The 68,270-nt window shown below is 37.1% G+C and overlaps 7 protein-coding genes and 2 pseudogenes across 15 annotated transcripts in view; 6 read left to right on the plus strand and 3 right to left on the minus strand.

Moving 5' to 3' along the window:
- Positions 1–4,075, minus strand: part of LOC145888798 (uncharacterized) — a 5,269-nt gene extending 1,194 nt beyond the window's left edge. The window contains exons 1-10 of the mRNA XM_082979654.1: positions 3,844–4,075; positions 2,703–3,556; positions 2,387–2,473; positions 2,100–2,138; positions 1,112–1,864; positions 841–917; positions 620–772; positions 439–564; positions 257–360; positions 5–196 (exon numbers count right to left, since the gene is read on the minus strand). Of these exons, the coding sequence (XP_082835780.1) occupies positions 5–196; positions 257–360; positions 439–564; positions 620–772; positions 841–917; positions 1,112–1,864; positions 2,100–2,138; positions 2,387–2,473; positions 2,703–3,556; positions 3,844–4,031 (2,573 nt within the window). The 5' untranslated portion in view covers positions 4,032–4,075. The remainder of the gene's footprint in view (positions 1–4; positions 197–256; positions 361–438; positions 565–619; positions 773–840; positions 918–1,111; positions 1,865–2,099; positions 2,139–2,386; positions 2,474–2,702; positions 3,557–3,843) is intronic.
- Positions 4,076–12,564: 8,489 nt separating this feature from the next.
- LOC145890381 (uncharacterized) lies at positions 12,565–13,539 on the plus strand. Its single transcript, XM_082981375.1, has one exon. It carries the CDS (start codon positions 12,565–12,567, stop codon positions 13,537–13,539), a length of 975 nt encoding a protein of 324 aa, XP_082837501.1.
- A 1,695-nt stretch (positions 13,540–15,234) lies between these two features.
- On the plus strand, positions 15,235–27,230 carry LOC145889259 (uncharacterized). 2 transcript variants are annotated; one of them, XM_082980181.1, is made up of 14 exons: positions 15,235–15,410; positions 15,488–15,644; positions 15,699–15,754; positions 15,834–15,925; positions 15,996–16,173; positions 16,733–16,825; positions 16,992–17,096; positions 17,448–17,555; positions 17,611–17,736; positions 18,178–18,276; positions 18,512–18,628; positions 18,743–18,847; positions 19,661–19,909; positions 26,728–27,230. In XM_082980181.1, the coding sequence occupies exons 1-14, from the start codon at positions 15,275–15,277 to the stop codon at positions 27,138–27,140; spliced, it is 2,034 nt and encodes a 677-aa protein (XP_082836307.1). In that variant the 5' UTR covers positions 15,235–15,274; the 3' UTR covers positions 27,141–27,230. The 2 variants fall into 2 exon arrangements, with proteins under 2 accessions (XP_082836307.1, XP_082836306.1); XM_082980180.1 differs by lacking the exon at positions 26,728–27,230 and having other exon boundaries at positions 19,661–20,515.
- On the plus strand, positions 21,971–23,474 carry LOC145888856 (uncharacterized). Its single transcript, XM_082979724.1, has 4 exons — positions 21,971–22,261; positions 22,415–22,501; positions 22,586–23,019; positions 23,079–23,474. Exons 1-4 carry the CDS (start codon positions 22,195–22,197, stop codon positions 23,472–23,474), a joined length of 984 nt encoding a protein of 327 aa, XP_082835850.1. The 5' UTR covers positions 21,971–22,194.
- Positions 24,854–26,250, minus strand: LOC145889503 (uncharacterized; annotated as a pseudogene). The gene is made up of 3 exons (XR_014399513.1): positions 26,079–26,250; positions 25,945–25,988; positions 24,854–25,891 (listed from the first exon to the last, which is right to left on the minus strand). The product of XR_014399513.1 is annotated as an uncharacterized LOC145889503 (transcript).
- Positions 27,231–28,203: 973 nt separating the features above from the next.
- LOC145889128 (synaptosomal-associated protein 25-like) lies at positions 28,204–32,219 on the minus strand (annotated as a pseudogene). Its single transcript, XR_014399484.1, has 4 exons — positions 32,177–32,219; positions 31,958–32,097; positions 29,617–29,761; positions 28,204–29,242 (listed from the first exon to the last, which is right to left on the minus strand). The product of XR_014399484.1 is annotated as a synaptosomal-associated protein 25-like (transcript).
- Positions 32,220–33,033: 814 nt separating this feature from the next.
- On the plus strand, positions 33,034–37,087 carry LOC145889247 (ankyrin repeat and protein kinase domain-containing protein 1-like). Of its 3 annotated transcripts, none has more exons than XM_082980157.1 (8): positions 33,034–33,141; positions 33,300–33,469; positions 33,534–34,390; positions 34,486–34,557; positions 35,452–35,550; positions 35,671–35,745; positions 36,371–36,472; positions 36,610–37,087. In XM_082980157.1, the coding sequence occupies exons 1-8, from the start codon at positions 33,124–33,126 to the stop codon at positions 36,627–36,629; spliced, it is 1,413 nt and encodes a 470-aa protein (XP_082836283.1). In that variant the 5' UTR covers positions 33,034–33,123; the 3' UTR covers positions 36,630–37,087. The 3 variants fall into 3 exon arrangements, with proteins under 3 accessions (XP_082836283.1, XP_082836284.1, XP_082836286.1); XM_082980158.1 differs by having other exon boundaries at positions 36,613–37,087; XM_082980160.1 differs by having other exon boundaries at positions 35,674–35,745.
- Positions 37,088–44,737: 7,650 nt separating this feature from the next.
- Positions 44,738–54,170, plus strand: LOC145888486 (uncharacterized). Its single transcript, XM_082979241.1, has 15 exons — positions 44,738–44,852; positions 44,961–45,130; positions 45,195–46,051; positions 46,151–46,303; positions 46,489–46,590; positions 47,672–47,773; positions 47,913–48,017; positions 48,489–48,572; positions 49,474–49,593; positions 49,905–50,015; positions 51,143–51,268; positions 51,597–51,716; positions 52,306–52,413; positions 52,539–52,643; positions 53,236–54,170. The coding sequence occupies exons 1-15, from the start codon at positions 44,835–44,837 to the stop codon at positions 53,994–53,996; spliced, it is 3,042 nt and encodes a 1,013-aa protein (XP_082835367.1). The 5' UTR covers positions 44,738–44,834; the 3' UTR covers positions 53,997–54,170.
- Positions 54,171–65,817: 11,647 nt separating this feature from the next.
- Positions 65,818–68,270, plus strand: part of LOC145889428 (uncharacterized) — a 4,220-nt gene continuing 1,767 nt past the window's right edge. For all 4 annotated transcript variants that reach the window (XM_082980381.1, XM_082980383.1, XM_082980382.1 and 1 more), the window contains exons 1-7: positions 65,818–65,846; positions 65,908–66,061; positions 66,143–66,299; positions 66,359–66,405; positions 66,633–66,739; positions 66,804–66,981; positions 67,794–67,877. In XM_082980381.1, the coding sequence (XP_082836507.1) occupies positions 65,926–66,061; positions 66,143–66,299; positions 66,359–66,405; positions 66,633–66,739; positions 66,804–66,981; positions 67,794–67,877 (709 nt within the window). In that variant the 5' untranslated portion in view covers positions 65,818–65,846; positions 65,908–65,925. The remainder of the gene's footprint in view (positions 65,847–65,907; positions 66,062–66,142; positions 66,300–66,358; positions 66,406–66,632; positions 66,740–66,803; positions 66,982–67,793; positions 67,878–68,270) is intronic.

The following is a 68,270-nucleotide window of genomic DNA, read 5'->3' on the forward strand; positions in this document are numbered from 1 at the left end:
TTACGTGACAACAAACATGGTTTCAATGAGTTGGTTTGAGTTTTTTAATTCCTTTGCTGACGCAACGTTGTCACAAATTATTAAAGATGCAACAGTTTCTGTTGGTATCTCAGACCCTGGTTGAACAGCAACAATCAAAGCCATCTCTTTTGCAAGACCCAGCAAATGTTGTAGGGATTGAGGAATGAGAGCATACCTATGTGAACACCTGCTTAGAAAATGTAACAAAAATAACCAGTGACAGCTTTTTTTTTACCAAGAAAATTCCCTTGTGAAAATCCTGAATGAAGTGGTTCCAGGTTTCATGCAGACACTTCCAATCTTGACAAATCGCATTGTGTCTTCTGACGCTTTTACAAGCTGAAAAATTAGTATTTTGAAAATAGTACTTTACGAAGAATGTTGCATGCTTTTAGCGGTGTGGTAAATATGACCTACCTCAATCATTAACTCTTCGTTGGTCCGATAACATGTTGGAAAGTTGATTTCAACATTTTTTTGGAAGCGAATCCCATGTGGTTTGCATAGAAGTAAAGGAACAAGTTGAATATTGTCATTCTGTTCCTGTAACAGCCAAAACTTAATCTTTGATAACCAAAACTACAATTAAACTTTCTACTTTTGGGTCTTTTATCCCATAAAATGATTCAACCACAATTTCCTCATTCTTGTGTAAGGCATTATCTGGTATAGAAATCATACATCCTCCAACTTTAATTACTCCTCCTTTTTTTCCAATGACTTTTGATGCTTTGTGATGGTGTGTATAGTCCTTAATGCAAACAAATCAGTCTTTTTTTCGTTGCAACATTTTTGTGATAGATGAAATGTGGCAATTACCGACGCATCAGCACTTATGTGGAATTTGCCTGCAGGTAACGGTTGTTTGGGATTTTTCGCTGAAGGTTGAACAGAAACTGAAAAAATATTAAAGACAAAATTAAAGACCTGTTGATAGCATACAATTCTGCCTGACAAATGTTACAAAACAAAATTTAAAAAATACAGCAATAACAAAGTACACATCTGCATGCAAATGTAAACAGAACTAAAGTATAACAGAAACTGCACAGAATCAGTTTGAACAAGGGATCAAAATAATTTTACTAACCTAAGGTTTCTGTAACACTCAGCAAACTCTTTTTACTTCTTTCAATCAACTCCTTCTTTCCCTCTTCAGTTATGTCTGTTGCCATTCTGAAGGCTTGGATTGCTTTTTGAAAGAAATCCACACTTTCATTCAGTCGATTTAATTCCATGCAAACCACACCAAGGTTGTTTAACAAATGTCCAAACACTTGATGCCTTGCTGAGTTTTCACCAAACTGTTTCCTCATCATTTCAAGTCCAAGTTTAAGTGTTGATTCCCTTGAAGAAATATCTCCAATTAAACCTTGACTCTGTTCAAGGGAATGCAAACAGTCAACATCGCACAAGCAAGCAAATTCCTCATCAACGTTTTTCATGTGCTGTATTTTGAGTCTCATTGATTCCATGAGTGGGATGACATGACGACAAATTATATCCTTGTTTTTCATTTTTTGAACGAAATCAGATATTTCCATCAAGGTTTCAATGGACTCAGCCATACCCTGTACACAATCCTTGATACCTCCAACCCCTTCTTGGCCACTTGAATCATTTTCATAAAGTTGCGATGAAAGAAAGTAAAATAAAATTGCATCGAACACTCTTCCTTCATTCTTGTTTTCATCTGCAGCCATTTTCAATTCTTCTGCAGATGCCTCAAGACCTTCAATCGACCTTGAAATTTGGTCTTTTGCTCTCATGGCATCTTGATATTTTTGTTCTTTTAGTGAATTTACGTATGTTTGGATGAGTAAATTTGGATCGATAACTTCATCTAAAAAAAGAAAAATTATTGTAATGACCAATTGTGTGTAATAAATGCTAATTGGTTTGATAAAGAGAGTCAAAGCTAATATGCTGTTCATATTAGTCCAAGTTTTTTGCACATTTTTGTCTGGTATTAGTTAGTGCACAACTGGTAATACAAAAGACTTGTTACGGAGTGGTTTTAAATCCACAAAGGTGAAATTTTCTTAAGTGCAGCAAATCCTGTTAAAATTAGTTCTCACCTGTGGGGTGCAGTTCTGTGTACGGAGTTGTTGAGGTTTCTGCAAACAACAACAGTATGTTACAGATAACAACAAAAATTTTAACGAAGGAATTCATTAGTTATCCATTCATATATCCAGGAAAAAAAATGCATTTATTGTATAAGATACTATTTGATATTGTAATTTTGCAAACGTGAAGTTTCCACCTGTGTCATGCACAACAAGTGGCGTTAGAAAAAGGTTGATTTCGTAATGAAAATATTGAAGGTTGTTACATCAACCAAGGTTATGGTAAAATGCAATACCTGATGTTCCAGAAGTGGTGTAGTACCCACTATCAGATGCCTTCGAAATTCCATCACTGGACTGATCAGTTTTCTTGGAACGTTGTTCTGCAAACAATAGCATTTTTGATACATACATATATACATACATTTTACAATGTGATAAAACTAATGTAATCTTCAATAATACGTATATAAGTATTAAACAAATTCAGCACGGGTTTCATCTTTTCTGCTATTGTCAAACCACAGCTTTTATACATGTTTAAAAACAATACATTTGCAAAAATAAAACAATAAAAACAACAATAAACACAACAGCTTTTAATGTTTTTACCATGACATTTTTCTCTCCACAATTGACTCAGTGGAGTGTGAGGATTGAGGTTTGATGGGGGAGGATAAATTTCCTTCAACTTATTTAGAGCTTCTTCCACTTGTTGCTCGATAACATCTGAACTTTGCTGGTCAAGGATATGCTGTAATCTCTCACAGATTTCGGTCATGCTTGGTCGGGCAGATGGATCTTGATCCCAACACAGCTTCATCATCTGTTCAAGCTCCTCCACAATTGTTCCGTCACCGATGTCAAGAGATTCTTTCCATTCATCAATTTCCTGACAGTCAGGTCTATGGCCTTTTTTGACAGCATCTGTTATTGCCTCTACCTGGCCATGTGGGTACGGCATGCTACGAGTAAGGACAATGTATATGCATATGGCAAATGAAAATACATCAAATTCTTTTGTGGGCTTCATTGTAGGGTTTGCCAATTTCTCAGGGGAAGCGTAACACCAGGTGTAATGGGGTTTATCCTTCTTGCTTTTGGCTGTAGGATCCATGGTTGTATTGGAACCAGTTGTAGTTGCCAGTTCTGCACTACCAAAGTCACATAGTTTGGCAATTAGCAAACATGTGATAAGGATGTTTTCTAGCTTGACATCTCCGTGAACCAAGCGTTTTAGAGGCAAATTATGGCAGCATTCAAGAGCTTTGGCAATGTTTAATAATAACCGAACTCGCAAGTGAAGTCCAAGTGGAATTTCTCTATTTAAAAGAAGGGGTTTGACATCTCCAAACTCGTAATACTCCATCACTATGCCAACAGCAAAATCCAAGTCCACCCAACCAAACACTTGTACAATGTTCTCATGCTGTGCTTTCCATAGGTGCGTCATTTCCTCAACCACTCTGTAGAAGCAAAGTTATTGTAAATGAGTTACGCATGGTGATAAAATGTGCATAAAATCTAAACAAAGCTAAGGTAACCTTTGTATTTTTTGACTTGCCAACAAAATCATTATGAATTTAAGTCATCATCAATATCAATTTAACCACATACATGGATCAAGTGAAGCATACACAGTTCTTTCAAGATTAAGCATCTATATAATATATATATATACTTTGCAATGCATATTTTTTTTGCTGAGAGCTTGTAAAGTTTCAAGGGCATAAAGGTCATTAATTATTCTTACGTCTCTATAGTCAGTTGCTTGTTAAAATGGCTTCCAGTAACTCTGTATAGTTTAACAGCAACATTTTTATTCCAGACTCTGTGATGTCCGAACCAAACTTCTCCGAATCCACCTTTTCCAGCTTCATGTTTTCCAGGGTCAGGATCAAACAGAAGGTCATCAGCATCGATCTTCTGAAAGTCCGGCATATTATTTGCCACGACTTCAAAAACTTAATCTCCTTTTAAACCTATTTCCTGTAAATAACTAAATAAATGACAATGCCTGCAAATTATTATATAAGCCTGTAGAACTCAAGTATTTTACAAGGACCCTTAACATTTTGGTTTGTAAAACGTCCAAACAGAATTATAGGAATAAATACACTCATGCAAATGATGTAAAAGGGTCTAGTCTAGTGTATACAATTGTTTGTACGTAACCATGTTGTCATAATCAGGAGAGCCTCAAACTACGTCAAATTACTGGTTTGCAGTTTTATTAATTGCAGACATTGTCTGTCAGTCATGCATAAATCTAAATCGGCCACATCGTTGCATTGCAACAAAAGTTTTTACACAATAAACAACATTCCAAAAACAAAACTGAAGAAGCATGTGATTCCAGGGTAATACTGAATGTTTCTAGTGTTAATAAACTAAACAATACATGTCATGTTGATCTGTTTAAATTTTCTTTGCCATAATGAGTAACTTAGAGGGTATGAATTTTTAAATCAACTGTAATATAATTAACAATTTATTTGTTTACAATGTGAAAGTTAAATCCGGAAGCGGCATAACCACTCATGCGTGTCGGCATTTAACAAGTACCAAATTAATGCAAATATTTTCCTAAACTTCTTTAATTTTCTTGATTAAATAAAGGTCGGATAAGTGAAGTTATGCCAGACGTAATTTATTTTTTTCTGCAAGGTCAAACAAAACGCGGCATTTGCTTGACAGAAGCAGTACAAAACTAAGTGCCATTGGGTTGTGTGTGAGACCAGGGTTGCCATTTGGCCGTCTTCACGGCCAAATTCCAGAAATTTGGCCGTTTGAAAATCGGCCTGGCCGCGAAAAAATCGTTTGGCCGTAAGGCAGATATTTGGCCGAATTTGGCCGAATTTCACTTGGTACTATATAAATCCACAAAAGGCATTGCTGGTTTCAGGTTATCAATAGATTTGTGGACGATTGTGTTGTCATAAATATGTTTTCAAAAAATTGTTACGTCATAAACTAATCTTGACTGAGTTGGTAAAGAATTATGCTGCAATCGTAATGTTTTAGCAACATAACCGATTTTGAAACCACTGATCAGCATATAGATAACAGTGTTTTAAACATACAATTTACGAATTTATTTCCGGCTATATAGTCGTTTCTACAGAAATCATCAAACTTATAACGTGATTTGGCCGAATTTTGGCCGTAAGAGAAAAAAAAATTGGCCGTCAAGTGTTTTGACCTTCTGGCAGCCCTGTGTGAGACAATTATCCACACCATGCAGTCGTTCGGTCATGAGGCGCACCGCAGTGGATCGTCTCTATTGTAGTTGGGTACTGCAACGCATCGATGTTGACTCCTAAATATAACGACAAAGTAGAAAATTCGGTGTCCTTCATTTTTAAAGCTAGTTTAGTGAGCTGCAGAGATGTGATCTAACAGGTCGAAAAGATGTGAACTGTTGTCAATTATATACGTTTTGTACCGCAGAAAGGCGAATGTGGACCCCACTGTAGCGTTAATGTAAATAAATGTAACTTATTGCTCACTTCGCCCCTATTTAGGGCGAGGACGAATTCAGAAATTGAAAGGAAGCGGTTGCGACCCAACACTTATTGCGACAAACTGTTGGCAAATTTCGGCCCTAGATGAGAAGATGTTCGAAACCTAAACCAAATTTGAAAGTTTGTTTTCATTGTATCGCCTGTTGTCTCTATGGCTAACGAAGACTCAATAATTACCTCCATTAGTTTGTTTTCTTTGAAACGACTTTTTCTCACTTATGGATAAAATAAATATCAATCACCGCCGCTAGATGGTGCAACTGAAGTAAAAATATGTTGACTGTATTTCTTTAATTTAGAAAAAAACAACCTTTTCTTGGATTAAAAAGTCCTGTTCGCTTGGGGGAGTTTTGTTTTTCGCAAAAGCCCAAATTAACACCGAATGTGACGTAACAACGGCGTGTATTCCGTCATATAAGGTAAGTAGAAACAAGGGGAAGATGATGCATAGCTGCCGAAAGCGGGATTGCGACAGAATGTAAACTGTGGTTTAACAGTAAACAAACTACGTTAGTTCGCCAATGTGAAGTGCGGATAATAAAAAAGAATGCTTGAATAACGTATTACTTGCCGTTTGTGTTCAGTGAAATGCGTAAATTCTTAAATTTTTATTAGTTCGGTGGTCATGTGATTTTGCCGCTTGCTACTAGAATAAAGGAACATCGAGCAATAAAACATAAAAGTGCATTAACTATGCTGAGAACTTGGCTGTAAAGTGTAAAGCAGGATATGATTTTGCCGCTTGCTACTTTTAGGTTACGATCCTTGAATAGATTGTCTTATGACTATAATGCAGTGTACTGGCATTATGTCCTTGTTTGTATTCGGCTGAACAACCAATACAGGCGCACGTTAGTATTTGATTAGGCGCTGTATAATTGACAACAGGTATTTAACCTCTTCTTTCGAAGAGAAGAGGTCCGTTTATCACCCAAGCAAGGAACTGTAAACAACATTATTGAGCCAGTACTTTACTGTCTTGTATGCGTCAACTGTATAAATTTGTGTTACTTTAAAAGGTGTCGTCGTGAAGACGAACACATTTGTACCACGTCTTATACGCATGTATTTTGTAAAGTAATGGAACAAATATGTCCCCTGACCTAGCGGTGCACATGGTATAGGAGTTTTACAAAAACTGTGCTTAGTGCAAATCGCTCTACAAAGTACTACGCGTGAATTCTGCAACTTCGTTTCACCAGAAAAGGTCTTTGTACAAAACAGAGTGGATTTCAATGAGAGCTGCAGACAGAGTGTATACACGCACTGTTTCGACCTGTATGGTGGATTTCCATTGAATGATTTTTTTCCCAATGCAGTCCCCGCCGCCCTATACATGTTGATTAATAAGCAGTCAACTTATTATTATAGTTTGCCGTTCGGTGTCAGTGTTCGCCGTGGCACGAATAATTACTCTATAGGGGGAAGTTTATATTCGCTTGTTACTGTTGCCGCTTCCCGAATATTGTGACGTCATAATTGTGAAGTAGAAACGCCTCGCGGATGGGCTGCGGTTTAACCACAAATAAAGGCAGGTGGTGAAATGACGGCAATGCAAATTGTTACAGTGTGGTATTTGTGCTTCAGGACGGTTTCTAATCTTCCATTTGTGTAATAGAGGTAGCACCACTAGTCCAAGCTATTGCACTCATTTTGCTGCGAGAAAATATACAAGAGCTTCCTAATAGTTTATCAACGTCATGTTGATTTTGCGTTGCCAGCTACGTGATATTTCGTCTGTTTGTGTTGATTAATGCGTGGTGCAGTTCAATTCATTAAAGGCTAGTTCATCTTGTATGCAGAAGCTATGAAAATTATACAAGATCTGTTATTTTCAGTAATTAAATTTCGGTGAAACTCTTTGCGCGTTTTTTTGTTTAAGTGAGGGTGATGCGTGAATTGAGTCAATCGTTACAAACCGCTGAGAAACATCATGGCTTTAAACTGCGGCATGTTTGTTCCTTGGAATGTGTTATAAATCACAGTTATATATTAGAACAGTAAAAAAAATGTCCTCACAATCTAGGCTGTAACTGTTAATGTTCGTTTGCACAATTTGAAAATTTATTGATATTGCAATATGATCAGGAGTTTAACTTTTTCTGAAGTTGTAAAAGTTAAAATTTGTTATTGTATATAAAAGGGCAACGTTGGCTCAATGGCTGTTTTTCGAATGCGTTTTCTGTTGAGTCAGGTAAGCACATAGCACCCTATTCAATTTTGGAATGTATTGTCTTCCTGTGCAAATTTCGTTCGATTGTTATTTATCGGTGATTGTTACGTAACAACTATGGAAGGTAAGGTGTAAAACTCAGACTCAAGCAGTAGAGTATGTTAAACAAACGTTCTGAAAGGGAGCTGTTTACACCGAGCCATGCAACTTTAATGTCAGCTTCCGCCTGTAACAACAACTGCTGTGTGCTTCTTATTTCCCCTTATGTTTGTAATAAAGCGGAGGACGTTTTCTGTGCCACGTTCAGTAAAGCAGGGGTTCTCAACCGACGGTCCGCATCAACTTTTTACAATGTTATGTCTTAATGTCGCCTTGCAGAAACTTCATAAGAACCGCGTTTAACATATATGATATCAAACATACAGCAGCAAACTTCTCATTAAATTTTTCATAATTCTTTTGTATTGCATATTTTTGTCCTAATTACATTTTGGGTTGACTGTGAAAGTCCACCGGTCCGCAAAATTTGTTTTGAAAGTTTACCGGTCCGCAAACTTGAAAGGTTGAGAACCACTGCAGTAACGGAGCTTAAGGTGTACGGTGAACACCAGGCATGGATAAACTGCACTGTTATGTCTTTCAATTTGTCCCACCATGGGTTGGAATAGGCCTAAATTTCTCTAAAAGTTCAGAATTCTGGGGTGCGCCGTAGCAACATAAAAATGAGTACGTCATGCTGGGTGCTTGGAAGAAGCACTTGTCCGCAGTATTCTAATTCTCATTGAGGCCCCAAAACCACTGACACAGCTTGCTGGGTGTTATACGTGGACAGTCTGCACAGAAAGAACAAAAACGTTATTTGTAATTATTAGTCATAATTTGATGATGTCAGCACAGCACGCTCCACACGCTCCACACGCAGCTACGAATGATAGTTGCGCAGTTATCCAACTGTCACATGGTATCGTATTGGCTCTCACTAATGCAGCGTTACGTAGAGTTGTAATTCACATGCACTTAACATTCGTTGTTTGTTGATGCTGTGCTTATTTGCTATACCTTGACGACAGGCCAGTGAAAATACTACTTGCATTAAACCCGTCCGTACTTCAAAAAAGAGGGCGCTTGATTTAGGAGGCGCTTGGTTTAATTTGTGAAGAGTTCAAATACCTGAACAGTGCAGATTTAAATTAAGTGTATATGTAAAAAAGTGTCGTTTGTCATAACTTAAGTATCTGTACTCATCGACCGAAAGCGTTGTGCGGCCGAAAGAGTGCTCAAAACATTAGCGACAGCAGATCAATGAGCGTGTAACGCATTAATATTAATTGCAAGGCCTAAACCTAAGCCGAAGAAGTCCCTGTGGGAGTGGTAAGGTTTATTATTAGCCTGAACCTTGGCACGCACATAGTCAAAGAAACAGTTTCGAATTATGAAGTAGCATTATCATGATTTGAATGCTGTCATTGGCTGGCAGATATCACGTTAAATCTGGCGCACATGGATATTGTTAATGGGATGTAGGGCTTTCGTGGTAATGGGGGCCCTTTCATGGTGGTGGCTATTTGTGTCGTCACAAAATTTTGGTCCTATTTATTGGTGATATTTCTTTCCTTTATCATTTCTGCATGAACGTGTTTAGTTTAAAGTTAAGTGGGGGCATTGTGCATTGTAAATTCTCGTAGTCAGAAACAACAATTTTTTGTCTAATTGTATTTTCTATTATTTGTTGATGTAATGCTAACAAAAATCAGTATGTCATTTACGTCCAATCATTGGTTTTACTGTGGTCCGGTTCTGTTTTGAAAATATGCTGTTATGTCGGATGGAAATTTATGTAATGCTGGCGCGCACATGTCGTTTATCCAACGCAACAGATTGGCAAATTGTCCAATTATCAAACAATCTTATTTATCGAATGTTGATTGAATAGGTTACACCTGGGCTACCTTAAGCGCAGAGGGCGTCCGCTAAATTATGTATGAGCTTTGGTTAAAAGACAAATTGAAACCCGAGTTATATCTACGGTTTAAATCTACTTTGTGTAGTATTTACTTTATGCGCTCAAAGCTTACTTTAATCGGGTTGCAGTTACGCTCCTACGTGATTTCATTTTTGAATTATTAGTGATAATGCATTTTTGGACGAACGTCAATTTCATCATTTTATGTAATTTTTGTTACGTTTGTAAAATCTACTCCATTTGCACACACTGAAACAGTGAGCAACAGGGTTGCGCAGGAGCATTAAAGCCTGGCGCCAATTTCGAGATTTTCGTTTCAGATATAGAAAGGGGATAATATTACACGGCTGATAAAGCCGTTGGTGATCGATTTTGAAGGAGGATTGTAGCAAAAACGTTGGCACGATCGCAAATGCATCGCACGTCAGCTTAAAGCAAAGTAGTTTGTCGTTCGATACTGAAACTGCTACATGTCAAGTTATAAAGTATTTCTTAGGTTGCTCGAAAATCATTACAACGCCGACACTAATTTTGAAAGGAAGACACAACCCTTATTTTGGAATGAATTTTAAACATAAGGTGCAGTTCGCAGGTGATGCTGAGATCAGTTGTTCAAATATACTTCCACTGCTAAGTTTTTCACATTTCGTATAGTTTATTCCTTTGTTTTTCTAGCGAGTGTGCGAATGTTGTAATATCTGCTAAACTTAAAGTTGGTCCCAGATCTAAAAATTGTTAAGCGAGAAAAATCAACGCACTGCTTTGCTTTGTATTGTTTCGCCTCTAGTACAGAGCATCATATTTGGGCATTCAAATGTGACGTTGGTTAATCGACCGTGGAGACGTGGTCCTATATTACATGCAGAGGATTTAAACTGGGATCACTTTTACAATCGCGATGCGATTCGACACCCATTGTGTTTAGACGCGAGGGAATTTTGTCACATATTCTTATTCATTCGTTGTGCTTATTTACAAAGTTGTTGTAGCTTGCTGTGATTTATTTGTGGCAAACATTTGTAAATTCTGTAATGTTCGTTCTTTCAGCCTTTTCGTCGCGTTGCGTCGACGTTAAGGATAGAGCTGTGCAGACGGCTTAAATTTCATGGAAAACTAGTGGTAGTTCAAATAAAAGTGTAAGTAATGTTTTGTGCTTTAAGTTACTTGGTGCGATTATGCAATTGGGCTTTACAATCTTCTGGGAAAAAGTTTCGAGTATATTTGTTATTGGTCAGTAATCGCTCTGATTAAGCGATCAGATAGCAAACGTTTTTAATTAAATTATTGAAACGGTATTTTTACCAACGAATCCATATTAAACACATCAAAGTCTCATAAAAGACACAATATCAAATGTGTTGACAAGTGACACATGATCGTTAAAATCAACCCTATCTCCTGTACAGATTGGAAATACCGGACGTTTGACTGCCTTCCGTTTTTATTTTATTAAGTTTAATTTTGAAATTAACGCTTCGTGGTTCAACATCTGGGGTTATTCGATGTCCCTAGCGCGCGTTCCAACGTAAATATTACGTCATGTCTACGTAAATACAGGTGTAAGGAGAATATAGGAGATACGTTTTGTCATCGCAGTAATGGTTGGGAGGTTGGGATTCTTACAGATTGATGTGTTCCGTTTTATGAAGATGGAAAAAGCATGTTTATGGCTGGACATACAAAGGTCGATCCACCTATGCTGTGGTTTTTTGTTGTCCATAGACTTAGATTTTCAATTAAAGGTTATTTGCGCTGTTGTATAGCAAATTGAATGTGATTTCGGGTTATGTATGTCATGGTTTGTATTATATGTATTAATGATTCACTGTGAAGTCAACGACCATTCGAACAGCAAATATTGCTGAAATGTCCCACGGTTCGTCACGACTGTTTAAAGACGATACAGCGTCCGGATTCCTGTTAACTCTCTGGTTTTCTGTCCTCCCGGGGTGGAATTCGCTCCAAATTTGAATACGAGGTATACCGCTGCTGTGTGTGAGGCAAAGAAAGTTACTTTTACGAATAGTTTCGCCTAAACGTCCCCAAATGATGTTGATGGCATGTCGCAAGTATTCTTGGGTTGCTTCGCGAATTTTAATCTGTATTATAGTCTGCGTGACCCCTTAGTTTTTGCACTGATATAAACAATTTATCTTTGTGCATTATCTCAGAGAATTTCTTCGAAAAAAGTCATCTGGAACGTTAACAGTTTGTTAGGGATGAGGGTGCCATCTGTCACGAAAGTTGGGAATCTCTGGATTACGTGGAATAACCACGTGTTTATCCTGGGCCTTGTTGAGATAACAAGAGAAGGACAGTAAAATAGTATTTAGCAGCAACATTAATCGTCGTGTTCCAGTGTGGGAAGGTATAGCAGAGCCAAGAATTGTTGGTTTCGATTTAAACAAAATCAATAATTCAACAGTTTTGACGATTGAAAGTGTTAGTCTCGCGTCATGGGTTCCATGCATGCTGGCGACACTAATTTCTCTGTAAAATCGACGTTAAGTCAAGTGTAAAGACACTTTTGTATAGTTTGTTTGTTATTTGAGACACTTCAATTAACAAATCATGCCACGCGTAATTTCCAACCTCTGGTTACTTCAAGGTCATGTGAATGTCACGCTCTGAGACATTCGCGTGTTGCGTGTTTTGATATAATTGCTGTTTTTCATTAACATTGTGTAGTTGCAATGCCAAAATCGCGTTTTCTACTTACGTGCAAAAATTATTTCTACAATAACCAGTATCCTCTATTTTGATGTTTAAGCAGCAGGAAAGTGTTTTTTTTTTAAATAAAACAACATCGTTTCGATGTTGCCCAAGTGCTGTGACCCTTTTGCTGACGTCACAAACTGCTCTGTTACGTTTTATCAGCATCACAATGGCTCACTTGATGATTTGAGCTACATCAGGAACTGCCGCGTACCTGTGATATTATTTTCCGCTGTCTCGTTCTACCTCCTAGCGGTGATTATTTACCGCGAGTGCTTCCGCAAGAGGCGTAAGAACAAGCGCCTCTATCACCACGTCGTGCCTGTGTCAATGCTTGCGGTCGCGCTCTATTCGGTGCAGACATTGTGTGATCTATTTCTGGGACGCATTGGCTATGCGGGTTGCAGCTCCCTCCACTGGTCGGCGACCGTGTTTTACAGCGGCGGAAGTTGCCTCGTGTACACCATCTTGTGGTCGAGGCAACGCAAATTCTACTCCGATCCCTTATTAAAGCATTCTGTGGGGAAGGTGTCGCGGACGCTCAGTTCGGCGGTGATTTTCTTCATCTACGCGCTGCTGATCGGTTCAGCATTTGCTTTCGAATTCACATACTGCCTTGTAAGCACGACGGAAGGCTGTGTCGTGATATGGGAAACCGACCAGGGAGTTTTCTCTGTCGTTCCAGTAATTTTCGTCTTCATGAGCGTCTGTTTCCTATCCCAGTTCACTCTTCTCGCGCTGATAGCTTACCCATTGGTCAGCGGCTCCAGTACGCTGTGGCTCACTCTAGCGGCGGTTTGCAAGCCAGCTCGAACCGATATCGAGTCAATGTTGCGTCGGTTGCTGTACTGCACGATTTTCTGCATAGCAACAACCCAAATTATCGGTGTTTTCGTGATTCTCGATGCCACGGGAGTCGTCCATATTTACTGGTCGTTGGCACTCCAGCTTGACCTTCTGTTGAACAACTTCGCGATCACATTTTCGTTTGCCGATTGGAGGGAGCGACTCTTACCTGGTGTCCGTTTCCGTGGAGAAGGAACTCCGAATACTACGGAGTCGATTCCACTGTAAATCATATCTTGTTTTGTTGAATGTTACGCACTTAAATATTGTTTTTTTGTTAAAAATACCAGAACGATGGACAAAACTGATAGCAGAAACTTTGAAACCTCATTTTTTTTAGTTTTGTCGGTTCTATCCTCTGGCATTTTAAATATTGTTTCCTGTTAAGTTTTTTTAACTGTGTCTTGTTCCAAACTTTTCCATTTTTCTTTTCCTTTCGTTTTCTATTCTATTTTTCAGATAAAGCATTGCTTTATCTTGATTTGTGAGAAAACATATTGCAAAAGTGAGTAAATTGCACCCTGCATGTTGTTAGTTTGATTCTCCCACCAAAAACCAGCTAGCCTAAATTGAAAATTATTAACAGGGCTTCTGCAGCAGCCGAAGTTGAAAGACGTGAAAATTAACACCTCTATGCTGATTTAGTATTTTTTAGTGTGCAACTATTGCTGGTAATAACCTAAAATAAAATTTCCTGTCCTGTACGATTGCACGTCAGAGATTATGTGTGCCTTATTACAAACGATATAAAAAGGGCAGTTTGTACAGTTATTAGGTTGTAACGTTTATGCAAAATACTCCTTCAACTGTTTTCTATCGCAAGGTTTCTCCAAAAACGTACAGACAAAACTAAATTACGTTTTGTGTCGAGCACTGTTCACTAGTTGAGCGAGACACGACGGGTTCTTGTAGAACAATTCTCGGTAATTTTTTTTAATTTGATAATTTTATTTTCCCGTCGTGATAGCAGTCTATTTACGCCGTAAACATATGCAATGAACTGACGAGAACCGAACACCTTTGAACCGTAGGCGGTTATCGAGAAGGTGGTAAGTTCCGCGCTTACCAAGACGCAAGTATACCGAGCAGCATATTTTGCAACCGATCAACAACTTTCACGTTGGCTGCGATTTGGCTGGGACTTAATACTTTTGTAATGGTAGCATAGATTCCAAATAAACGTGTACAACGCTTTCTTTGCCCATACCCAACTTCCACACGCAACCAGGAAAACTGTTCTAATGACTGAATGAGGTCATTTCAACATCATAATGCAATGGTGAAATGGCGTAATAAACGTGGCTAATGTGACGTAATAATCTGTGTTGGTTTAGCGGAGAATGAGAAATCAAAAGGGAAACGCAATGTTGACATATAGTAAATGATCGACAGAAGACAAACCTTGTTCTGTTGATATGCTGAATTAAACAGCATTTGTCAAAGCAGCATGTAGGTCTAGTGTCTAACATTGCACCAAATAAAACACTATTAGGCGCAATAAAGACAATTTGGAGTAAACCCGCTATGGATAATGATTTGGCAATGGAGAAACACATACCGCTGTTGAACAAATAGCAAAACAAAATAAGTTGAGAAAATTGCTGTTTACTGAGTCAGCCACGGTGAGGACGTATTCTAGAACCAAGCGTTGAAGCGTCAAAGCGTCGAATGACGAGTTTGACGACCCGGCCAACGTCCTATGGCTATAAATAACCGCTAGTTCCCTTTCGAAACCAGACAGCGATGGAACACATAGGTAGTGTTTACCTCTCATTTTGTCGGCAGAAGCAACGTTTGAGGACCGACTTTTGAACGAGAAGTAATGTATTAGAAATTAATTTAATTAATTTTGTATCAGGCCTACTGGCTGTCTGGCTCTATACATTTTTTCCATATTTTACTTAACTATTTTGCCAGTAGCCTACTATGTAAAGTTTTCAAAAATACTGATTAGTAGTTTAATATGGATTTTGGCGAGGTCCTTATACGAATGGTTCGCAAAGCACCGTGTTTATACGATTCTGCAAACAAGGATTATAAAAACTCAGAAAAGAAAGAAAAAGTTTGGAAACTAATCAGCAAAAAAACTGACCAACCAGGTGAATCTTGGTTTATATCACTGATGATAACATGATATGTGATTGGAGGAATAATTATAACTAATTCGTGTTTTCAGTGAATATGTGCAAAGACAGATGGAAAAGTTTGCGTGATCGCTTTTTAAAAGTAAAAAAAAGTTTGGACAGCCTTGAAAAGAGCAGTAAAACTAGTGCACGACAATGGGTGTATTATAAGGATCTTCAATTCTTGAAGCACCATTTAAGAAACAAACTGTAAGTAGAGCTGTAAATTGTTTTTGTATTTTCATTTCAATACTTTGTTTGCAGAGTTGTGACCGATTTGGACGTCACGGATTTGGATATGACTGAGTTGTCAGAAACAGGTACCTGCAGCACATTGGTCATTTTTTTGCAGCAATTATATTGGTGAAAGGGAAATCTATGTGTCTTGTTGATTTGTAGAATCGGAAGCAAACAAAGCATTAGAGAAAGAGAGAATGTTGTCTGCCATTGACTTGCCACCTCCTTGCAAAAAGCGTAAGGCTGAATGTCAGGTAAATAAACACTCATAAGAATGTTATAAAAGAATAATATATAAACAGCAATTGCCTATCTTCGTTTTAGGAAAAAACACAAACCACAACAACACCAACTCATGCACAAGCTGAATGTGAAGATGAGTTTTTAACTTTTGGAAACTTAGTGGCATGTAAGCTCAGATGTATGCCCAAGAAAAATGCTGACAAGATAATGCCCAAAATACTTGACTGTTTTGTGGAACATGCTGTGGACAAAGTGCCAGGTATGTGAAGTTCAGTAAACAAAACTTACAGCCTTCTCTTTGTTTGTAAACCCAATATTGGCTTTTCTACATTTATAAATCTATTATCCACTAACATTGTATATAACCCAAGAGAATATCAAGTAAAAGACAAAAACATACTGCAATATTCTTTCACATCAGATAAAATTTTCTGTACCTGCCTGGCACACAATCTTTTTCCACTCAAAATCTGAACATTTATATCTCCAGTTATTTTCCTTACCTATGCATTTGACCACAGTTGGTTGTTTTTGAAAATAAAGCATTAAATCAAGCAATACCAGTAACATATCTTCTCATGGCCATATACTCTTGCATTTGAGTGCCAACATAGATCCTACAATTAAACTTTATGGACACATTGTGTGGTGGCCACTTTGGGTAATTGGTAACCTGACATGCACAACAGCAATTGTGATTAACATCAAGCAACATTTTTTTTGTATTGTAAGTGTTTACAATGCATACAAAACATTTTCCCAGCCAATCCAATGACAGTTAGTTATTGTTACATATCTTTCTTGCTTTGCAAATACAGATGATACCTCAGTGAATGGTTTCCATAACCCTGTGAACAATAATGGTGGAACTTGTTTTCCTACACATCAAAGTGTCTTACCACCACAAACAGGTATTTTAAATAGATGAAAGTAAGTGTTATGGATTACTTTGAATGAAACGTTTATGAAATGTTTGACATTTTCATTGGGTTAGTAATTGTAAACAGGTTGAAATGTTTGATACTGGCATGCATCTTGGATTAGTTGTAGCATGAACGTTTTTTTTTTTAATTTTAGTAAGTGCTGGAAATAACAACAACATTCTACAAAATCAAGGCATTGTTCCAAACCACGTCACACGGCAACCCCAGTACACTACACCAAGTTTTCCTATACAAACAGGTATTTTAACGATTGGTGTGTTTCTTTCCATTCTGTGTTTACTGACCTGCTTTATCAATCATCAAGTCTCTCACCGATCCATATGTAAATTTACTTTGGACGTCTTGCAACAAACTAAGTTTTACATTTCTTTAAATAAACAATGGGTGGAATGCAGCAGACAATTACTTTTCTTTTTTGCATTCTCTAGCCCCTTAAAACCATTGTGTGGACCCCTTGGTGGTCCACGGACGCCGAGTATGGAACCACTAGTTTAAAATTTATCTACTAATCTGAAACTTTTTTTTTTTGTTTTAACTTCGGTAGAATAAGAGTATTACAAAATATTAATTTTATTCAAATCAAATTTAGGACTTACTTTAATTAATGGTGGAGGTCCTACTTATTTTGAAGTTCCTCTTTACCAAAACCATGCAGCACAACAAAACACAAATTCATCAGCTCCACCACAGCAAAGAGGTAGAACTGAAGAAATTTGCATCCTCTCCATATATTATCTACTTCTTGTACATAGATTTTCCTTTCTTGAATGATGGGAGTTCCTATAATACTGTCCCCAGTTACCCACCAAGGAATGATTCCATAGTATTCACCAATCCAACACAACAATCTCTATATACCCCAGAAATTTTACAAACAGGTATAGATTCTACTAAGAATCAAAGTAAAAGTCATGTGGAAATGCAAGAAAGACACAAGACACATATGGGCATGCAAAAGTTTTTAATTCAGCAAAAGTGTATATTTTTATTTCTTTTTTTCTGTCATTGCAATTTGTCACACAAAACTTTGTACCAATCTTGTCTACTGTAAATATTGTAGTGCCAGATTGTATTAAAATGCTGTCAGTCACAGGTTTTGTTAAACATTGCCTTTCTCTCATGTTTATTCATGTCATGCCATCATCAGTCAACCGTAGAAAATTTGCCTCACAGTTTTATATAAAGCCAGGCTGTAAACTCTTGTAGTGTGGAGAGTATCAACATATAAAGAAGTTCAATCCCTGGTGGTCATCTTTTATTTTTATCATGATTTGATTTTTCTTTATCATGAGTAATATTGATTATGTTTCCAAATATAGAATTCACTGCAAATCATGTTCAAATTCCTAATAACCCGAAAACCAGTGATATTTCTGCGAGGCAGTCAGATGCTGCAAAAGGGTTAATGCGACTTTCAGGTAAGTTTTTTTTGTAAACAAACACTTAAAACTAATTAGTAAATTTGAGTTAAAATTTAACCTTGTTTTGTAAAAGTTTTTTTGCACATGATTCTCCATTTTTTTATCTTTCCTTTTTTTAAACTTTGTAAGGTCCTGTATACATTTCCAAGTGTGTTTGGGGATAGTATTACCACTACGCCACATACATTCCAATTTCCTTGATGCTAACATGAAAAACATATTTTTGTAAAAGCTGTTCAAGGTTCTGAAGAACGATCAGCCTCTTCGAATAGCCCAAGGTTCACTGAACTATTAAATAGTCAAGATGTACATGCTGAAAATATTATCCAGGGAGCAATGCAACAAACAGGTTGATTCATTGTTTATTGCAAGCCCCTTAGTCACATAATGCAAAAGTAGTTGTAAATTATAAAAGAACATCCAAGGGTGAAGTTTAGATTTTTTTTGTTTAATCACTTTCAAGGCACTGAACAGCATCCAACCACCTCTTATGATGTAACCCGTGATCAGTTTTCAAGTGATGAACAGATAAATGCAGGAAAAGTCGTGAAGGGACAACAACAAACAGGTAACGCTATGTGTGTAAAAATTTTTTACTGAAAACAATTTGAATAAACTGTATCTGCTGTTGGTATGCTACTGATAGTGGTAAACATTGCATTACAGTAAAGCAATTACTTTCCTAAGGTTTTAAGTTAAATTTATGTAAGACAAGACATTGGCAATCACGTTTAAGAAGAAGCCTTTTTCCTTGCCAAGCCTTTTTCTTTTTATAGCCAAATCTTTAAAATTCAGTCACTCCAAAACCCCCAGGAACAGATTGCTAGCACCTCTATTTAAAAGCTATTGGTGACGAAACCAGAATAAATTGTTAAAATGTAGGAATACCATTTAACAGAAGTGTAAGCAATGTAAACTGCTTCAAAAGGAGCTGTTGATGATACATTAAATACAACTATTAAAAATTAAATACCATTGTATTTAAATATATCTGTTTAAACCAATGAGCAAGAAACAAAAATCTTTCCAAAAACTTTCGGGGAAAAATTTAGGACTTTCAAATATCACAAAACATACATAAGTTTCACATTTGTTGTTTCATGACATAACAAATAACGGCATTGACGTGTATATTCTGTGATTTTTTATTAAGCCTAATCAAAATTCCTTTTCTGGTAAATCGTAAAACATAAAAGATACGAAATCTTAAATTTCTTTTTCCATTATGTCCCCTTTTTAAAAAAATACACGTTTACCACTCTTTAGCGCCACCAAAAAAATTCCCCCGAAACACTGACACTTTGAATAGACCGCCAGGGTATGTGATGGCGGGAGGTTGGGTTTATTTATGTTTAAATTAAATAAATTGTTTTTATTTCAGATGAAAACATCGATTCAACTTTTTTGATCCAAACTTACGTGAATTTGTTGGAAAAACATAAATATTTTGAAGCAAATGAAACAAGAAACCAACTTTCAAGGTTGCTTGAAGGTCGTGGGAAAACTGCCGAAGATTTGGAAATAACTGGAGATAAAAAGAGATGGGAGGAAAAATATTTGGAATCGATTTTATTTTACGATGTTGCGTCTGAACTTTATGTCAAACGTGATGGAGATGAAGCGGTGGAACGTGTGAGGGATTGTGTTGAAGGTTTGAGATGGACATGCGAAGGTTTGATGGAAACATTGGATTCGAATCAAAAACTTGAAAACAAACGAATAATTCGTGGTCATGTGATCCCACTGATGGAAACGATGAGACTCAAAATACAAAATATTAAAAACGTGGAAGAAGATATTAAATGTGAGGAGCAAGTGTTGTGTTTGCACTACATTGAACGGAGTCAAGGTTTAATCGGAGATTATTGGTCGAGTGAATCAACAATTCGACTTGGACTTGAAATGATGAGGAAACAGTTTGGTGAAAACTCAGCAAAGCATGTAGTGTTCGGAATTTTGTTAAACAACCTTGGTGTTGTTTGCATGGAAACAAATCGACTGAATGAAAGTGTGGGTTTTTGTCAAAAAGCAATCCAAGCTTTCAGATTGGCAACAGACATGAGTGAAGAGGGAAGGGAGGTGTGGATTGAAGAAAGTGAAAACAATTTAAGTGAAGTTGAATCAAAACTTGCACAAAGGAAATAATTATGACATCACAAACACAAAATGTGTTTTTGTTAAATATGTTTGAATTATGTATTGTTTACGTAATTTGTATGAAAATGGAAGGTAGCTACCATGCACTTGAATGAATTTTGTGATTATTATTTTCATGTCGCTAGTGATTTGTAGCTGATAATAAAACAAATAAATGATATTGACTTCAAGACTAAGCTTTGGTAAAGTCAATGCAAGGTTTTAGGTAAAAATGCAGAATATGATATGTCAGCTTAAAGAGAAACCAACTTTTGCCAAAGAAAATTAGTGTCCTGGTAAGAGTTTGCTTTTATCTTCAATGAAAGTGCGTAACACCATAAAAAAAAACTATTCAAGTATGAAAAACTTACCAATATATTGGGTAATTCTGTTTGATAAATACGTCATTCGAATGTGCCATAGTTTTTAAGTAGCTTATTTCACATTACTAGCTTTTAGTACATGCATTTGGTGCACCCAATAATAGGTATTATAATAAAAAAGTTTAAACAGTGCTAAAAACTGTGCAAAGTAATACAATACAATGGCTAACCTCCTGCTAAGGACCAAATGTGGCACATTATGTCTTTGTATCTGTTCTGCTAGGAGTTTGTACAAATGAGACACTTTACAAACAAGGTTTATACTGCAGTTTGATGTAATTTTTGTACACGTCACTTACCTAGGCCACATTTTAAAGCATTGTTGTAAATAGGTTATAGTTTACCTGTAATTGTCCGCTTTATAATGGTTACAAAAGCTGCATGCCAAATTTTTGATTATTTCCCGTCTGGTAATAGAAAAGTGTGCCCAACCCTTTCAGGGCAGAATAACCTTACCAACCATTCCACATGTGCAAGGTAAAAAACTTTTCTGTATGCTATGCAACCAATAGTTCAAATTACAACTGGTTACTATAGTTGATTCCGCTACGAATGCATGTTGATTAAAAGAATGCATTTCCATCATGGGTACTGCATATATCAACCCAACTTTTTGGAATGGGAATCTGTTGAAGATTTTTGAAATAAATCTACTGATATCAATCAGAGGCCTTTTGCTTCTGACTAATTAATACAAATCTTGGTTGTGTTGGTTAAACAAATACCTGACAAAGGTTTGAGGACATGGTCATCTATATTCTAGTAAGTTCCAGTGTTTACATTCTAACAAGCCAATTTTCTCATTTTGGGATTTTGACATCCAGCACCATATTTGCAGTTTGCACCAGATGAAAGTACTGAAACCTTTCAAAAAACTTAATACACATCTTGAGACTTTTTTGGTGAATATATTGTGCATTGAATCAGTACGATAAATCGGGCATACATTTGAGATGACAGCAGTGCAGAGTTAGTGAGATTGGCTGGGGTGAGAGTAAGGAGAAATTTCCATGTTTCTATTTCTACTGCTGGTCCTCGCTACAATTCCTTAATTGAAGTCAATTTATTTTACAAAGTACGGTGGCCCACAAGTGCCACCGCGAAATATTAACGAATCGCGAAATATATTTTCACTGCGCGAAATATGTTTACATCGCGCGAAATATATTTTGACTGCGCGAAATATTTTTTCACTGCGCGAAATATTTTTTCACTTCGCGAAATATATTTTGACTGCGCGAAATATATTTTCACCGCGCGAAATATATTTACATCGCGCGAAAGAAATGCCTGGCGGAAAGTTTAGTTGTTTCAAGTTCTCACGTACAGCGCTATAGTGTGTGCATTTAGGTTCAAATAGAAACATAGCTTGAGTGTTTTATCCCTATTTTTAATCATGTATTGCACAAATTGTGGAAGGCTACTTTTTCAAGAACACTTGTATTGCGCACATTGCGGACGCGGTAAGTGGTTTATTCTTTAATTGTCGTTTATCAGCCTTGTCAATCTGTTATTTTTGAGGTAACATTCTTGCAAATGTTAATATATTAGACATATATGCCAGTGTAAGTAAAATGATATTGTGCATGTATAATTAGATTGACTCTGTGTTACAGAAAAAGCCCACGGCAGCAATCATCCTACTTTGTCTAAATCTGAAAAAGAGGGTTCTGTGATTGAAAATGTTAATTCCAGTATAAATGGTTAGTATGCCAAACAACCTGTAGCTGAACAACTTTGGTTAACTTTGCAAAACAAAACTTTAATAATACATGTCAAATCTACAGGTACATCATCCATGAAACGCAGAAGTGCAACAGAAATTTTGCCATTTAGTGAATTTAAAGCAATGAAAGGCTCACAATGGAAGCAAAGATTGTCGAAAAAGGATGAAAATGAGGAAGTGTGCATTAACATAGGCATGCTTGAATATGGAGGCAAAGATTTTAAGTTAAAGCCAGTTCGGGGTCAATCCATTATAATTAATGTTGGGAAAAAAGAGTGTGTTCAATCCATACTGAATAAAGCCAAAGAACGGTACTTTCAATTTTATCCAAAGAGTCAAAGACATGGTGCAGTGTACCACCTTGCTTTTAAAGATGGCGAAAGATATATGACGAAACAAATGATTCAAGTAACATTGAATGCTCTAGTAATGGAAAACAATCTCCCTGTATTCTACAAAGTTCAATGCCTGATTTTACTGATTACTTTGATTCTGGTGAACTGGACAATATTATTGGAAATCAATGTGACTTGTTAGCCCCAAAACTCGACAAGCATGATGGCAAAAAATTCAATGATTTGAATTCTGCACTAGAGTCGTTGCATAAAATAGTTGATGATTTAGACCAGTTGTTTATTTGTGTGCGCCGTGGGGCTCATATTCAACGTCAACTTAACTTGTGGAAAAGAGAAACCAAAAAGAAATCAGCAGAAAAGAAATTGGTTGTCCAATTTCAAGGTGAGACGGGGATTGATTCTGGTGCAATGGCTAAGGAGTTCTTTAGTCTTGTTTTGCAAAGTATTTGTGAACAATTCTTTCCTGATGGTACCCCAGTTGACTCAATGCTTCATGTCCAAAATGGACATTTCAAAGTGTGTGGTGAAATAATAGCTGCAAGGTGGGCCTGCTCCACATTGCTTACACCCAAATGTGTTCACAATTCTTGCTAACATGGATTCAGTTGATATAACCAACCTAAATCTTGACCAACACTTTACTGAGAATGAAGTTCAACTGATACAGAGAGTTTGTGCTGACCCATTAGTTCATACTGACATAATAACAGAAAATGGATACACAGGCAAAATCAATATTGATAGCGCCAGTGCAATTAGTCGCACAATCATGGTGAGCATCACTAATAAGCGGCTTTGCTGCCTCAAAGAGTTTGCTTCAGGACTGAATATGTTTGGTTTGTTCAATGTTGTCAAAAATAATGCCTTACTTTTTGCACCTTTATTCATTCCAGGCAAATTGACAGTTGATGCCAATTATGTGTTAAGTTTACTTCAACCGCAATATTCCTCAAAAAATTCCACAAAGCGGTGCGTAGAGAAGAAGATAATGGATAACTTTCAAGATTTCTTAAACTATATTGAGGATAACTGTATTCGGGCCCCCACAGAAGAATTTTGGCTTACTGCAGTACTAACAGTGAAAATGAAGTCAATGCAGAAAATATTGGAGAGACAATGACTGCAGCAGCTGATTGTACTCCAGCTGGTGTGCTCGGTTGGCTAACAGGCCAAAAACATAGGCCAATATTTGGTGACAGTTTGTCCATATCTGTGGAATTTAATCATGACTGCATGAGCAACAACCCAAACCACACAATCTGTTTTCCTGTTGTTGGCGCATGTGCGAAAACAATTACGCTCCCTACTAAACATATGGAAGAACTTCAAGATTTCAAATCCGTCTTCATTACAGCAATGTCCAATAGCCAGGCTTTTGGTTTACATTAAAAAAATTCTTCTATTTCATTGTTTATATTCATAAGTAGTTGTTACTTCATTGCATGTTTCAAGTGTCATATGTCAAAACAGCAATTTAGATTTTTTACGTACTCACTATTGTGTTCGTGACCGTCAGCATTGTCGAAGCAAACTTAGTGTTTTATTTTTTTATTCAACTGCGTCGTGTTTGTTTTGGTGAAACGTATTTCATCCTTTTATACCAAAATTGTTTTTACCTGACACTTACTATTGCATTTTTGAGGTACTGCTGCATAATTGTGAGATTTTTGTGCCACTGCTACTTGCCACTGTACATTTATGCACTCATTTTTCTTCATTTACACTGCATGCTGTCTTTCACACTTTTCTATTCCATCATCTGTTCGCAATACAATCGGAAAAAAATTCGATTTGTATCCTAGCATTTACAGATTCTAGTAGTGCAGTACGCTGATTGTTAATCAGTGAGTAAAAAAACAATTTTTCACAAAGTTGCCTGTGTTTGTTGGTGTAATTTGACAATTAACATACTTGCACTAACAACAAAGTTCAATATACTGAAGTACAAACATGCATAAATGGCTGTGTACTTTGACTTTTTATTCTTTTGCAACCTCCATTATCCCTTTGTACATTGTCAGTGCTTCTGCACAGGAGGTTGGCATGACAAATCCAAATTCAGTTCGAACATAGTCAAAATATTCCTCATATTCGTTGACTTCTTCGGGTGGGGAAATATCATTGCACACCACTTGAAATTTCTCTTGTGAGACTGCATTTATCATGTCTGCTCTTCCACCATACCTTTCTGGCATTAAGTAAAGTAAATTTGGGCGACCAGCTATAACATCGTGTCTTGATTTTCGTATTCGATGACTATTCCAGTGATCCATTACAAAATTTAAGTCACTTTGTAGAACTGGAGAAGCAATACCACACACACTCCTTGCTTAAAGGAAGTGAATAATCAACAACACCTTTAAACTCGAGATCACCAAAAAAGTTTCACCACCAAGAAGTACGAAACTTGCACAATGTTGACCACCAACTTTCAATTCTCTGATTCCTTGGTGAAGGAACGTATCGATGTGCATTGATACAGTTTCTGAAAAAGCACTGTGCTGCTGCCAATATCCCATTTTCTGTGCCCAAATCAGACACAATTTGGACAACCTTGTACATGTGAAACAGTTCTAAGGTACATGGAAGCTATAGTGTGTGGGCATTTATTGGAGCGTATAACATGAAGCCATAGGACCTTATGACTAAAACCATCAATGGCTGCATGTATGGAAAAACCAAATGGCTTTAATTTATCATAGCCATCTATATGCCAGGCATAATTGGGCCCTGGATTGTTATACTCTCTGCGCTTCAGACAATGGCCCCTCCTGAGTTCACAGCCATCAGGATCAATTTTATTCAAAACTTCTGCAACAAAGGATCTTGGAACTCTCAAACCCTCCATCTCCAAACCATGCCACACAGAACGGTACCCCCCATATGAAGATGGACCTTCTAAAATTTCTTTGATTCATTTTTCAGCATCATTTATAATATTCGGATCTTTTTGCCAAGCACCACGTCTATGCAGCCCCATTTCTTGTAAGCGTCTTTTCAAGGTTCTCAAACTGAAAGTTACATTGTGGTAATTTTGTAACAAATGCAAGTGTTCATATCCTACTTGAAAGTAGTGGGTGATGAGGTGTGTTTCATCAAAGGTGGTCCCTGCAAGGAAAAATTGTATTGTCCAAACCGAAATAACAAAATTGCAATGAATGTAGGCCAACTGGAAATACACAATACAAACACACTTACCATGGCCACAATGGGTACAAAATGAATGATCAAGTCCCACATAGTGATCACAATTTAAACAATTCATTCAGTTGAACAGTCCCTGCCAACAACTGGAGTAGATAAATGCTTACTTAGCTGATATAGTCAGTCACCCGTCATGCAAAAATACGAACGGAATGAAATCAACGAGAACCTGGCCTGTCACTACATTTTGCGTCACAAGAAATATATTTCGCGCGATGTAAATATATTTCGCGCGATGTAAATATATTTCGCGCGATGTAAATATATTTCGCGCAGTGAAAATATATTTCGCGATGTTACGAAATTTTATTTGTAGCGGTCGAAATATATTTCGCGATCTCGAAATATATTTCGCGCAGTGAAAATATATTTCGCGAAGTGAAAATATATTTCGCGCGATGTAAATATATTTCGCGCGGTGAAAAAATATTTCGCGCAGTGCAAATATATTTCGCGATCTCGAAATATATTTTGCGCGGTGAAAATATATTTCGCGCGATGTAAATATATTTCGCGCAGTGAAAATATATTTCGCGATTCGTTAATATTTCGCGGTGGCACTTGTATATTTGGAATCGATTTTATTTTTTCGATGTTGCGTCTGAACTTTATGTCAAACGTGATGGAGATGAAGCTGTGGAAGGTGTGGAGGATTGTGTTTGGAGTTTGAGTCTGACATGTGGAGATTTGATGAAAACATCGGATTGGAATCAAAAACTTGAAAACAAACGAATAATTCGTGATCATGTGATCCCACTCATGGAAACGATGAGACTCAAAATACAAAATATTCAAAACGTGGAAGAAGATATCAGATGTGAGAATCAAGTGTGGTGTTTGCACAGGATTGAATGGAGTCAACATTCAATCGGAGATTATTCGTCGAGGGAATCAACAATTAAACTTGGACTTGAAATGATGAGGAAACAGTTTGGTGAAAACTCAGCAAAGCATGAAGTGTTCGGATATTTGTTAAACAACCTTGGTGTTGTTTGCATGGAAACAAATCGACTGAATGAAAGCGTGGATTTTTGTAAAAGAGCAATCCAAGCTTAAGAGTGAAGAGAGTAGGGAGGAGTCGATTGAAAAAAGTGAAAACAATTTAAGTGTTGTTGAATCAAAACTTGCACAAAGGAAATAATTATGACATCACAAACACAAAATGTGTTTTTGTTAAATATGTTTGAATTATGCATTGTTTATGTAATTTGTATTAAAATGGAAGTTAGCTACCATGCACTTGAATGAATTTTGTGATTATTATTTTCATGTCGCTAGTGATTTGTGGCTGATAATAAAGTAAATAAGTGATGTTGGCTTTAAGATTAAGCTTTGGTAAATTCAATGCAAGGTTTTAGGTAAAAATGCAGAATATTATATTTCAGCTTGAAGAGAAACCAACTTTAGCCAAAGAAAATTAGTATCCTGGTAAGAGTTTGCTTTTATCTTCAATGAAAGTGCGTACCACCATAAAAAATAACTATTCAAGTATGAAAAACTTGCCAATATATTGGGTAATTCTGTTTGATAAATACGTCATTCGAATGTGCCATAGTTTTTAAGTAGCTTATTTCACATTACTAGCTTTTAGCACATGCATTTGGTGCACCCAATAATAGGTATTATAAAAAAAAAACTTTAAACAGTGCTAAAAACTGTGCAAAGTAATACAATGGCTAACCTCCTGCAAAGGACCAAATGTGGCACATTATGTCTTTGTATCTGGCCTGCTAGGAGTTTGTACAAATGAGACACTTTACAAACAATGTTTATACTGCAGTTTGATGTAATTTTTGTACACGTCACTTACCTAGGCCACATTTTAAAGCATTTTTGTAAATAGGTTATAGTTTACCTCTAATTGTCCGCTTTTTAATGGTTACAAAAGCTGCATGCTAAATTTTTGTTTATTTCTCGTCTGGTAATAGAGGAGAGTGCCTAACACTGCCAGGACAGATAAACGACAAAATAAACCTTACCCACCATTCCACATGGACAAGACAAAAACTTTTCTGTATGCTAAAAACTTATTTTGCGACTGAATTTAATGAAAACAAAAATCATGGGATTATTTTGAAGCAAAAGTTTGAAAAACCGAAGGGAAATCCAATTTGGCAGGGTTCATTAGGTCTTTAAAAAACTGCATTGATGCCAACTATGGCTGTTTTGTTGGAAGGCCTTGTGCTTATTTGCATACACCAAACTCAGTTAGGTTATGTACAGATTTAGGTCAGCCATGGAAAAGTTGAACTGTTTGTCTAAAATTGTAATCAAAGTGCATTTCTGCAAATCCACGGTTCCACAAGTGATCCAAGATGTACAAGAATATAACGAGCATAAATACACAAATTATTCATTTCACTTTTTTGTTGATTCTTTAGGAACCATTTCCTTTCATTGGACATAAGTTAAAAAAATACAATCTATTGCCAACATAGTTCATTAATTTTAAAAACATTTTTTTCAGGTTTCTTATTTTTTACACTAAATCATACTTTTATCAAGTTTTAATTAATAAACATGAAAATGAATATGACAGATACACACCCAACATATTTCAACATTTCTGTACACATTTGTGCAAAAAAATCAATGCTGATAAAATGAAGGTGTTTATGTAAATGTTAAATTAACATTAAACATTATTTGTACATTGGAAAAAATTGCTGTTAAAAAATGGTATTTCAAAGTTAGTGACATATGACAGGAAAATTGTGATTCATGAATAAACCAGCATCACAATATTCCCTGCTCCACTTAAACACAAGCATTGGTCGATACAACTCCATGCATCGAGTTTGGACCAACCTCTACCTAATGTTTATTTTTCTTTAAGTTAAGCTGCAAAAAGCCAGGACTATTCACTACTCATATACATTGGAATATATGTCTACACAAAATCAAAGAGTATGTACAAATAAAATTGCACAGTTTTGTCAGATGAGAAAGGTCTCTATTATTGCAGAAATTGCAGAAAGATGTAATCCATGGATATTGATGAAATTAACACTGTATGTCAGGGTGTTGAAGCCACATACTGTTACCATTGTGTACAATTGTATATGAACTGAGCAAGTCAAAGGTGAAGAGTGTCAATTTTTCAGGATTTTGGTTGCGCGTTCGTTGGCTTGGCTAATTCTCATGTTGTTCGATTCAGCCTGCATTAAAAATGAAGATATTGTTGTACGACAGAAGTGCATTTTATGTGTGACTGCTGCAGACGATTCAATAAAAGACATACAATCAATGTAACAGTAGTTGGGCATATGGGGGTGCTGTGCTGTTACAAATGTTTGCACAACAAAGACAGAAATGCCTTTTTAAACCACCAGACCAAACACATAATACAAATCCTACACACATTTATCAACACTTTATGCAAAACCAAACAACCATTTGGCCCTAAATACAATTATATCAAAGTGATCCTAATCAAAAAAATCGAAAAAAGTATGGAGATTATTTGTACAAGAAGTGCCAGAAAAATAGGAACCTTAATGTTTAAATCAGAAGGGAATAACCAAACACCTACCTTAGTGTTTATTCTGTCAATCTGTTGGTTCTGGGAGTTAATTTCGTTGCCCATGTCGATAGCCATGTGTTTGAGGTTTCCAAGGACTCCGGCAACTTGGCCGAGGTTTTCTTCCATCTCATCTTCTCTTGCATCGTTTGTGACTCTGCATTCATCGCATACATATCATATTGATGAATGTTTATAACCAGGTATGAATATGTATTAAAAATTTAAAACATTCCAAACTTGCAGGTTGGATCATTTTGTGTGCTTTACGACACTTAAGGCCGCATCTCAGAATTAAATCCTAAAAATTGAGTTTTAGAAGTCATTTGTCATTGTGCACCTGGTTACAGTTTCTCTTGTTTGCCAAAAACAATTGCCGGGTCTGATGACTCATGAAGGGGGACTACTATTGCTGAACAGAAAAAAAATTGATTGCAGCTGCATTAAGGCAGCACATTGGGGGGTTTAGCAAAGGCTAACTGCTAAATTGTCAGTCCTAGGGGGTGTACAAACAGCCCCGGTGGGCCCCCAAGACAGTTGCAAGACATCTAATTCTTAATGAATTGTGTAGAGGAGGGTTGGTGGCTTCACTTAATCGCAAATGGAGGGTACTTTCTGTGATTCATTTTTTCACAAAACAAACCTACACTTTTTTCTGCTTTTTTGGCCAAAATAATGGCCAACAGAGGGTCAAAATGCCCCCGGGGGAGCAGTTAAAGTAGTTATCTCAATTATAAATTTGGCCTGAATTCCTAGTCAAGGGTCGGCAGTCGGCACTAACAGAAAATCACAAATTGACCATACTTTCTGTGATTCATTTTTCCACAAAATCTACCTCAATATTTGGGTAGTTTTTCAGCCACATGTTCAACAGCACCCTCAACCAATTTACTGCCTGACTAATAACCCTGAAAACCATAGTAAAACTGCCCCAAACACGCTGAAAATCGCGCTGGCAACAGCCTGTTCATCTGCGCTCATTCAACCGAAACACTGGCGCCCATGCATGACCCATTGCATTGTTACAGACAATTTTACGTCACAATGCTCATTACATCATCACATTCATGGCATGACCTCAATAACACAAAATGATACATAAGGATGAATACTTACACCTTTAATTTCATCTGCATAGGATGTTCAAAAATCGACCGAATAAGCAGTCATGATAGTTCGGTAAAGGCACAGAAATATTTGTTGCTTTTTGACTGTTTGCAAGCAACGTAGTACAAACATTAACATACTAAAAATTCAGCTCGAAACTCTACCCACGTTTTTAGTAATTTGAATTTATATGTGAGTTTCCTATCTCTTCGTATGCAAAAAGTCGCATTTGATCTCCTGGAAATCATGCGTGACGGAGACAATGGTTGCACTACCATAATAGTATACTATGGTTACACTAATTTTACTCTGTTACGCAGAACAGAGTTCGAGAAGGGTATTTCCCAACCGGGAAAGTCTTTTCTATAGAAATACAGAGATGCGGCCTTAAGGATGAAAGTTTACACAAAAAGTTTATGAGGAAATAATTAGGGAATAGTTTGGTATCTGAGGTTATTGTCATGTGTGTTTCAGACCCTAATTTTCACTTAATTGAATTGTGCATTTTTTGTATTAAACCATTCGGGACAGTTTGGTGAAAGAATTCATGAAAAATTTTACAGACACTTTTCAACGTGTGTGGTTTTTTTCACACCCAACATTTTATTAAATAGTTTATTGACCAATTTTAACGTTTTCAGAATTTCCTGTAACTGTAGTAGATATATGGCCTGACACTGTGACACATGTAAACAGACGAAACATCTTAAATCCCAATTGTTTCGAAAGTACAAATTGATATAAACTGAAGAAAACTATGCATATATTTTAGCCATCATGAGGTTTTCAGGCTTGGCAGCCCAGGCAATGCAGCCCAGCTGGATCAGCCACTTTTTCCTGACAAGTCGAAGCAAGATTTGAAAAATCAAGCTCCCGGTGAGGTTTGAACTCACCACCCTGGGCTAACCAGGCCCAACGCTCTACCAACTGAGCTACAGGAGCTCAGTGGTTTCACGGGGTATATTGTGGCCAAGGTACACTGGTGCGCAAGCGCACAACTTGCCAGGCAACCTTCACATATACGTAGGGGATCTCTACCACCGTATCAGATGACGCAGTAATATTTCATGCAATGGCATGATAGGCAGGATCGCCCCACTGCCAAGCAAGGACCTGCGCAGTGGGGCGATCCTGCCTATCATGCCATTGCATGAAATATTACTGTATATTTCAGCCATTCCTGAATTCGGTGCAGGAGTTTCAAAGGTGATTAAGACCAGTTTTAAGGCAATAATTATATTTTTACCTCTGTATGTAAGCGCCACCAACTTGTGCTTGTTCTCGTGGGTCTTGTACACGTAACACGTTGAGGTTGGTTGCTAACCACCTTTCCATCTTCGTTCGATTGCCATGTTTTCTTGTATTCGTCACCTAAAGTTCTTTGCCCTTACAAAAATGTATTACTTTTAGGCTTGTTGATGTACAACTGTAGCAAAATATTGGGAAGCCAAGACACATCAATTACGATGGGTGGGATTTTTTGAGTTGCCTTCTTCTATGGTGGACATATAAAAAACCTTGGTTACATTTTAAGTAAGGGTCAACAGACTTGTCGATCTATAAAAGGAGTAGGTGACCATTAAAAGATTGGAGAACACAGGCCCTACTTATACTTGTAAGGCTCAGTTAACTTCTATCAAGCAGACAACTTTTATTAGTGTTTAGTGGGCTGCAGACAGGGGCACTGTTTCGACCTAATAGTTCTCATCAGTGCAGCTATTTTCATTTGGACTGCTGCCGTACGTTTCAGCCATCTTAGTAAAAGATTGTTTACCTGATTGGTGTTGAATATACGGAGTTTACAGAAGAACACGCATTAAACGCAACAGCATCAACAGCAAGAACACGCAAGCAGACTTATCTTCAGCACTGCAGGCGGCCGAAATGATTTGGTACGCTGCAGCGTTTACCACCTTTTTTAATTTCTTTTCGACTTCTTCACTGAACGATTAATTTTATTTGTAAATATTCCAATGTGTTATGCAGCAAATAATGCCTAAAGTGCCCACACAGCGAAGTACAAACTCAGCTAGTAGAAATCATTGGCAGCACTGACGCACAACAATAGACTTGATAACCGCTTTTCAAGTTACGGGTTAGTGTGGTAACCCGCACCATGTTTCTGCAAATTTTAGCAAAAACAAACGTAAAGTATAATTCAGCTGAATATCTGTCTTACCCGCAATTTTTTTCGCGGATGCGAAGGACATTTGGTTACCCTTGAGCGATGGCGCGGGTGGAATCACCCCAAGCAACTCTGTTTGTTGATTTTGTTGGGGTTCCTCCTTTTTTCCTTTGTTTGGTTCCTGTTCGAAACCACCAGCGCCATTTTGAAAAGGGGAAACAAAGAGAAACAGTTCTTGTGGAATACGTTTGCAGGTGTCCTTTCTGTCCTGATTAGATGGTGGTAATATGTCTTCTGTGGAAGAGGTATGTGGAGTTTTAAATTCTAATCGTAGTAGTATTTTCCATAAAATTTACTATGCGCCCTTTTCGAAATGTTACCAGGTTAGCCTACCCCACATATCCTCATGTTTTTGATCTGCAATATTGGTAATAGTAACCATCTGTTTATATATGTTTTGTAGTTTCATTTAATCAAAGCTGAAGATATTTTATGTGACCAATGGAATTTTGTTGCTGGACAAGGTGGATTCAGTGACGTAATAATTGGTTACCATGTTGGTTTGAAGCAATTTGTTGCGGTCAAAGTAATTAAAGTTGTTGGTCGTCACAGTGAAGAACTCTTCAAAAAAACGTAAATCCAGCATTCATGATACACTACTGTAACTGTTTTTTTTTACAATGATATATTGTTGCAGAATTGGTGAAGAGCTGGAAAACCTGCAAAAACTAAATCATATCAACATAGTGAGTGTTTATGGTTGGACCAAATGGCCATTTGCCTTAGGGATTGTCATGGAGTTCTGTAAAGGAAGGAGCCTTTTGGAACTGTTGCTGAATACCTCGATCAGTTTGGGATTTCCCTTGCGTGTCCGGTTTTTACTGGATGCTGCAGAAGGTCTAAAAGCTTGTCACGGTTTACCTCTGAAGAGAATGATTCACGGAGATGTCAAGCCTGAAAATGGGTTGCTTACCAAAATTCTGCGCCTCAAATTGTGTGACTTTGGAAATGCGGAACTCGCAACCATAACTGGATCGACGACAAAGAATCCTTCAGCAAGAAGCAAGAAGGAAAGACCTCAATACACACCGATGTACACAGCACCTGAAAAAATTGAAAAACCTACAATGAAACCAACAAAAGAACTTGATGTTTATGCTTTCGGTGTGATGATCTTTACTGTTGTGGTTAGGGCATTGCCATACTCCACCGACAACCAGAAAGCTTTACTAGACTCTATTAAGGAAGGGACTAGACCAAACTGTTTAGTAATAGAAGAAGAAAAGCAAACTCTTAATGAAAGCGACAGAGCAATCGTTGAAAACCTGGAGCAACTAATGAAGCAGTGTTGGGATCAAGATCCATCTAAACGACCAACGATGATCAAAATCTGTGAGAAATTGCAGCAACTTCTCGACCAGCAAAGCCCAGTAGTGATCGAGCAACAAGTGGAAGATGTTGTCAGGCAGAAGAACATGAAAGATCCCTTTCTTGTCAAAGATGAGAAGTTGGTTTCCCTTCAATGGTTTTGCACAAGAACCCGAAGATTCCAAGGTTTGTTCTCAAAATTATACCAACCAGAAAAAATGTCGAATCATTAACTGTATTAACTATCACTTTCACTGATATGTGGTCCTTTCTTTGCACAGTACCTGACAATCCTTCGCCCTCTAATGATGCCAAGAAAGATCATTCATCCACTGACAAGAAACCAGTTTCAGGTGATTCTGTTCAAAGCCCATCATCTTCTAGATTGGCATCAGAAGTTAATCGAGATTGTTATTTAAAACCTAATGTCAGACAGAAAAATATATTTTTGCAAGGTACTGGCTTGACTGATTGCGCCATAGTTTTTTTTACTTTTGCTGTTGAAAAATAGAAACTATAACAATTACTTCAATACATTGTGTCCTTCTCTGGTCAAGAAATTTGCAGCACCAAATGAAGTTAGATTAGGCTCACAAAAGCTCATGCAAATAAAGTGTTTAGAAGCCACTTTTTCAAAAACAATGCAACAGCAATTACTAAAACTATAACAAGTTCTTCTTAAATGCATAAAAATGTGTGAATAGGAGTATATTCAACTAATACTTGTTAGAAATGATATTTGTGGTGTATGATGTTGTTTGTAGCAACCGTGTATAGAACTCATTGTAGACAAATTAGATGTAGCACTGTGGTAAATACAGATGCCATAGCTCAGGGGTCGGCTACCTTTTAAATGCTGTGGTCAGTTTACAAATTATGTTTAAATTTTGATGACTTCATGTGCCAACCTATATGTGTACACAAAAGTATGTTGGCCTTTTTTTAACCATTCTCTGCATAGTAACTGATCATATGGGAATATATGAAGGCAGCACACAAGCATGGACATTGGAGTAATGAACTTGTAAAGCACTCACAGTACTATCAAAAATCATCTCAAATTTGTTATGGATACCACATATTGTTGACTCTGCCATACATTACTTGTGCAATGTAAAATTTTAAGAATGTTTGCAATTTTTGCTTTTGACAATTTCACTATGAATTGATCACATTTGTATTTGTCTGCACTTATCACAAAAAAAACTAAATCCCTCAAACATTTAGTCCCTGTGTTTTCATCACAGAGACCAATCCAAACTCTGATGCGGGAAACCGATCTCCTGCACTTGGTGATGTCACCCTAACTCATTCATCCACAGATCAAGTGGTTTTTGGACAAGCAGGTAATGTTACAAGCTGGTGTATGCAGAGATTATGTGCCTATATTGCGCAAACATAAATACTGATCACTTGAGTAAAAGCCCGTCTTCACTTTAAAGTGCTGATCCTAAATTTTTTTATAGCAGGTCAAGAATTATCCAATGTGAGGTCACAGCATTATGACTTGAATGGTGAAGAAATAGTGGAGCAACAGCCAGGTATATTCAAAGATGTTGTATGGTTTAGGATAGTTTACTAAAAACAAAAATCACTCAACATAACATTAAGTGCCTTACACATGACAACAATGAATATACCAATAAACAACAATTAGGTATTTAAAAATACTGTTAAGTTTGCAAGTTTGCTTTACATCTTTTTAATGTTATTATAATATCAAAAGCTCATTGTAAGGCTTTGTGCAATTTATATTTCCATAAAAAACTGTATGACCTCTCAGCTGTTTCACTGCTGAAAATCGAGTCATTATATTACCATGTAAATTCGTCTCTAAAAAATATTCATCGCCATAAATAAATATTAGTATTACATTTTGTAACAGATGACTGTTTTCTCGTTTGGTAAAGTTAGAAACCACGATCTAGTTTGATTTAACTGCTCTATACAAAATTATTACCCATTACAAAACCTAGTTAATACATTTGCTCTGTTTCCCATCCTGGTTAATTCTCCATTTCTTCATTGTCTATCTATTGACAAAAAGTATTCACGCCAGGGTTTATTTGTTGCAGTTTTAGCAAACAGTTTAAAACCACCTGGAACATTTGACTTTCATGTTTGTATTAAAATAATAGTTGACATTAGCAATCCATTCTCATTCAGCTTTGAAAAGAAAATCAAGCAATGACGTTCCAAGCGCTTCCAGTGACAGCAAGAAAATTAAAAAAAGTACTGAAGATGGAACATCACGAAAGGAAGAAGCAGGTGAAAAAATAAAACTTACGACCTCCGTCATATATATTTTGATATTGTTAATGTAGGGCACCTGTTATGACATCACAAACTAGTGATTGTGGTAAACATAATATAAATAAATGTAAGTTCATGTTATATTACTTCAGCAGGCATGGTGTCAGACTGAGACTTTTTGACGATGTTAATTTTGGGTCTTCGAGGATGGAAGCCTCCCAAAATCATCGATTCGGGACCCTACAACCTGGATAGATTAGGGAACCGTTACCGTAATTTAAAGTCAAATGTATCACTGAAGTATAAAATAAACAGTCCAATGAAATGAGTAAAGATTTATTAACAAAATTAGTTTTTTATGTATCTGCCACAGAGTAATGTTAGCAACCTTGGATTTTGAAACCGTTTTCACTGCGTATCAGCGATGACCTTTATTTTGGGTAATGAGTTAACCTCATATTAGTCCCGGGTTACTTCTACATGAGAGAAGTTATTGTGTTGCGGTTGTTGCGTTTTATGCGTGTTCTTCTGTAACCTTCTGTTCGCTACAAGGTTAACGCGTTGCCAAACCTCGTAAGTTTGCGAAACAACCTTCTGCTATTTCCCCCGTCGGGCATTGATGAAATAAAATATGACGCAAGTCCATTGCTTTACATGACTGAGAATAGTTTGGGATGCAAAAAGACATAGGCTTGATGCTTAATTAGGGGTCGGGAACATTTTTGTCTAAGGTAGCAAGGAAAGCTATATATTAAAAAAGAATTTCTGTGTACAGCCATGTAACATTTTTCAACGCTTTAATTGGTTTATACAGTACACACAAGGTGGAACGAAGTCACTTTAGGGGAGGAAAGCTATAGGGTGTTTTTTTCCCATGCTGTGTTTTAAGGTGGTCAGTTCCACTTTTTAGGGACCACGGTTTTAGGTGGAAATTACCGCCTATAGGGCTGTATTTAAATTTACAGTGTAAGTTGGCATTTCGTATAGCACGATTGTACGTTATGGCAAATGACAGAAAAAGTTTTATTCGTAACATTCGTGCTAAGAAATGTCAACTTAGATTTATCTGCGAGCCAGATGCCGTCATCAAAAGAACCACATCTGACTCGCGAGCCATGGGTTCCCGCGGCCAGTGTGCTTTTCGATTGGGAGACAGGAAAGAGTACTCTTTCCGCTTCTTAAGTATGCATTTTAATTGGCGAAATGTCTTGGGGAGACACTGCAGCGTTCCTAATTGCATCCCCGGTCGGCTGCTTTGTTGAAGCTAAAGTCTGCTTGCGTGTTCTTGCTGTATATTACTAAGTTCGACTCCGTGGCAGACTTGTTTATTAATTGAAAGGCACGATTGCAATACTAGGTGGCTTAAGTTTAATTAGTTTCAAGCGCGTTTAACACGTGACTGAATTGCAGCGAATTAACTATTAAAAGAACGTGCGAACGTTACTGCGCGATGGCGAGAATAACAACAGGGCCGAGAGAGTACGAGCGACTAAGAGTAGAATGGACTAAAGACTGGACTCCGTTCAAAAATTACGAAATTGGCGTTTTATAACAAAGTGTCAGAAAAATGTGTTGTCCAGCAGGATGCCAGAAAGCCTGTGGGAGCTCCGGCAGGAAAGCTTAACACCGTCTGCAGTCTTCGGTCCGTATGTGTTCCAAATGTGTAAAGAATTAAGTAGGGAAACATGCGTGTGGCTACAACACTAACAGGTACTCCCTGTTTTCCGGTCTTGATTGGGTGTAGGCCTACGTTACAATTCTCCCTGAACCGGAAAGAGAGCGCAGAGAGAGAGAGAGAAACTATATTAGTCATTTCCCCTGTCGAGTTGTTAGCTGTTTTTCGTTTCGGTGTACCTATGATTCGGACGACGTCTAAACGCAATTATGTTCGCCGCTAAAACTGGGGAGAAACAAAGCAATATGTTTTGGTGACAAGATTTACGTCAAACTAAGGCTACATTTTTAACAAAAAATAAAGGGCAATATTATAATGACATAACCACGAAGGATAGGCGTATTACTTGTGTTCAGAAAAATTTGTTTAAAAGAAGGACGATCCAAGAACTAACGGTCAGTGAACAAAAGACGGACACTTACACAAAACAATGAAAGGACTTTTCACACGAAAAACGTGACGTTTTTAAGGCGTCCTTAACCGACAGTATATGTACTGTAACTATAGTATAGTTACTCACAAGTTATGATAACCGTGTTGATTAATTTTTCGCTGTGATAATATTAGTGACCTCACATGGCAGCAAAAAAAGGCCCTTATATGACTCCCCAGCAAACACACAACGTAGTTTCGACGTTCGCAACGTCGCTGGAAAGTCGAAAATTGGTTGCATACCACGTTATTTTCAAACTAAACGTTGCATGAAAGTTGGTAACACTGACGTTAGTAATGAACGTTGTTTGCACCAAAAAAGTACGTCATAAATAACGTAAGTAAAACGTTCACTATATACGTTAGATAAAAACCTGAATGCAACTATTTATGTACGTAAATTTTAACGTAACTGGGACGCAACTTCGATACGTTTTAGAAAACCCCAAATCGACCATATTTGCACGTAGTTATTGACGTAACCCAGACGTTGATTTGAAACGTTTGATACAACCCGAACGCGACTACAATTGCACGTCAATGTTAACGTAAGAAAGACGTTGATTTGATACGTTTCGATACAACCCGAACGCGACCACAATTGCACGTCAATCTTAACGTAAGAAAGACGTTGATTTGATACGTTTCGATACAACCCGAATGCGACCACAATTGCACGTCAATGTTAACGTAAGAAAGACGTTGATTTGATACGTTTCGATACAACCCGAATGCGACCACAATTGCACGTCAATGTTAACGTAAGAAAGACTTTGATTTGATACGTTTCGATACAACCCGAATGCGACCACAATTGCACGTCAATCTTAACGTAAGAAAGACGTTGATTTGATACGTTTCGATACAACCCGAATGCGACCACAATTGCACGTCAATGTTAACGTAAGAAAGACGTTGATTTGATACGTTTCGATACAACCCGAATGCGACCACAATTGCACGTCAATGTTAACGTAAGAAAGACGTTGATTTGATACGTTTCGATACGACCCGAATGCGACCACAATTGCACGTCAATGTTAACGTAGGAAAGATGTTGATTTGATACGTTTCGATACAACCGAATGCGACCACAATTGCACGTCAATGTTAACGTAAGAAAGACGTTGAATTGATACGTTTCGATACAACCCGAATGCGACTACAATTGCACGTCAATGTTAACGTAGGAAAGATGTTGATTTGAAACGTTTCGATACAACCCGAATGCGACCACAATTGCACGTCAATGTTAACGTAAGAAAGATGTTGATTTGATACGTTTCGATACAACCCGAATGCGACCACAATTGCACGTCAATGTTAACGTAAGAAAGACTTTGATTTGATACGTTTCGATACGACCCGAATGCGACCACAATTGCACGTCAATGTTAACGTAGGAAAGATGTTGATTTGATACGTTTCGATACAACCCGAATGCGACCACAATTGCACGTCAATGTTAACGTAGGAAAGATGTTGATTTGAAACGTTTCGATACAACCCGAATGCGACCACAATTGCACGTCAATGTTAACGTAGGAAAGATGTTGATTTGAAACGTTTCGATACAACCCGAATGCGACCACAATTGCACGTCAATGTTAACGTAAGAAAGATGTTGATTTGATACGTTTCGATACAACCCGAATGCGACCACAATTGCACGTCAATGTTAACGCAAGAAAGACGTTGAATTGATACGTTTCGATACAACCCGAATGCGACTACAATTGCACGTCAATGTTAACGTAGGAAAGATGTTAATTTGATACGTTTCGATACAACCCGAATGCGACCTCAATTGCACGTCAATGTTAACGTAAGAAAGACGTTTTTGTTTTCGGAAAGTCCTAGTTCCTGTATTCTTACGTTCCGTAAAACGTAGAGAAGATGTTAATTTGATATATTTAAAAAAATATAATTGTGAGTATTTTAGCAGGATATTATTGTTGACAAGATAGGCCAGATAAGAGTGTTGTAAAATATCGTTTATATTTGAGGCGAAGTGGGCTAGACATTGTTATTAACACGCTTTTGATTCATCGTTCAGAAAGTTAAATTACAAACAAACTATCTGAGTTAAGAACAAAAATCATTTTCGCATTCGCTTAAACTCTTGGCGCGTTATTCCCCGTTGATGCAGCCATTAAATCTTGGCCGCAAACGTTTCACATGGGAAAAAGGTTTTATCAGTCAAAGTCTGACAATTGTTTACGCTTCAGATATTCCTTTGCTCAACGTCGACCGACTCCCTTCGCGTCAATTCTAGTGCAATAGGAAACTTTTCAGGATTGGATTTCATAAAACTGCTAAATTTGCTTTATTTGAAATCAAACAAACACCTAAAATACGGACTTTCCCATTACAGAGAGCGATTACATTCAAAATGAGAGTGAAAGTCCAGAATTCGTTTTGCACATAGGCATAGGTTTTTACAGTTCAACTCAAAATAGCGTGTACTAATATTGTGCAAAATTTGATTTCGATTGAAGTTGAAACAAACGAATGAGAGACTGACAACTTGTTTAAAGACAAGGCACGACCGTCGCGCTCGGCTATTGACTGACCCATTGAAATGCTTAACCGTTTCGCTCTTGAAAGCCATTCCAATTAAAAGAAAGCGGTTTTTGCAGTTCAACTCAAAATAGAGTGTTCTAATAATGTGCAAAATTTAATTTCGATTGAAGTTGAAACAAACGAATGGGAGACTGACAACCTGTTTAAAGACAAGGCACGACCGTCGCGCTCGGCTATTGACTGGCCCATTGAAATGCTTAACCGTTTCGCTCTTGAAAGCCATTCCAATTAAAAGAAAGCGGTTTTTGCAGTTCAACTCAAAATAGAGTGTTCTAATAATGTGCAAAATTTGATTTCGATTGAAGTTGAAACAAACGAATGGGAGACTGACAACTTGTTTAAAGACAAGGCACGACTGTCGCGCTCGGCCATTGACTGGCACCTAACAATGCTTAGTCGTTTCGATCTTAAAGCCATTAGAATTAAAAGAAAGCGGTTTTTGCAGTTTAACTCAAAATAGAGTGTTCTAATAATGTGCAAAATTTGATTTCGACTGAAGTTGAAACAAACGAATGGGGGACTGACAACTTGTTTAAAGACAAGGCACGACCGTCGCGGTCGGCTATTGACTGCGCACGTAGCAATGCTTAGTCGTTTCGATCTTAAAAGCCATTTAAAAGAAAGCGGTTTTTGTAATTCAACTCAAAACAGAGTGTTGTAATACTGTGCATAATTTTGCATCGCAGGATAGTGAAGGACAAGTCTTTCCAAAATTGTAAAAGAAAACGTAAACGTGATGGAAAGGCCTTTGTGTGGTTTTATAGTTGCTACTAAACATCTGTTTTTAGGAAATGGGGCGAGATCAGTTGTTTTTAGAGTGATGATTTGCAAATATTAACGTCATATGCGCAGTATTTGTCCCGTACACAAATTCTACATCCCTTTGACACACACACTGTGATTAATTGGGACTGTCCACCGACCTCGCTGTAGTTCGTCCCTTATGGATTTTCCACAGCGTGTGGTCACAGTTCGGCAAGTCAACGCACCGCATACCTCACATGTTCATAAAAGAAAATTTGGCGCTATCTGGCCTTGCCGCGGCTTGTGGGAGAGAAGCCGGTTGGCGGGAAAGTTTTTCAAAGTACCGTTGGATTCCTCTCGGGAGGGATATATTATTGGTATTGGCTGCGAGTCAAATCAAACTTATGGGTATCCTCCAGTCTTTCACATGTCAGAAACAGAAATAGCATCAGATGATATTATAGTATTATACTATGATAGCATACCCTTACAACATATATTTTGTTTGGTTCTATTTAGCAAATGTTGTGTTTGTTGTTGGCCTTTAGTGTACTTGGATTGTTTTGCAGATTAATCGTTTGTAAATGGCTTTGGTGTGAAATTATTTGTTTGTTAAGTTCAAAAGTTCCATGAGAATCATTTTGAAAAGCAGGACAAGGAACCTACAGAAAGTAAAGGTAATTTAACTTTATCGTTGTATTGTATATATTGCTATTTTTCATATTTCATGTACAGTTACGTTGGTTCCAAAATTATGAAAGACATGTGTTTTAAATCTTACACCAAAACCTGATTTTCAGATATTCTATTTTCTCTGCGGTACTTCTGGGAATGTGGAAAAAAAACACCCACAGAACAAATGAATAAGTAGGTGCTGGTTTTGTCTGGATACTATAATAATGAACTTGTAGCGGATTGTTTAAATCAACTATAGGGTGTTAAATTATAATTATAGAGTACAAAAATCTTTTTTCCAGATAATACTTGCTATGCGTATAACATATTATGTCCCGGTACTGCAGTACATGTCACGGCTTGTTTAATGCACTTTAAAGTTAAATTTCCATTTTTACAGGAGCTTGCCGAAAAACTACATTCTGCCCCCAAGAAATCAAAAGGAAGTGGGTTGTTTTTTTAAGCATGCACCGAGAAGGCAATGCGGAGAGAAAGGCAATGTGGCGACTTTTAAAGGGTATGTTTTTGTGTAAATTTTAAAACTGTGTCTTAGTGTGTGACACTGCTGTATAAAACTTTAATTATATTGATTGGTGATATTCTTGCTTTGTTTTTGCAGTACCCCTATTCCAGCAGCGGATTATACGACACCACTGTCTTCATATTGACGGATTTAGCATAGTATTGTTGTGCTGGGATTATTTTAATAAATTATTTTATGTTGACAAACTGCAGGTGGTGCTTATTGTGCAGGCGTTGGTAAGATAAATCAAAAATTATTAATTAACAAAATCTAAATATTTTGAAAGGTATATCTGGCGTTGAAAGGAACGTTTCAAAATCGTCAGATCGGTGTCAGATTAGACGTTAATTGCAACGTTAGCCCAACGTTCCGAAACTATGACTAAACAACGTCACAGTAATCAATGTTTTTACGTTAAATAAACATTCGCGTCAACGTTTTATAGACGAATCCTGTGACGTAAAATGTAACGTAAAACAAATGTCCTTTCGCGACGTAAACAGCTACGTCAGGAAAACATCGTTTAGAGTCGACATTTCTACGTAAACATAACGTTGTTACGAATGTCCAGCCAACGTTGGTTTTGAACGTTACTGTACAGAACGTCATTTCTACGTATGTGGTTGACGTTTTTGAAAACGTTTTGAAGACGTAGTTTCGAGTCGACAGATTTACGTAAAAAAAACATTCCGACACTACGTAGATTAGACCAAAACGCAACCCGAAATCTACGTAGAAATTACGTCAAATTGTTTGCTGGGTCGTAAACACAGGCAATTCAATGTCGCTCATTCATGTCCCTTGCGCGTCAAACCAACAGCGAATCTTGATGTACTTTATTATATCCTTGTTTGTGTATTATAATTTTTAGGTGTTGTGTTTTGTGTTACAATAACATTAGGCCTGTAACAGCAGGATGTTCGAGTTTTTTTTACAATGCAAATTTATGTAGGGGGTTATTTAAAACGTCTACACAAAATATTAACACTGCCGTATATCTGACTCCTGATAAAAAGGCTAGGCTATATACTCTCTAACCCAAAGTCAATCTGTTAGTTTAATGCATAAATAACATTCGCACGAGTATTACAATAAAACGTTACAAACCGCGCATACTGACGTCTCTGTTTGTTAGGCTTGAAAATTATCGACTTAATGTCTTGACTTAATAACTCGGAAGGACTCTATTTTTTACCTAAAGATGTGGTGGCTTATATAATAAATGCATACAGGGTCGTTTGAGTTCGGACCAATTCGTGACTCATTTGAAAAGGCAGCTTGTTGCTGGAAGTTGTCACAAAATAGGTCGGCCGGATATTTAGTTGTCTTCCGTGCAAAACAAATGAATAGCACGCTCGTCGTAAATGAGTTGATATGGTTTCGTGGCGTGATTAGTATTCGACGTTATTAAAAATACAGTTGATGCCACAAAAACACAACATAACATACGATAAATACGACGTCGGATACATGCGTATCAGCGTTGCATGCAGTTAAAAATTTCGGTTTCTGCCCAATTTTGCAAAAATATTCGGCCGAAACAGAATAATTATAAAAACCTTAGTTTCGGCCGAATAAATTTGGCAAACCGAACTTTCGGTGCATCCCCAGTGGTTCTGTTCCCCCTTTTTGCTTTCGTTTGGTTCCTTTTCGAAACCACCACCGCCATTTTGAAAAGGGAAAGCAAAGAGGAACAGTTTTTTTTTCGTTTCCCGGCGTCCTTTCTGTCGCAATTAGATGGTAATATGTCTTCTGTGGAAGAGGTATGTTTTGTTTCATTATCATTATGTTACCGGGGTAGCAGCCTACATCACCTTATGTTTTTGATCAGTAATATCAGCAATAACAATCCATTTTGTATGTTTTTGTAGTTACCTTTTATCCAAGCCGGGGATATTTTATGTGACGAATTGAACTATGTTGCTGGAAGTGGTGGATCCGGTGACGTAATAATTGGTTACCATGTTGGTTTGGAGCAATTTGTCGCCGTCAAAGTAATCAAAGTTGTTGGTCGTCACAGTGAAGAACTCTTTAAAAAAACGTAAATCCAGTATTCATGATACACTACTGTAACTGTTTTGTTTGACAATAATTTACTGTTGCAGAATTGGTGAAGAGCTGGAAAACCTGCAAAAACTAAATCATATCAACATAGTGAGTGTTTATGGTTGGACCAAATGGCCATTTGCCTTAGGGATTGTCATGGAGTTCTGTAAAGGGGGGAACCTTTTGGAACTGTTGCTGAATTTCTCGATCAGTTTGGGATTTCCCTTGCGTGTCCGGTTTTTACTGGATGCTGCAGAAGGTCTCAAAGCTTGCCATGGTTTACCTCTGAAGAGAATGATTCACGGAGATGTCAAGCCTGAAAATGGGTTGCTTACCAAAATTCTGCTCCTGAAACTGTGCGACTTTGGAAATGCGGAACTCACAACCATAACTGGATTGACGACAAAGAATCCTTCTACAAGAAGCAAGAAGGAAAGACCTCAACACACACCGATGTACACGGCACCTGAAAAAATTGAAAACTCTTTCATGAAACCAACAAAAGAACTTGATGTTTATGCTTTCGGTGTGATGGCCTTTACTGTCGTGGTTAGGGCATTGCCATACTCCACCGACAACCTAAAAGCTTTACTAGACTCCATTAAGGAAGGGACTAGACCTAACTGTTTAGTAATAGAAGAACTGAAGCAAAATCTTAATGAAAGCGACAGAGCAATCGTTGAAAACCTGGAGCAACTATTGAAGCAGTGTTGGGATCAAGATCCATCTAAACGACCAAACATGATCGAAATCTGTGAGAGATTGCAGCAACTTCTTGACCAGCAAAGTCCGGAAGTGATCGAGCAACAAGTGGAAGATGTTGTCAGGCAGATGAACATGAAAGATCCCTTTCTTGTCAACGATGACAAGCTGGTTTCCCTTAAATGGTATTGTGCAAGAACCCGAAGATTCCAAGGTTTGTTCTGAAAATTACACCAACTAGAAAAAATTTAGAAATTGACTCATAATTTGCTGGCTTGTGTCTGTTGTATTATGTGAGCCCTTTCTTTCCCAGCACCCAACAATCTTCCAACCTTTAATGATGCCAAGAAAGATCATTCATCTACTGACAAGAAACCAGTTTTAGGTGATTCTGTTCAAGTCCCATCATCTTCTGGATTGGCGTCAAAAGTTAATCGAGATCGTCAGGATCAACAACATTTGGGAGGTATATACAGCATCAATGAGTTAGTGAAAAAATAATGTCAGACAGAAAACAATATAAAATCATCCCTCGAACACTGGGTTGGGAACCACTGGTTTAAAAGTTATGTACTAATCTTAAACTTTTAATTTCCTTAAAGTACAATAAGACTGTATTAAATCAAGTAATATTGTTTGCATCAAATTCAGGACATATTTTACTTGGAAGAGGTCCTTCTTTTCAAGTTCCTCTTTACCATAACAATGCAATCCGACAAAACACAAGTTCATCAGCTCCACCACAGCAAAGAGGTAGAATTAAAGAAATTTGCATCCACTCCATATATTATCTACTTCCTGTATAAAGATTTTACTTTTGTGAGTAGTGGAAGTTCCTATAATACTGTCTCCAGTTACCCACCAAGGAATGATCCCATAGTATTCACCAATCCAACACAACAACATCTGAATACTGTGCAAACTTTACAAACAGTTGTGAACTGCAATAAGATTGATAGTAGAAGTCGCACAGAAATGCAAGACATGTTTAGTCCAGTATTGTGTAAAAATTTGTTTTGTCTTAAATTTGAAAACACAAACAAGAATGGTTGGTCCTGGGGTGCTCGCCAATGTAAACTCAGTTATGCCATGAGGCAACCGGTGATGCATTGGGGGCAAATTTATGGTTGAATGAGCAGGGAGACATGTGCTGTTGCCAGGGCGATTTTCGGCTTGTTTGGTGCAGTTTTAGTGCACTTTTTGACTTTTTCATTCAGGTAGTCATTTTGTGCTTGGTGTTGTCGAAAAGTTAGTTGAAAAAGCATCAAAATGTTCAAGAGGACATAGCTTAAAATCACAAACAGGTATAGATTCAACTAAGAATCAATGTGAAAGTTACGTGGAAATGCAAAAAAGGACACATGGGCATGCATGTGTAGCAAATGTCTATTTCACATTTTTTTCTCCGAAGTCGTTTTATTTGAAATGTTATGTCAAAGCGAAAACAAGATTTACAACAAAAAACTATGCAGTGTTTTCATTGCAATTTGTCACACAAAAAACTTTGTACCAATCTTGTCCACTGTAAATATTGTAGTGCCAGACTGCATTATTATAGCAGTCAATATAGGAAAGTAAGTATACTTACTGGGTTTTAAAATTAAATTTGTCCTGGTAGCGGTGTACTTTCATCATCGATCTTGCGATAAAGCACAAAACCTCAGTTAGTGTTTCACACAACCATATTGTGATCCAATAAATATATGCCCACGAGTCTTATGTATTATTCGGGGTTGCATGAATAATAAAACTATGCTCATATTCAGCGAATCTATTCGGGTTCGGGTTTGCTTGGCACATCCCTAGTTGACATTAGCAATCTATTCTCATTCAGCTTTGAAAAGAAAATCAAGCAATGACATTCCAAGCGCTTCCAGTGACAGCAAGAAAAAAAAAAAAACTAATGAAGATGGAACATCACGAAAGGAAGAAGCAGGTGAAAAAATAAAACTTACGACCTCCGTCATATATATTTTGATATTGTTAACGGAGGGCACCTGTTATGACATCACAAACTAGTGATTGTGGTAAACATAATATAAATAAATGTAAATTCATGTTATATCACTTCCAAGACACTGAACAGCATCCAACCACCTCTCATGATGAAACCCATGATCATTTTTCAAGTTATGAACAGATAAATGCAGGAAAAGTTGTGCAGGGACGACAACAAACAGGTAACGCTATGTGTGTAAAATTTTTATACTGAAAACAATTTGAATAAACTGTATCTGCTGTTGGTATGCTACTGATAGTGGTAAACATTGCATTACAGTGAAGCAATTACTTTCCTAGGGTTTTAAGTTAAATTTATGTAAGACAATACATTGGCAATCACTTTTGAAAGAAGCCTTTTTCCTTGCCAAGCCTTAAAAGCTACATAATACACTTTTTGGTACAATGTTATTAACAGCTTCAGTTAGTTTAGTGTTTCCCAACCGGTAGTACCACTAGTGGTACGCAAAAGCATTCCAGGTCGTACGCAAGTGCCTTTCCGTAATTTGCGGATATAGTTCAAATTAAAAAAATTGCAAGTGATCTAAAAATGTTTGTTACTTCATCCCCTAGGTTACTTTGTAAATTTGTTTTACCTCCAAGTGAACTGGTCTAAAACTAATGCAGAATGTGATGTGTTTATTTTATTTAAGGAAACACAACATCAGCTGAGGTTAACATGGATGGTGCAAAAGAAGAACATGCAGCCACCAGACACAATCAGCAACATTATGAAGGTACAAACAACATAAACACATATTTTCGTGAATAGTATATGAAGATACTGATATCAGGTTGCAAAAATACTGTGCAACCCACAATAGCTTCAACATCCACCTAAGACAACACAGAAATCATGTACATATACTTTAATTGTGGTAAGGTAGGATTGCTTGCGGCAAAGGCTTCTGTTTGGCGATGTAAAAAATAAGCATGTTTAGTCTGAACTAAACAAGTGTTTTTGATGATGGCAAATAAATGTGGTTGTCTGGCAATTTGTTTGTATTAATGTAACTTGCCTAGGATCTTAAGTTCACACTTCACTGAGATCTATAATTGTATTTCTTATTTAGACTTTTACAAAGCTTAGTTTTAACATTTTTATACAATGTATATATGTATATTATACATTGATTGATAGGGCCCAGAAAATAATTTGCTTTGCCCCCAAAAATGGACACTGTATCGGTTTTTCCCATTATATTTTTTTGATCTTGTAATGTTTTGATCTTGTAATTGCTTAAATAATGGTGAAAGCCTTCAACATCCTTGGAATGGCAATGGTCATGTTTTGCATGTCACTACAGCACAGCAATGTGCACAAACTATACCGCAGAAGCAACAAGCAGGTATTTTTAAAGCTGAAAATACTATTGTGAAGTTGGCACACTGTTAAATTGTGTAAGTCTGTCCATTTAGCTGGAAACTGTGGGTAGTAGTTTAATGTGGATGAGGTCTGTCGATCAAAAAATGTCACTTTCTGCAACTCAATTATCATAAGTGGTTGCATTACTTTTGTGCCTTACAATACGAGTTTTATTAAAATAGTAGTTATGCAAGTGTATTTCTTATCATAATCAATATAATAATTATTGTGTAGTATTAGTTTGCCTCTAAATATTTGCTTCTCAAATGTAGACTCTGCTTTGAACACTGGTGAACCTGAAAGTTACCACAATCCTGTCAGCAATACTACAGAAAACTTCATTCCAGCAAATCAATCTTCAGTTAATGCTAATGATTTACCACCACAAACAGGTATTTCACATTGCTGCATTTCTATATGTACAGAAAGGACATTTTGTATCATAAGCCAAATTGAACAACGTTAAACCTTACAGTAGGTTTAAATTGAAAATCATGCCAACATAAACAAGACATGCAAACCGGCTCATTTCGATCTGTGCTTGTTTTTTTGTTTTTTTTTGTGTTCACAGACACAGATAATATTCGAAAAAAGGAAATTAGCTTTTAGGTTTGTCTGCAAATACAGCTATGTAATTTTTCTAAAGTGTAAGATCCATGTCGATTTCAAATTTGAGTTGTTTTTTTATTGATGTTTAATGCAGGTTTTATTTCAGTGGGCGGAAATTTAAATCTCTTGACTGGAAACGATGCCTTTACTGCAAACAATTCAACACAGCAACCACAACTTATGCAATTTTTTCCATCAACAACAGGTATTTTAAAAAATCTTGGAAATTTGGCTAGGTGGTAGAAGAAGAAATGAACAATTAAGGCTCAATTTTTGCCTTTTTCACCATTCTAAGTTTTCAACATGCAAAGCCACTGTTCGACACCCGTGGCGTGAAACAATGTTGAGTTACCGATATTCAGGAACATGAACAGACCAACGCCATTGTCCTTAAAGACCATAAATTGAATTACTTTAATAACTTAATTATCGGTCATGCCAATCTTGCAGCATTCACATCGATCTTACTAGTTTTCTTTTTTCAATGACTGGCATATAGATGCTGGTGGAAAAGTGGTTCAAAAAAATTGGTGCCAGTAGAAGTCATTTAATTGCAAACCGCAAATAATTATTTGGGGAGAAATTTGTATTTCGAGTCACTATTAAACAACAGCATTTACCTGAATGGTTACGTAGTGTTGAAAACTTAATGCGGTCATCGTTTGCTATGCTGGGATCCTCATCCAAATTGATTTTGTCTCTTTAGATGGCTAAATAAATTCAACCGCAATAAATTCTTGTACAAAATCCATGCAAACACCAGCCAGCACTTGCTTTACGTTCAGTGAATAAGCGCGTTATGTTTAAAACTTACCATTTACCAAACACGTGGCAAGGTTGCCAAACATCTTGCTTTGTTATGAAACAAAGACCGTTTTTCGTTCAATTGGACCTATTTAATGAAACATCTCAGCCTACAACATGCAGGTTATTCTTTTGTTTTGTTGCTATTTCAACATGTATTTTAAACTTATGTAAGTACAAGAATCCTATAATGGAAATAAGCCTGGTCGTTCTCATAGGTTAGTTACCACATAAGGCATTTTTACTATTCAACATGCACGAAAATCTTTACTTAGGATTTTTGACACGCAATAAAAAACGACGGCCTGAACAATAAAGATAAAAATCTGCATTATCAAAAGCCTTAACTTTCAAGTTCCTTATCGCCAATTTAATCCACATGCTAGATATGTATAATTTTTGCGAGCCCCATCAGAGCACTTAATCTACTAAGTTAATTTTTGGCATAAGCTTAAATAATGAAAACTACTTCCATCCACATGTCATTGTGTACATATTTGAAGAGTTATAAATTTCTTTTTTGTGTAGATTCTACTTTCTGTAATGGTGGAAGTTCCTATAATACTGTCACCAGTGTCCCACCCAGAAATGGTTCTTTGATTACCGCTAACCCAACACAACAACATGGGGATACGGTGCAAACTTTACAAACAGGTATTAACTTAAAATTATTAAGCTTAAAGCCAAAAGTCACACAGAAATGCAAGGAAGAAATTTTCTCCAAAATGGTATATAAAAATATGCAGTGAATTCATTGCAACTTTGTGACACGAAAAAATCTTTATGTTAATTCATTTGTGCAACACCTTTTCTCATGTCTTTTTTTTAGTGTCATGCAATGAGGCCATCAGTCCATCCTAGCAAATTTGTTAATATCAAAAACTAAGCGAAGAGTATTGACATGGAAAGATGTTTTTAGTCCCTGTTCACCATCTTTTTTTGTATTGATATGATGTAACATTTATTATGTTTCCAAAAACAGAATTCAGTGCAAACCATGTTGAAATTGCCAATAACCCAACAAGCTTTGGTGAATACAAAACAAGCAGTGATATTTCTACGAGGCAATCAGATGCTGCAATAGTATTGATGCAACTTTCAGGTAAGTTTTCTTGTAAACAAACACTGATTAGTAAATGTGACAAAAAATTTGACGTTCTTTTGTTTCTTTGGGTTTTTTTGCACACGAACCTTTATGTGACCCTACCTAGGCCTAAATGTTTTCATTTTTTTTGAAAATCTGTAAAGTCTTGTATCGTATTCACTAGATTGTAAGCCACAGCTTGTAAAGTTTTTTAACCTATCGTTTCCGCGGTGTTCAATCGAGGGCAGCTTATATTCGTGGGTGGCTGTGGCTGTGGCTGTGTTTCTCAGTTTCAATGAAATTCACCTTTCACTTGCTCTGCCTTACCAATACGTTTTATCAAACGCAGTTATCAGCGTACCTGACAATTTCAATGGACAGATTTGTTGACAATTATTGTTATAGGGCACCTAAGGTTGCCTATGACATTTACATGTGGCTTAAATTCGAAGGCGGCTTATATTAACTTTTGATCACCGTCACAATCGATTAAATAAGGTTGTACATTCTCAAGTCTATTTGGACTAGTTTTTTCACAAAATCACCAACTTGCTTAACACTAACATGACAAAAGTATGAAAATATATTTTTGTGAAACCTATTCAAGGTATTGAAGAGCCTGCAACTACTCCCTATAGCCCAAGGTTCACTGAACTATTCAATAGTCAACAAGACAACACTTGGAATATTATCCGGGGAGCAATACAACAAACAGGTAATTTCACTGTTTATTACAAGCCCATTGATGTACATAACAGAAATGCAAAGTTATATTTTTTAAAATTACAAAACATCACCTAGGGTGTAGCTTAGATTTACTTTTGTTTAATCACTTTCAAGGCACTGAACAGCATCAAACCTCTTATGATGTAACCCATAATCAGTTTTCAAGTGATGAACAGATAAATGCAGGAAAAGTTGTGCAGGGACGACAACAGCAAACAGGTAATAAAAACAATTTGAAGAAAACTGTATCTGTTGTTGGTAACCCCTAGGAACAGACTGCTAGCACCCCCTTTTTGACAACTACTAGTATTGAAACATGAATAAGTTGTCATGTAAGAGAAATGTAGGAATACCATTTAACAGAAATGCAAGCAATGTAAAATGCTTCAAAGAAAGCTGTTGATTATACAGTGGATATAACATTTTATAATTAAATACCACTGTATCGGGAAAAATGAACATTTAGGACTTTCAAATATCACATATTTCGTGACAAAACATACATGGTTTTACAGCACATTTGTTGTTTTATGACATCACAAATAACGGCATTGACGTGTATATTCTGTGATTTTTCACTAAACCTAATCAAAATCCCTTTCTGATAAATTGTAAAACATTAAAAGTACGAAATCTTAAATTTATTTTTCCAATATGTCCCCTTTTTTAAAAAAATACACGTTTACCACTCTTTAGCGCTACCAAAAAAAATCCCCCGAAACACTGACACTTTGAATAGACCGCCAGGGTATGTGATGGTGGGAGGTTGGGTTTATTTATGTTTAAATTAAATAAATTGTTTTTATTTCAGATGAAAACATCCAAACTTTTTGGATCCAAACTTACGTGAATTTGTTGAAAAAACATAAATATTTGGAAGCAAATGAAACAAGAAACCAACTTTTAAGGTTGCTTGAAGGTCGTTGGGTAACTGAGGAAGTTTTGAGAATAACTGGAGATATAAAGAGAAGAGAGGGAAAATGTTTGGAATCGATTTTATTTTTCGATGTTGCGTCTGAACTTTATGTCAAATGTGGTGGATGGAAAACGGTGAAAGGTGTGAGGGGATGTGTTTGGGGTTTGTATCTGACATGCGGAGGTTTGATGAAAACATCGGATTTGAATCAAAAACTTGAAAACAAACGAATAATTAGTGGTTATGTGATCCCACTCATGGAAACGATCAGACTCAAAGTGTATTATGTCAAAAACGTGGAAGAAGGATTTAAATGCGACAATCAAGTGTGGTGTTTGCTCGGGATTGGGTTGAGTCAACGTTTAATCGGAGATTATTCGTCCAGTGAATCAACAATTAATCTTGGACTTGAAATGATGAGAAAACGGTTTGGTGAAAACTCAGCAAAGCATAAAGTGTTTGGAATTTTGTTAAGTGACCTTGGTTTGGTTTGCATGAAAACAAATCGACTGAATGAAAGTGTGGATTTTTATAAAGAATCAATCCAAGCTTACAGAACGGCAACAGACATAACTGAAGAGAGAAGGGAGGAGTTGATTGAAATGAGTGAAAACAATTTAAGTGAAGTTGAATCAAAACTTGCACAAAGGAAATAATTGTGACATCACAAACACGAAATGTGTTTTTGTTAAATATGTTTGAATTATGCATTGTTTACGTAATTTGTATCAAAATGGAAGGTAGCTACCATGCACTTAATGAATTTTGTGATTATTATTTTCATGTCGCTAGTGATTTGTAGCTGATAATAAAGTAAATAAGTGATGTTGGCTTTAAGATTAAGCTTTGGTAAATTCAATACAAGGTTTTAGGTAAAAATGCAGAATATTATATTTCAGCTTAAAAGAGAAACCAACTTTAGCCAAAGAAAATTAGTGTCCTGGTAAGAGTTTGCTTTTATCTTCAATGAAAGTGCGTACCACCATAAAAAATAACTATTCAAGTATGAAAAACTTGCCAATATATTGGGTAATTCTGTTTGATAAATACGTCATTCGAATGTGCCATAGTTTTTAAGTAGCTTATTTCACATTACTAGCTTTTAGCACATGCATTTGGTGCACCCAATAATAGGTATTATAAAAAAAAACTTTAAACAGTGCTAAAAACTGTGCAAAGTAATACAATGGCTAACCTCCTGCAAAGGACCAAATGTGGCACATTAGGTCTTTGTATCTGGCCTGCTAGGAGTTTGTACAAATGAGACACTTTACAAACAAGGTTTATACTGCAGTTTGATGTAATTTTTGTACACGTCACTTACCTAGGCCACATTTTAAAGCATTGTTGTAAATAGGTTATAGTTTACCTCTAATTGTCCACTTTAAAATGGTTAAAATATGTCAAATATTTGATGATTTTTGGACTGTCAATAGAAAAGTGTGCCCAACCCTACCAGGGCAGAATAACCTTACCCACCATTCCACATGTGCAAGGTAAAAAAATTTTCTGCATGCTATGCAACCAATAGTTCCAAATTACAACTGGTTACTATAGACGATTCCGCTACGAATGCATGTTGATTAAAAGACTGCATTTCCATCATGGGTACAGCATATATCAACCCAACTTTTTGGAATGGGAAACTGTTGAAGATTTTTGTAATAAATCTACTGATATCAATCAGAGGCCTTTTGCTTCTGACTAATTAATACAAATCTTGGTTGTGTTGGTTAAACAAATACCTGACAACGGTTTGAGGACATGGTCATCTATATTCTAGTAAGTTCCAGTGGTTACGTTCTAACAAGCCAATTTTCTCATTTTGAGATTTTGACATCCAGCACCATATTTGCAGTTTGCACCAGAAGGTCCTGAAACCTTTCAAAAAACTTAATACACATCTGAGACTTTTTTGGTGAATATATTGTGGATTGAATCAGTACGATAAATCGAGCAAACATTTGAGATGACAGCAGTGCAGAGTTAGTGAGATTGGCTGGGGTGAGAGTAAGGAGAAATTTCCATGTTTCTATTTCTACTGCTGGTCCTTGCTACAATTCCTTAATTTAAGTCAATTTATTTTACAAAGGTATAATTTGCACAACAATAAATGGCCAAAACGCAGCACAGTAAAACTTGATTTGCAGTGACAATTCTGGTGTGACAAGTTTCTCTTTTTTTGTAAAACAGTTGCACGTTCTTGTTTTACAACTGCAAACGTCACAAAACCACAATGGCTCATGACGTCACTGTTTACATGTTACGGATGAGTAATTTTCTGTGCAGGGACCCGGGTTTGCAGAGAGAAAACACGCCGTGTATCTGACTCCTATGACTTTTTAAAAAAACACCCACACGGGTTACCTTTACGAACTTTTAATTAGCGCAAAAACAAACGACAACACTCACCTTAGACAACTACGCGTAAGCACTCAATGCAGCATTCTCCTCACGATTTTTCTTACAGAGCGCGTAACTTGGGCCTCTTCGCTCAGTTCTCTATATTCCTTCTGTGGCTTACGGCCATCGATATATATACGGTTATTGAGATTACATAAAATAATGAATTCGACAGGATTAATAAAAATGTCGATGTGAAATTAAAACCAAAACCGAATTGCACATATGTCAGAGATTAGCCGATATGTCGGATAGAAACGAAGCGATTGACCCCAAAACAACATATGCGCACGTACGCGAACTAATCAAATTGCACAATTTAACACAAAATGACGTTTAATCATAAAGTTTTGCTGCATCTGCACTTGCCTGGGTTTTGCATTGCAAAGTAATTTTTTGTATGTTCCGCGTCTTAGTGGTGAAAGATTTTTGGAAAACACGACTTTCGCCCTGTTCAAATTCTTCCGTAACATTGCCACCAATTACAAAATATTCCCTCAATTGTCAATGTTTAATGCTCGCTGTTCGTAGTTTTCTATTTAACATTTGTATTTTAAAGGTAATTTAGCAAGCGTTTCAATCAGAACAGGCACCAGTTTAGGTGACAACTAGTATATTCGGCCAATTGTGTCGACTGTAGCTTGTCTATATTTTTTGGAGACGGTAGACGAAAGCGCCAATCCTACGTCGTACCAGAGTAACCAACTATTGAAACGTCATGAAGTTAACTCCTGGCGTATGCAAGTGTGTAGAATTATCGAGTCGCGGCCAAAAATAATCAAAAAATCGACAGGTAGGCCAACAGACCGCATAAGAGAAACAAAAGAATGCAGTTTAATGAATCAACCCAACTACATTATTTAATAAAAATTTAAACACTGTAACCGAAAAACAATAAAAAAACATTCAACTGCAGCATGGAGAATTTTCCCAATGACAATAATTTATACCAAGCCCTGGGGCGACAAATTAAAAAAAAAACGAACCAGGCATTGCCAATATCTGAGATATACATTACGATTGCAACCGTCTTATTTCAGTGTTATGTCCTCAGCGTTGAAACGTCATCATGGGTTAAGAAGCTCGCGAAAAAAAGTTAGGCAGCGCGTGGAACCCATTGTGTCATCTTTGTTCATTCTGCGACGGGATTTTGGCCGAAAACATTACGGAAAAGGCTTTTGTTTATTATCTTTGACACCCAGTCTTAGTGTTGATCGAAAGCATCCTGTCGTAATCACCGTAGACGAAGTAATGCCTCTTTGTAACGAAAATTCAAACTATATCTGCAGGAAGTTGTGTTAGCTTTTCAGAAACATGCCAGGCACAGAATTATTGCAGTTTTTCGCTGCTACGTTTTTTTAACCCTGAGAAAAATCAGCGAAGAACCGCGGTCTATAGCCTACTGAGCTATCAAACATACATTGCGTTTTGTTCTCCAGTGAAAATTTTGTGTCCATTTCGTACAATACCATTTTTCACCTTCTCCTCCACCCTCGAAAAAAGCAACTTCAATTAACCTTTGCAAGGATATGCATTGGAACCGCAGTTTCTATGAACGTAAAGTCCCTCTCCGTGGCGCGATTTGTTGCAGTTTCCTGTTTAAAAAACCCTCGTCTTCCAGCAAGAGGCATCAGTGTACCGCTGTGTGTAAACCGGCAAAATGCACATAAATAACTAAAACCCTAACCAATCCTGTCAATGCGTGATAAATCAAGCTCTCGGTAAGGTTTAAACTCACGACCCTGGGCTAACCAGGCCCAACGCTCTACCAACTGAGCTCTCAGTGGTTTTACGGGGTATATTGTGGCCAAAGTACACTGATGTGCAAGCGCACAACTTGTCAGGTAACCTTCACACATACGTAGGGATACCTGTGCAGTTGGGCAATCATGTCATTCTAATCTCACTCAGACTTTCCAGGAAAAGTTGTTTGTTATGCAATGATAGTTGAATAGTAACATTAATTTGTTTAATTCTTATAATCCGGGCATCGATTTTTGCCTTTTTCACCATTCTAAGTGTTCAAAATTTGAAGCCAGCACTGTTCGACACAGGCGGTGTAAAGAAGTGTTTAGTTACCGCGTTACCGGTATGCAGTACCACAAACTTTGGTAATAACTCTATTGTTATTAACCAAAGTCCATAAATTAAACTACTACTGTACATTCTTCAACACAATAATTGTGAATTTATGGAGCCTAACATATCCGTTATACAAATCCTGCTTCTTCAACACCGATCTTCTCAGTTTGAATTTTTTGAAGGTTTAGCACCAATATGCTAAAACTGACCATTTTTTCCAAACATGGAGCATTGTTAACGAACACACGGTATTGTTAACGAACATTGCCCTGTTATGAAACTATGACCATTTTTTATTCAATCTGAAGAGATATAGCAGGCTACTTTTTATCTGTTTTTAATTTAACATGTATTCTAAACTTGTGTAGGACTGTTATGAAGAAATATACTATGTTTAAGTACAAGAAACGTGTAATAAACAGTAGTAGTATTATTTATCTACTTTTATCAAACGTTTTTGTAGCGCAAAATAACTTGCGATCATTTGTTGGCGTTTCCTTTCCAAGTTTCACGCTTTCGTTGTGTCACGTATCCATTTACGCCACGTTCTTTTTATCTTTTGTTTTTTCACCTTCCACCTGCTTAGTTAAATGTTTTGTGTCAATTTATATTTTTATTCACGAATTGTCTCGAACGCACCAGTCACCGCACGTTGATTTTATATCGCAGCGCTCCCTTCCTCTCACGTGACACGGTTGGGCCAATGACTGGCGAGATAAAAGATAAAACCGGACTAACACGAGACGCTAAGAGAAATCGAGAGACGTTTTTGCAGATTGTGATTCGTCTGTGGTATTTGTTTTTGAACAAGATATTATGTAAACGGTTGTGCTGGAACAGACTTGTGGTTAGCCGTGGATGCAGCGTCCTGAAAACCAAGGAAAGCGTTTATTTAAGAAACATTTTGGTTGAAAAAGTTTTTTTTAATATTGATAAAGAAGCACTTTGTATCAAATATCTCTGTGTAAGAGTGTTTTGTAAATGTGTAACATAAACACTTTTTGGTACAATGTTATTAACAGCTTCAGTTATAGTTTATAGCAGTGTTTCCCAACCGGTGGCACGCGGCGGCATTCCAGGTGGTATGAAATTATTGAAAGCATTCAACATCCTTTGAATGGGAATGGTCATGTTTTGTATGTCACTACAGCACAGCAACGTGCACAAACCATACCACAGAAGCAACAAACAGGTATTTCAAAAGCTGAAAATACTATTGTGAAGTTGGCACACTGTTAAATCATGTAAGTTTTGTTGGCCTCCGGACGCTTATGTTGGGAGGTGGATTTCAAAAGTTACCGATAAACTGTAGATAAAATCTTTCATGCATTTGGGAACAACAGTGTTTCAAGTCGATGTGATATCGAGCCTCCTACTGGGCTGTGATTGCCCTGTAAGGAACTACGCAGTGGGGCGACCCTGTGTTGCGAAAGCATGAAAAAAACTTCGTCGTGACAGATAAGCCCAGATGTCAAGGCTGTAAAAACACTGCATGTACCTTTGCACGTGTAAGCTTACACAGATTTGGCTTCGTAAGCATTACACAGGCGCAAGCACTCAGTCTGTTTTGGTTGGTCACTGCAACATGAACTATTTGAATTTAAATTTCACAGATACTACTTGATCAACATGGTTCCTAGCGCAGCACTACCATTAAAAATGTACTAATTGAAACAGTATGGGTCAACCAATAAATAATTTTTAAATTAATAAGAATTGTTCTTTTGGCACTTAAGTTACGAGAGATTTTTATTGCCATCAACGATTCGTCCACCATCCGGTGAGACTTCCTCAAGGTTATGTCACAACAATAATGAATCAAACTTACATTTAAGTTTTAATGTCGAGATGTTGTTTTTCAGGATATGTTGGAAGACGGCGAACTACGACACTTGCATGTTGATATATACGGTGAATGGAGGATGCTAGTTTTCAAAATACCTCTGTGCGCTGCATTGTTGACTATTATAGTTTAAACAGTATTTACAACAAACATGTCCGAAAACGCTGGTTCGGTGTACCAGTTCCATTTCAATGCAGCAGCGACATCATGCGGAAAATGATCCAATATGCATGGTATAGTAATGAAAACGAAATGTAAGGAATTTTAAGGACAACAGTTACAATGGATTCGTAGATAAAGTTACTTCAAGCCACTTTTATCGTAAAAAAAATCAATTCAACATCGGCGCGAAGTTGAATTGCTTCAAAAATATAACCGGATTCGAATAAAAAAGGTACAAAGAGCTTACGTAAAATAAATTTACATCGAAGAGCATAGCTTTTTGGTTAACGTTACAGTTTTACAATAGTGATTACGAGTAAAAAGCTGAAGAACTGTTGACAAAGTTTGTTTATGGATTTTGTTGGTTTAATGGAGGAACTGTTGCCATGTTAGCCATCATCGTCAGTGTCCATATCAGATTCTGGGTGTGCAAGGGGATTCCCAGCGTATGTTGTAAGTTCGACGAAGGCGCGCAACTCCTCGTATCTGAAGACCAGACTTCCACGTTCGTCTCTGATGTCCACAACCAGATAGATTTCTTGACCGCGAGCAACGTAGTTTGTGCATACAGGCATATTAAAGCTTTGTTGTTACGCAGCGGTTTAAGAGCCTGGAAAAAGTTTTGCATGTTGAATCTGAAAGAAATCACTCAAAGCTGGCTATTAAAAGGTAAAAAGTTTCGTGGTGATTTCGAAATTCCGTGACTTGGCATAACTTATGGGAATAATTCTGCATTATTCGACCTCCAGGAAAAGAATAAACAAACAATAGAAACAAGCCCTCGTAAACCACGTGACTTAAATAGCCAACCCCCTTACAATATTCTTGTATCCTAAACCGGTCGTAGAATTAGTGGCCAAAGCGAAACGTCCGACTGGCAATAATTTCCTTCAAATACCACAAACCTATTTCATTCTCTCATATTCGCGTCATTAATTTCGTACTCTTCAACACATGCGCAGGGGGTGTTAAAATCATCCAACAGCGAAGAGCAAAGCGCTAGTTTGATCGTGACGTCATTAAGGGTACTATTCAACTCCAACAGTTCGCTTCGAAACGACTTCCTACAACATACAATAAAACTGAAAAATCTGCTGCCTTCTTGTGGAGAACTTTATGTCAACGAATAAACAATAAATAAATTTTACAATTAGCGACTCCTAAAGTTGCTTTGTTTCGTCTGCTCAAATAAAACACGTTCTTAAACTGCTACAGTTCTGTAGTAGCATATCCTTAACCGGCACCCACTATATACTAAGCGACTCGGCCCGGATACCCTTTTTCAGTTTGTATCGAATACGCGATGGGGCGAAATCCGCCAGCAGCAAGTTTGCGTCAAGCGTCGTAAGATACATTACTGAAACGTTTTGGGGTTCTGGTTACGGGCTCAATTGCAATTCTATACTAGGACCAAACTATGAATTTGCCTACGTTAAAAACATGTGCTGAAAGCAACTCCGTATCTAATTCCCTGCTGTAATCCACATTCAAACAATCTACCAGTAGTGGCGCAGTTACAAATCACAAAGCATTTTAACAAGTGTTCCCCTGTTGTTTTTTTTGTAAACTTGCAAATGCGAACTCCACACGGGGCCACAACAACAAAAAATCTACCATCCTGTGCAGAACGTTATATGTATCAGCATAAATATCCGGGTTATAAAAACTCAATTAGGTTGTTTTGATTACTTTAACATTAGACGCCCTTGGGTAGCTTTTGGGTTCGCATCCAGGCAGACAGGAATAAATACAACAGTACGTTTATAGTTCGGGCAAAACACAAGCTTTAAATGCAAGTTTCGCATGAACTTACGGTAAAGATATTAAACATGTGTCACCAAACTTTTTGGAATTTATTGAGGTGGTACCAGGCTGTTAATATATACACATATAAAACATCTGTGACAATGGACATTAAGCACTCACGACACGGTTACGAAAAAGGCTCCAAAATGTCAGCGAAACGAACACAGCCAATACGACCTAATGCGAGATTCCAATCCTTAACGCTCGTCGTTTGACGCCATGTGTCGTCGTACGGGTTTCAATAAAAGTTTCGCCGCCGAGTGATCATTGTTACGACTTTCTGTGTGTGACGTATAAGTAGAAAAATACTGATCACGTGACTTCAGGTGTGAGAGATGTCGGGCGGAGTCAATGTATTAAAATAGGGCTGGGAGTTTGCCTAAATTCATTGCAGGGGGGCGTTTGTGGTCTACACAGGTGTTGTCCAACTGAATTTTGTCACGGGCCCAAACAAACCGTTAGTTTATCCCGCGGGCCAGTGTAATTATAAAATATCCTCGTTACTTTTAATGCGATATTTGCGGAACGTAATTGCTATTATACAAATAACACAGCTTAATCTTTATTCAATGCGACATTTGTGGTCGAGCTGCTTCTTTAACGAATGAAGGCGTGCCCACGGGAACTATGGTGATGACCATGGGAAAACAAGCGTACAAAGTTGTATTTCCAAACCAGGTTACAATTGGTGAGCCAACGAATATACAATATTTTTGTGTTGTCTTGAATCATAATCCGGTCGTCTATTTGGTGGTCAAAGGGAAATTTTCGACTGCCAATAATCGCCTTAAAAACGAATCGAAATACCACAAACCTATTTCATTCTCTCATATTCGCGTCATTAATTTCGTCATCTTTAACACATGCGCAGGAGGTGTTAAAATCATCCAACAACGAAGAGCAAAGCGCTAGTTTGATTATGACGTCATTAAGGGTTCAACTCAAACCATTCGTTTCGAAACGACTACCTACAACATACAATAAAACTGAAAAATCTGCTGCCTTCTTGTGCAGAACGTTATGTCAACGTACGCACAATAAATTTTACAATTAGCGACTCCTAAAGTTGCTTTGTTTCGTCTGCTCAAATAAAACACGTTCTTAAACTGCTACAGTTCTGTAGTAGCATATCCTTAACCGGCACGCACTATATACTAAGCGACTCAGCCCGGATTCCCTTTTTCGGTTTATATCAAATACGCGATGCGGCGAAATCCGCCAGCCAGCAAGTTTGCGTCAAGCGTCGAAAGATACATTACTGAAACGTTTTTGGTTTCTGGTTCAACATGAGGCCCCAATTACAACTCTATACCACAATCTAACCATGAATTCAAAACATGTGCTGAAAGCAGCTCCGTATCTAATTCCCTGCTGTCATCCACATTCAAACAATCTACCAGTAGTGGCGCAGTTACAAATCACAAAACATTTCAACAAGTGTTTCCCTATCGTTATTTTGTCAACTTGCTAATGCGTTACAACCCGACGACCGCAACAATAAAACATCTACTGTCTGATGCAGAACGTTACAACACCTCGCTTGTATATTAACAATAAATTTCCTGGTGAAAAAAACCAATTAAGTTATTTCAACTACACTGACAACACGCTGTTGGATGGTTTTGGTTCGCATCGAAAGCAGGCAGGTATATATATAGGTATTTATACACCGGCCACAGCGCGAGGCTGCCTTCTTCAGTAGTTTTCGCCAAACACAAGACACAGAGCGCTAAGCGTCAAGAGCGCGACTTCGTGTCGTAAATATCAGTTTCGCATGAACCTCATGACAAACAGACCAAACTTTCGTCTCCTAATTTTTTTGAATATATTGATGTGATACCAGAGGGCACTTGGAAGGACTTTGCTGCATTATGTATATGCAAAAAACAGGTGTGATGCTGGACATTAAGCACACACGACCCAGGCACGTTTCGAATGAGGTTAAAAATTGTCAGCGACACGAGCTGAGTCGACACGAGCATACGCATGGCGTTTGACTCGTTGTTTCATGGTTAGTGTAATTCGGCGACCAAGTCTACCGACGTTCAGCAAACACACAGGTCACGTGACGTACTGGGGTGGAGTACATCACATGGGGTCGACCGTTATGTGTCCTTCCGTGTTTTTTATTATTTTTAGATGTTTTGGGGTGTCGTGTTTGCAAGATTCTTTTTACTAAAGTTTGTAATGTTCTGCTTGTTTGTAGATGGGTTTTACCCGCTCAGTGTAATTTGGCCACTCATAACTGGAAGTTCAATTTGTCAAAAGTGATTGGAAAAACTTTCCAGGTCCTTATTCAAGTATTTCCAAATTTTAATGTGAAGTAAAAAATAACATTGGACAGCTGTACATTGCTGCAACTTCTTTTTCCAAGACGTTTGCTTTTCACCGTAAATCAGTGATTCCCAACCTTTTTGTGGTTGCGTGCCACTTGGAGGTAAACAACTTCGACGACGCGTATCACCTAATTGAGAAAGTAACCTAGGGGATGACGTAACAAACATTAAGTGATCCCTTACGGTTTTTTTAAATTCAAACTATATCCGCTAAATACGAAAAGGTTGTCGCGTACCACCTGGAATGCCGTCGCATACCACTAGTAGTGCGCGTACCACCGGTTGGGAAACACTGCCATAAATCAAACCATTCCAAACCATATTCCTTGAGCTAATGCATTGCCGACTGTTACATCTCCAGACTATCACTGCACCTCCTTGACTGCGACGCAACAATGGTCACTGTGCGTAATAATCCATTTGTAAAATCATTGTTGTGGTTGTTGCTAAGTTCTGTTCATTTTCGTTCGCAACGTGAGAGTATGAGGTGCTCATTGTGACTGAATGAAGTTGTTGTATTTACACCTTAATGCAAAAAGGCATTTGATAAATTGTGAAAATAAAGAACTAATTCACAAAAGTAAACAACATTGTGGTTGTTAGAATACAACATTGTGGTTGTTGTGACCTTGATATACCGTGGTTAGGAATTGTTGAATAGGGCGGGGCGGTACGTTTTGACGAAATATATCCGTTACTAGCCTTAGCCCTTGTAGGCCTGGCGTATAAGAGTCTACACTTACGTATATAACTTAATGTGACATATATGGGTAATTGTAAAAGGCCACGAAAATAATGCTATCTGTAACGTTTGTGGGTACATAGATTTGGGCGCTTCTGTTGTTTTGTGCCACGAATTTTTCGCAAGACTTGTACAATCCAGCAGCAAGAAGTAAACTCCAATGCCGCAAGTTTAATTGCCGAGTAACACTTGACGTTCGACGCGACGTACCATTGGGTAATAGCAGGAAGAAATACAAAAAGACAAGACCTTTGCTTCAGCTTCTTTTGGTGTAGGTGGGGTGTGACGAAGCAGCGGGCGAAGAACGCTGTCTGACCTGACATCATTTTATAGGTGTTTGTATTTGACTGCACGCAGTGCTGATGCCATTTTCCTTTCTTTGCAACACAAAACAATATTGTTACGTAAGTCATTGATAAAAAAGAATCACATTGATCGGCAAAATTTTGTTGACAGCAATATGTTGTCGGAATAAAAATATGTTGTTGACTCTAATCGTTTTTATTTTGCATGAAACTTTAATAAGTACAGTCAGCAAAAAATGTTTCGGCATCAAAAATGTTGGTCTTTTGTACAAAATTAGAAAACCACCGGTAAGGAATGTATTCTCCACGTCCAGTGAACAATTGCCACGGGATCACGTGTAAAATAGTTTCCCAGGAAAAGGCCCTGCGACGTCATTCCCGTTGGTTGGTTTGTGTGGCGTCAGAAGTCAAACTTGTGAAGAAGAAAACATGGCGCCAGACGTTCGATTGCGAAATAAGGCAACAAATAAGGTACAACAATAAAACACTGGAAGGTTACAACAACAAAAAATGGCGAAAATATTCCGGTCTTTTCCATAATATACATTTAACTGTTCTCAATTAATATGTGACAAATATCTAATGGTGATCATGCCAATCAAGCAAAGACTTCCTCTTTTTCGTGACATTCTTGTGTTTACCGTTTAGCTGTTTTACCTAAGATTTTCTGTTAGCCTAACACAAACATTTGTCTGACGTCAACCAAAGCTCGTGAGGTTTTACGATGGAAAGTTTCAGTTCCTCTGTGCGATGAAACATGTAAAGTGTGTTCAATCTGCATAAATACCATTGAGGATTGATACAATTGCTAGCAGCGTGAATTTGTGGTTTGAGTGGATTGCTTAATTTATAGTTTACAGTATTTCAAATAACAAAATTTTTGTTTAGACCCCAAAGTTGTTTATAATGGAGCTTGCTAAGGTGTTGATACCAATGGTTAGCCGTGAGCCATGTCTGTATGATTCTAAACACAAAGATTACAAAGATAAGGAATTCAAAGAAAATGTGTGGCTACGAATTAGTCAAAAAACGCATCAATCAGGTTAATTCTTTTGTTACATTGGCTACTGCTTTTGTGATTCTAACAATTATGCAAGATGTTAATTTTATAAAAAATATTCAGTGGATGACTGCAAGGAAAGGTGGAAAAGTCTGCGTGATCGATTTTCAAAAGTAAAAAAAACTATGGATAGAAATAAAAAAAGTGCTAAAGGTAAAACAAGAGTTTGGAAGTACTACAAGGATCTACAGTTCTTACAGGGTCATTTACGACTACCGATGTAAGCTATTCAAAATTCTATTATGTTTTGTGAGTGTATAAAATTATGTCTGTTTACAGTATTGTTGACAACCTTGATTCAGACACAACTGAATTTCCTGAAAAAGGTATGTTATATTATGTTTTAGGTTTACAGGTTTTACAGCCTATAGCTGTATCAGCCACTTTTTCCTGAAAAGTCCGAGCGAGATTTAAAAAATCAGTCACTAGACTTCGATATTTTTGCTGTTCGACGCACACGATAATTTTTTTCCCCATGTTCAATCGCAATTACAAAGCAACACCCTGTGTATAATGTTAAAGATAATTTAATTACTTTTGAAATGTTTTGTAGAATCTCATGGAAATAAAATGGAAGAGAAAGATATTTCGTGTACATCAACATCTACAAACTCCTCATCGCTTTGTAAGAAACGAAAACTGTCAACCTCAGAGTCGCAGGTAACAAAATTTTGCTTTATTTCATGTATGTATGTTATTATTTAACTATTTGCCCTTTTACCAGGAAAACTTTGATCACAACAATACGCATTCAAAGGAATCAAAAACTTATAACTTTTCAAACTTTGGCAATTTTGTGGCAGATACACTTCAATCTATGCCCCTTAATTCTGCCTATAAAGCAATGGCCACAATATTACAGTGTTTAGGTGCTCATTGTATGAATACTGAGGAAGTTTCAGGTATGTAAGATTGTTTTTTTTTTAATATTGATAAAGAAGCACTTTGTTTCAATTATCTCTTTATAAAAGTGTTTTGTAAGTGTGTAACATAAACACTTTTTGCTACAATGTTAGTAACAGCTTCAGTTGGTTTGTAGTAGTGTTTCCCAACCGGTAGTACCACTAGTGGTTTGCAAAAGCATTCCAGGTCGTATGCGAGCGCCTTTACGTAATTTGCGGATATAGTTCAAATTTTAAAAATCGCAAGTGATCAAAAAATGTTTGTTATTTCATCCCCTAGGTTACTTTGTAAATTTGTTTTACCTCCAAGTGGTACACAACCACAAAAAGGTTGGAAATCACTGGTTTATAGTGTAGAGTAGTGATGTAATGAAGCTTCGGTTTGCCAAATTTATTCCGCGAATCTGCGATTTCGATGAAGATTCAGTTTTGGCCCAATAATTTGTTTTGATTTGGACAAAACTAAACTTATACGCTCATGAAAACATTGTGAGATACCAACAATAGCATGTGAACTGTATTAATAATTTCCAATACTTTGAAAGATGATAATATTTTGGGCGCAAATCTTATCTTTTCTGCGTAGTTGTGCATCACACAAAAAAATTAAAAAATGGGAGCGATGGTGTTCAATGAAATATTATCGTTGTGCCCATGCCTGGTACAAAATCGTTGATACAACTTGAAAACTATCGCAAAAACTGAATATTTGGTTTGGACCAGAACCGAATTTGGACGATTCCATGCATCACTAGTGTAGAATGTCAGATTATGGAAATTTTTAAAATTGTGATGTGTTTATTTTATTTAAGGAAACACATCATCTGCTGAGGTTAACACGGATGGTGCAAAAGAAGAACATGCAGCCACCAGACACAGTCAGCAACATTATGAAGGTACAAACAACATAAACACATATTTTCATGACTAGTGTATGAAGATGCTGATATCAAGTTGCAAAAATACTGTGCAACCCATAATAGCTTCAACATCCACCTAAGACAACACAGAAATCATGTATATATACTTTTATATGGTAAGGTAGGACTGCTTGCGGCAAAGACTTCTGTTTGGCGATGTAAAAAATAAGCATGTTTAGTATGAACTAAACAAGTGTTTTTGATGATGGCAAATAAATGTGGTCGCCTGGCAATTTGTTTGTATTAATGTAACTTGCCTGGGATCTTCAGTTGACACTTCACTGAGATCTATAAATATATTTCTTATTTAGACTTTTACAAAGCTTAGTTTTAACATTTATATACAATGTATATATGTATATTATACAT

Source organism: Ascidia mentula, chromosome 2, assembly GCF_947561715.1.
Source record: "Ascidia mentula chromosome 2, kaAscMent1.1, whole genome shotgun sequence".
In the NCBI taxonomy this organism is placed as follows: Eukaryota; Metazoa; Chordata; class Ascidiacea; order Phlebobranchia; family Ascidiidae; genus Ascidia; species Ascidia mentula.

Coding starts and splice junctions, on each gene's coding strand:
- LOC145888856 (XM_082979724.1), top strand. CDS start 22,195: ATGTATTGCACAAATTGTGGAAGGCTACTTTTTCAAGAACACTTGTAT. Junction 22,502..22,585: donor TGTTAATTCCAGTATAAATG/GTTAGTATGCCA, acceptor TCAAATCTACAG/GTACATCATCCATGAAACGC. Junction 23,020..23,078: donor TACTGATTACTTTGATTCTG/GTGAACTGGACA, acceptor AAACTCGACAAG/CATGATGGCAAAAAATTCAA.
- LOC145888486 (XM_082979241.1), top strand. Junction 45,131..45,194: donor GAAGAACTCTTTAAAAAAAC/GTAAATCCAGTA, acceptor TTACTGTTGCAG/AATTGGTGAAGAGCTGGAAA. Junction 46,304..46,488: donor GGATCAACAACATTTGGGAG/GTATATACAGCA, acceptor CATCAAATTCAG/GACATATTTTACTTGGAAGA.
- LOC145889247 (XM_082980157.1), top strand. Junction 33,470..33,533: donor GAAGAACTCTTCAAAAAAAC/GTAAATCCAGCA, acceptor ATATTGTTGCAG/AATTGGTGAAGAGCTGGAAA. Junction 36,473..36,609: donor ATCACGAAAGGAAGAAGCAG/GTGAAAAAATAA, acceptor ATATTACTTCAG/CAGGCATGGTGTCAGACTGA.
- LOC145889259 (XM_082980180.1), top strand. CDS start 15,275: ATGGATTTTGGCGAGGTCCTTATACGAATGGTTCGCAAAGCACCGTGT. Junction 15,755..15,833: donor GACTGAGTTGTCAGAAACAG/GTACCTGCAGCA, acceptor GTTGATTTGTAG/AATCGGAAGCAAACAAAGCA. Junction 17,737..18,177: donor CCCAGAAATTTTACAAACAG/GTATAGATTCTA, acceptor TTCCAAATATAG/AATTCACTGCAAATCATGTT.
- LOC145890381 (XM_082981375.1), top strand. CDS start 12,565: ATGTTGCCCAAGTGCTGTGACCCTTTTGCTGACGTCACAAACTGCTCT.